General features: G+C 31.5%; 4 protein-coding genes across 5 annotated transcripts; 3 read left to right on the plus strand and 1 right to left on the minus strand.

The window, feature by feature from the left end:
* Positions 1-4,336: 4,336 nt before the first annotated feature.
* LOC129882812 (uncharacterized) lies at positions 4,337-6,960 on the minus strand. The gene is made up of 3 exons (XM_055957275.1): positions 6,782-6,960; positions 4,690-6,637; positions 4,337-4,568 (listed from the first exon to the last, which is right to left on the minus strand). Exon 2 carries the CDS (start codon positions 6,397-6,399, stop codon positions 5,752-5,754), a length of 648 nt encoding a protein of 215 aa, XP_055813250.1. The 5' UTR covers positions 6,400-6,637; positions 6,782-6,960; the 3' UTR covers positions 4,337-4,568; positions 4,690-5,751.
* Positions 6,961-39,542: 32,582 nt separating this feature from the next.
* LOC129882813 (uncharacterized) lies at positions 39,543-40,360 on the plus strand. The gene has a single exon (XM_055957276.1). It carries the CDS (start codon positions 39,737-39,739, stop codon positions 40,226-40,228), a length of 492 nt encoding a protein of 163 aa, XP_055813251.1. The 5' UTR covers positions 39,543-39,736; the 3' UTR covers positions 40,229-40,360.
* A 127-nt stretch (positions 40,361-40,487) lies between these two features.
* LOC129882814 (uncharacterized) lies at positions 40,488-44,480 on the plus strand. 2 transcript variants are annotated; one of them, XM_055957277.1, is made up of 3 exons: positions 40,488-41,142; positions 43,235-43,351; positions 44,090-44,480. In XM_055957277.1, exons 1-3 carry the CDS (start codon positions 41,045-41,047, stop codon positions 44,187-44,189), a joined length of 315 nt encoding a protein of 104 aa, XP_055813252.1. In that variant the 5' UTR covers positions 40,488-41,044; the 3' UTR covers positions 44,190-44,480. The 2 variants fall into 2 exon arrangements, with proteins under 2 accessions (XP_055813252.1, XP_055813253.1); XM_055957278.1 differs by having other exon boundaries at positions 44,102-44,480.
* Positions 44,481-46,860: 2,380 nt separating this feature from the next.
* Positions 46,861-49,023, plus strand: LOC129881745 (late embryogenesis abundant protein 31-like). Its single transcript, XM_055955855.1, has 3 exons — positions 46,861-47,563; positions 48,321-48,623; positions 48,701-49,023. The coding sequence occupies exons 1-3, from the start codon at positions 47,270-47,272 to the stop codon at positions 48,854-48,856; spliced, it is 753 nt and encodes a 250-aa protein (XP_055811830.1). The 5' UTR covers positions 46,861-47,269; the 3' UTR covers positions 48,857-49,023.
* The last annotated feature ends 23,066 nt before the right edge of the window (positions 49,024-72,089 follow it).

Genomic DNA, 72,089 nt, shown 5'->3' on the forward strand with positions numbered 1-72,089 from the left:
TATGTATTGACTCATGTGTATTATTCCAGCCAGTCTAGTTGGTATAACTCATATTTTGGTATAATTCATATTTTGGTATAATTCATAATGACAATAGAAGAGTACTTAAAATGACTATTGTTTTGATTTTCAAATGATGGTTCGTTTTGATTATTTCATTAAGTCTTCGATGATGATCAAATTACATATGGTTGCTAATGATACCCTATTCGTGCATATTATTATTGTATTATCCACTGAGTCCTATGATAGGCTAGGTACGTTATCATGTATGGTTTCACTACATTATCCACTGAGTCCCTCGCTAGGGCTGGGTACGCAGATTTTACTACATTATTCACCGAGTCCCTCACTAGGGCCGGGTACGGTATATGATGATGTAATGATATAATTATGACACTGAGTCCCACGATGGGCCGGGTACGGTATATGTGTATACAACTTTATTCACAGAGTCCCTTACTAGAGGGCTGGGTACGGTATATGTATATGCTGATATGATGATGTGATGATATAATAATATGATGACGCGACTTTATTCACCAAGTCCCATGATAGACTAGGTACGGCCTATGACAATGATGGGTATAACTTCGTTATAAAATGCAAGTATATTGATTTCTTGATTTACATGCTTGTCTCCTATATCTCTACTTTAGATGTGATCTCATTTATGGTATGTTATGCTTTATATACTTGGTACATATTTCATACTGACCCCTCTCTCTTTGGGGGGCTGCATTTCATGCCCGCAAGTACAGATATTCATTTCGAAGATCCGCCAGCTTAGAATCTCCACTCAGCTATTTTGGAAGTGCTCCATTATTCTGGAGCCTAGAATTTCGGTATAGATACTTTGATGTATATATTTATTTATCCATGGGTACGGCGGAGCCCTGTCCCATCATACGTTACTGTTGGTATTCTTAGAGGTCTGTAGACATATATGTGGATGGTATATAGATGTTATCTAGTTGTACTAGTGTGACTTATATTTTGGAATATTCCTATTCATCGTGATAGCTTTGTCGGCTTGCATATATACATGTATATTTTGGAATGCGATGTGTAGTGACAGCCTTGTCGGCTTACGTACCACATTACCTTTGATGTTATAACTCCTTAGGAGACAGGTCGCATTAATATATAAATATGGGACAGTTTTGATATGACATCTTATTTCCTTAAGTCCCATATCATGTTTAGTTGTGAATTGGTTATAGACAATAGATATGTGTACGGGTGTCTAGTCCGGGCACCAATCACGACCTACGGAGTTAGATCATGACATTGAGGTGGATGTGTGGACATACAAAGAGCGATAAAATTAGGAATAAGGATATCCAAGTAAGGTGGGAGTGACCTCCTTGAAGGACAAGATGAGGAAAATGAAATTAAAATGATTTGGACATGTGAAGATATGATGCCCATACACCCCATTGAGGAGGCGCGAGAGGTTGGTTATAGTAGGTACGAGAAGAGGTAGGGGCATGCCAAAAAAATATTGAGAAGAAGTAATTAGACAGGTTATGGCGCAACTTCAGATTACCATGGACATAACCTTCTATAGATGTGTGTGTAGGACTTGTACTAACGTAAAAGGTTAGTAGATAGTGGAGTATTGTTTTGCTTTTTGTGCGTTTAGGCTTGTTGGTGTTTATCGTTGTATTAGTTGTATTATTGTAGTTCTTACTTTTGATATATATCATCTTCTATTGTTTATTGTGTTTTTATCGCACTATTTTGTTGTTCTTGTTTCTTTCTAATAGGCTTTGCACTACTTTCTTTGTTAGTTGCTATATTTTCTTTTTCTTTGAACTTGAATTGGATATACTTGAGTCGAGAATCTTTCAAAAATAGTCTCTCTATCTCTACGAGATACTGATAAGGTTTGTGTACACTTTATGCTCTTCAAATTCCTCTCGTAAAAAATTTCAATGGATATGTTGTTTTTGTAAAAATCAACATTCTACTACACACAAAAAAGTAATAATCGTGTACCTTGACTGTCATTTTTCTTTGATCAAGTTAGTCATATTCTTTCGGAGAATAATCTTTTGGAGGGTTTGATTTTAGATGAGAAAAACTTAAAAGTGACACTCCGTTCTCATTTATGTAACAAAATTTAATTAAGCATAAAGTTCAAAAAAAATCTACTTATAATATTTGTTGCTATAAGGAAAATAAAGAATAAAAAAGATTTAAAAGCTATCATGCCCATATTTTATAATACACGAAAAATGCCTTTTTAAAAGCTTATAGAACACTCACAAGTCAATCTTTTTCCATTAAGTAAACTATAAGGCGTCGTTTGATTTGAAAATAAGGTAAGTTAAAATTAATTATATTGAGATTAATTGTGTTGGAAGTTGAGCTTCTTCCGGTAATCCAGCCTTGTAGAAGCCAATTATCAAAGCTTTGGAGGTTTAAGGATGCCTTAATTTTATAAATCATCCAGCATTCTCCATGGACTTTTTCACTGTTTTTTCCTCCTCGAGATTATATTTTTTTCGACCAGAAGAGAAAATGATGAAAAGAAAAAAATGAATAAGGTCGGGTTAAGCGGGTGGATTTCTAAAGAAATTAGGCATTTAATTTTAAAGTTGACGCGTTTCTCTTCGTTAAAATTAAGGGTTAATTTGTGTTAAAGTATAATGAAATGATATATTTGGAACCAAAGTATAACACAAAAGGTATATTTTGATCGAAAATATAATGAGAGATATTTTTAACCTATTTCTGATAGTACAAAAGTATATTTAACCCTTTTTTAAAAATAATATGCATTGCATAATTTTTTAAAAATAAGTTGTGTTTAAAGAAATTCTATTCATAAGTGTAAAGATGTGAAAAGATGTGAAAAGAATTTGAGAGAGTATTTTTGTTATTTTAATTATTTAATCATAGAATAAATTATCTCAAAATTATTACTAACGCAAATGCAGAAATAACTTATCTTAATACTATAATTCTAAAATAATTTATCTCAAACTTTATAACCAAACAAAAAAATTAGAGATATTTAAGTTCTCCTTCCGTAGGTTTGTAATTTTTAATTAGTTAGTAAAAAGTAATATCTTTCATAATCAAATAAATATTTATAATTTATTTTAAAATAACGATTTTTCCGGCAATTAACCCGGTCAACAATCATCAATGAGATTAAAGATTTTGGATAAGGAAGGGGAAAAAAAGCATGATTTCTACTGTTAAAAAAATGGTTGGGTGATTGATGAGGTATGACAATATCTTTTTGGAATTTTTCATTTTTTTTTGACGTGTCGATTGATCATTAGAAATCATTTCTCTCACATCAAATCATGCTGCTTCTTTTAATCCAAAAACAAAAATTTAATCAATTAATTAACTAATTAACGTCGCTTCTTCAGATGTCAATCCACCGAAAAAGATTCCGACCAGGTTAGAAAACCTTTGTAATCAGCAAATTTATTTATGGTTGGACATTAACAAATTGACATCTCAATTCTTAGGATACTTTTCTAATAAAAGTGAATGGATAAACACACAACGGATGACGAAGTATTTTAATTAACTATTTGATCATAAAATTTTAAAAATCATGACTTCAAAAACTCAATTTTTCAAAGATAAAGGAGAGCTAAGAATTAGCATAGAGAAAAGTCGAAAGTAGATCGTTCAAAAATGTTTATACAAGTTAGATGGTTTTTTTCTACTAGTTGCTATGTGGCTTTTCCGACGAGAGAAATTGCTTATTCAACAAAAATGTGTTTTTGTGAGAAATCTATGGAAGGAATTATTATTGTGGTTCACTTCTCTCTCCTACCAAACAAGCCCTAAATTTGGACAGGTAGCAGAGTTTTCTTATCTAATTACCAAAAAATAATAAAGATTCATAGGGGCATACCGTGCTAAGCAAGTTCAACTAAATTTACCATAATTTTACCCATATCCACCTCCTATTCTTTGCAACATCATATGCCAAAGTACATATGTTGTACTGCCACCATACAGACAAAACACACCCCTATTCTTTGCCTATAAGAGGAAACATACAAGGTTTGGTGGGGTTGGCATATGTTGTACTACTACCATCATACAAACATACATAGTTGAATCGTTCAATATTGTCTATTATGTAGTAGTTTGTCCCACAGTAACAGCTCCACCACAGCCAGTTAATGAGCTTCCAGGCACTCACGCACCACAGCTAGTTAACACATGAAATGGTAAATTGCAATCTAACAGGCTGTTATGAACTGTCCTTTTCCAAAATCAAAGATAACATTTTCCATTCAACTGAAAAAAATCTTAAGGGTATATAACTGCATCCAGAAAAGCTACAATCTGGGAATGCAACAGAAGTAACTTCCACTGTCTATATCACCAAGGTTAACCTTGTAACCATAACATTGATACTTCAAACAAAGGCAAATATAACATAACTAGAAAATCATGGCATAGTATCAGTTCTGCAAGTACTTGGAGAAAATCCCTACTAAAGTCGCAACGAAATAAGACAAACGCTACCAACTAGCAAACTGGAGAACAGCCTCTTCAACAATCTTCTTCGGACTCCAAACAAGGTTCTGTACACAAAACAGCAAACAAAATATATAAGTAAGACACACAGCAATAGTTTAGCTACAGAACTAAAGATCATTCTTAAAAAGATCAAGAAAGTCCCTTTATAAAAGAGAAATGGCTTACCTTGCAAACAGTCAGGTATGATCAACAATCTCCAGAGGCAAAATGAAACTTTTAGCAGATAAACAAGAGGAACAACCACTTAGGAGAACTAATTGGACTCATAGGAGGAATGCTCAATAGGCAACTTACCTAAGAGCAGGAGCAGAAAAGGATATAACTAATTTTACTTCCCGCTTTACCAATTTTCATTCCAAAAAACAGAAAATGGCAAAGGGGAAAACAACTTTGAGAGGAGGAAAGTATTGAGTTAAATCCTATTCAGGGTTAAAGAAAACAAAAAAACGAGAACACTGATGAAATGAATGCTGACCAGCCAATTCAGGCATCAAGGATTTGTAAGGAGTAAGAGGTACCTGATACTCTATACAGTAGGAGGATTTGATATTGAATTGCAAAGAAATAGAGAGAAGGATCCTAAATTCAAGATCAGAGGGCCAAGAATTTGGTCAGAGTATAAAACAAAAGTCTGAAAGATAGCTGTCCACCTAATCTTATCAGAGCTCTAGTATATGTACAATATGTTTGATAAACTCAAAAGCTAACTGACTTTGAAGAGAAAAAGGGGAAAACAACCTATTAAGAAGAGTATAATCAAGAACGAGAATTCTACATCACAGGTAATGTGATGATATGCAAAAGCATCAAAAGATCATTGGGCAACCAATCCTGCGAACTCAGCAAAGAACTGCCAATACACCGAATACTGTAATAGCTTCTTCTGTCCATTGACCTCCACTAGAACATAACTCCATGTTGTTGCACCACTACTAAATTTAACCACGTCTGCACATAAGACTAATCAAATTTGAATCTACCAGGAAATGTTGATCTACCTGCCATTGTTCATCTCTTATAACCGTAACCAACCCACTATAAAAACTATTGTAGCCCTTCCAACATTGAACCAAAGCTGTTCTCCATGCACCACAATAAAAGCTAAGTAACTATTACCACGTCAAGCTAAAGACTGATTTATTCACCTATATACAATCTACTAAAAAGATACTTGCAAACTAGATAACTGCCTTATTTATCCTTTTACTAACCCTCACCAAACATTCATCAATCCATAATTTCAAGATTGAGAATGCGACGGAGAGTCTGTGTTGCAGAGTCAATAGCGTCAGATAAACCTCCTGGAGATGGGCTGCACTCCCGTGTCGGGGATGCAGGTGCAGATTTAGCAAAGGGAGGCAAACCAATATCAGAGGGTGAAGTAGGCAGGTCAAGGGAAACAGTCCTTTTAGGCTTAACAGAAAATTTTGGGATTGGCAAAGAACTAGGTGGAGGTGAGTTTGAGTAAGCTGGACCAGCCCAGAGTTCAGAATAAGCAAATTCATCATTCAAAGGCCTCTTCTTTCTCGAATCAGCACCCAATTTGATGTCAATAGGTATTGAAATAGAATTACTGGGGGCTGAGTTTTTCGACTTCTTTTGACCTACGGAATGAGAATTACCAGGGATTGACGATGGGGGTGACGGTGTTTTCGAACAAAATGAGGAGGAATAAGCCTTTTTAGTGACTGGTGTGGAGCAGGCCTTTAATGGGGTAGGAAGTATACCGACACCTGATTCAAAAGACCGGCAATTTATCTCTTTGAAACCTACAGAAGGAGGTGACCCAAAGGATCCAAATCGAACAGGAGCTTGACCCTTAGTTCTATCATAGTAGTGATTCTTATGCTGAGCAACAACAACAAGTGTCTCCATTTCTAAATTAAACAATAACTGATTCAACTGACTACTTTATCTCAAAAAACTGAAGATCTAACAAACAAATCCAGTACAGAGGTCAGAATCTCAAATCCAGAAAAAAAAGGTCACGTTTTGGGGTTTAGAAAACGCTAGAAATCATAGATCTTCTCCACAACCAACATACAGTTCACTGAATCCAAAAAATTCTCCCACTTATCAACGATTAACACTTCACTCTTCAGTTTCTTCAGATCTATCAGCAGAAAACAACAAAAATCGAAAAAACAAATAAGTAATCACGAAAAATATGATTAACCCATAAACTAAACACAAAACCCCATGATGAATAAGTTCATACAAATTCAATAAAGAACAAAAACAAGAAACGAGATTTCACCTGATAATTCCCAGAAGATGTACAGAAATTGAAGAACCAGGTTCTTTCCAGTGCAATTTTATTAGAGATTTATCTTATCTTAAACCCCTAACCCTTATATATTTACTCTTTATAATTGGTCAGTACTAAATTTGCTATGGGAGCTTGTGCTGCTCTTCGTAATGTTCAACCACTGATCTTTTTGAAACGTTAATAGAATCTCCGGATTCGAAATGCCCATTAGTCATATTTAAATTTCCATCACACGTCCGATGACGCTATTACAGAATTAGCCTCAGGGACTAAAATAAATAACAAAATGCCACTACCCTAATTTTTACATTTATATATATTCCAATTTAAGCATCTCTATAAAAGAGCTGGAATGGCAAGATTCCTTTAATTAAATTAAAGCCTATTCATTGGTAGTTCAACTATTCATTTTCATGATTGAATTAGTTCACCAACCTACAATTTTATTATTATTATTATGGTTTCCGAACAATTGGTGCGCACCATAATTAATTTATTAAATATTAGCTATTTTTAATCGATACAATTCTACATTAAATTACAATTTTATGAGTTGTTAACAATATCTAATTTGATATTTTACTGATTTAATTATTCTTGCAATGAAATATATTCATTCAATCAAATGATCTTGATCTTATATCTCGTGACAATATTGTTATAATCTTTAATTGAAATTACAAAATATTTGAATTGAAATAGTTATTTATAACTTTTCTTTAATCTTATATATGGTGCATTCAAGACTTAAAGAGGGTGAAAATAATTAAACAATTTACTATTTGAGCCACAAAGATACTGAGTGCAATTACATTCACTGTTAAATATATTTCATACAGTGTACCTTTGATATGTCAATGAAATTCACTGTTCAATGTGTTCATACAATGCATGCACCTTTGATTTGTTGATGAATTTCACTATTCAATGTGTTCATACAATGCACCTGTGATCTCTCTATAAAATTGTATTCTTCCCACACACTATATATACGTAGTTTGATTAACGATAGATTCAGAATTTTAATTTTTTGGATCTAATTTTTAAGATTCTTAGATTGAAACTGTTAAATTTTATAAGTTATTAGTTCATAAGTATTATTTATAATTATTTTAGTAATTTTTTTCATGTAAATTACCGTATCAAAATTAGTATTAAGTTCAGGTAAACCTAATATCTCAAAGCTCCATCCGCCCTTGAGATTTGATGATACAATTCTAATAGATTTTGTTCCATTTCTCTGTTTTTTTGGAAATAGATTTGTGATTCATTATAAAAGATCTTCAATAGGTGATCGGAGAAGAAATAAATTAATATTAAATCTATAATAATTATAAATAATATTATAGTAAAAGATGTAAAAGAATTTTTCATCACAGTGGTCTATATCTGGGATCAACATTGAACCTCAACTTGTTTATCTTAATTGCATATGGATGAATTATCAATACAACACAATATGAAGCATCCTAGTATATGTTATTATTGATAATAGTATGTTAATTGATGAAATCAACGGAGATGTTAATTGTCAAGTTTTAAATTATGAAAAAGTATTTTAAAGAATAAAAGTTTTAAGACAATTATTTAGGATTACCTCGAATGAGAGATGAATCTATAATTTGAAGTTTATGAATTTCTAACGAGTTCAAATTTTTAAAAAATTATTCTATATGTCCAAGAGAATTTCTGCTCAAAAGTTACTAGGATTTCGAAAATTTCGCTCCCGCCGCTCTCGATCCGCCCTTGCCCCACTCATGCGTAAATATTTCATAGTAGCCTCATTAGAATGTACAACTTTCTTGATATATCTAGATAATAGATAGGGACATAAACTGAAACATTTTGAGGCTATAAAAATAGTTACTAAATTGTTAGCACCACACCAATACATTCCTGCCAGACTAGTTATTAATACAATTAAGAGAAGCTCTGTTATAGTCATTTTTGTACATTCAATATATTTTACGCATAGAGTAATACAGAGAGTTGAACATGGTAAAATAAGAAATTGAAAATTTGCATTCAAATTTTTTTCGAAAAGTTAATCATAGATTCTTCCAAATTTGAGATGGTATGGATAAAAGAACTTTCTATGTTATATTATTCAATTCTCGACGAATGAATTGATTTGATAGTTTAAATATTGTTATTCGTGATATTGATCGGATTCAAGATCATTGAGATTTTATTGAATTTGCAAATTAAAGATGTATCATCTTTATGAAATTAAATCTCGAGTAATTGCGAAGTAAAAAATCAATGAAATTATAAAATTAAATATTCTTACATTTATCGTCACTGCACTATTTATTCTAGTTCTTATCGCTTTTCTACTTATCATTTATATAAAAATAATTAATTATTAACTAATTTAAATAAAATTGACTTTTGAATTCTTAGTCAAAATTGACAAAATAAATGAAAAAAATGCCAAAACAAAAGAATAAGGAGAGTGCTTCCGAAATGAGAGAAAGACAAACCCCTTCTGTCACCGATAGTAAGATAGCTAGCATACCCAAATTATAATTTTAAGTTCGTGTCCAAACAACTATAATAATTTATATAGCTAATTTTGACTTATTCAAAAAATTGATACATAATTTCTAATTATATGAAAAAATTAATCGTAAATAAAAAATAAAACACAAAAAAGCTTTTATAAGATCGTTATATTATAATATAGTCATGGGATACAAGTTGAAAATGAGAAGCCACGAGGAAGAATGGGGTTGGTGCATAGGACTTTGTGGGGCTAACAAGTGGCCAACGACAAGGTGATGAGTTGTGGACAGATAAAAGATGGAAAGAAAAAGAATAGGGAATAGCGCTATGTGGGGCTTCTGACATGCACATTTGTCGGTTGATTAGGGAAAAGTAGGTGGAGTCTTGCTTTGTGAATTGGCCTTCTTTTCTTTGATGCCTTAAAAAGGTCATGCTACCAATTTGACATATTTTTATGTCAAAAACCTTCATTTTAACTTTAACCAAATACCTAAATACTCCTTCAATCGATTGCACACTTTTGCATAAAGTTTGGTTCCATTTGATTTTAAGATTTATCAATTTTATTTATTGATTAATTATTTATTTATAAATATGTTAAATTATTATATAATATTATTAAGATATTGGCTTATTCATTTATTAATTATTAGTTATTATCGATTTAATCGTTAAGATTCAACACACAATTTTTTTGAATATTGAAAATCACTTAGAAACAAGGTGACAAATAACAAACTAAATGAATCATGCACGTGAGTTGACAGATTGCATCTTACTCAAAAGCAAACACTGACACATTGTAGAATAACCAGGAGTTTTAAAACAGCGAGAAATAAAACTATGAAACTAAACTCTAAGTTTAAGGACTTTTTATATACCAAATAATATATATACATAATGTATTAATTTACTATGGATTATCTCCTTCTTTGAAATATATAAACAATAATATGATAAAAAAAAAGGCAGCTCGGTGCACTAAAACTCTCGCTCTGCGCAGGATTCGAGGAAGGGCCCGACCACAAGGGTCTATTGGCAGCAACTTAACTAGTTACTCTAAGGCTCCCCTTCAAAACAATAATAGGATGATAATTTTATTTTAAAGATTATTGTGACTACTACTATTTTTTTTTATGTCTCTTAAATAATAATTATAATATTTTTTTCTATATTATTGATGATTTATTTGCAGAATTATTATAATTTTACTTTACTTATTTTCTTTGTAACATAATTACAAAATTGAAGATATAATATACATTCCCTAAATTCATGGAACTTACTGTGTTTTGAAGCTTATACCTTACCCCGTATGATATATAACGCCTTACTTTTAATCCCCACTTTTTAAAACACTGCGACAATTTCTTCTCAAAATATAAATTTGAAGAGATTTGATTTAGTAAGTGAAGGTTTTGGGTAAATATTATAGATGAATTTTTTATAGCTAACATTTTTTTGGTTTTTGAAGTGTATATTATGTAAAACTTTTATATACGTTATTGTGTGTTGTGTTCAGATTTTAAAAGATTTTCCAAAAAGTAATTACACAACGAAAGTATATTCAAAAGAGCATCAAAATAAGAAATATAACTAATATTTCTTCATTTTATTTTATTTTCTTGTTTATTTCATTCTCTTCCTTCCTTTTATTTTAATTACTCTTATATAAAAGGCATAGTTGAGCAGCTTCAGTTGCCTGTGTCATCATCTCTATGTTGTCTCTTTATTTTTACATTTACCTAGTAGCTTAGTGGGGACGAGGGTAAGGAGGGGTAAGTGGGTTAAAGGAGCGTCTAGACTGAGAATAGGTTCTTGGAACATTGGGACGTTAACGGGTAAATCCATAGAACTGGTTAAGATTCTAAAGAAGAGGAAGATTAATATAGCCTGTGTCCAGGAGACAAAATGGGTAGGCTCTAAAACTAAGGAGGTAGACGGGTATAAGCTTTGGTTTTCTGGTAATCGAAGTATAGAAATGGGGTAGGCATTTTAATAGACAGTGATTTAAGGGATCAGGTGGTGAAGGTTAGGAGAGTCAATGATAGGATGATGTCGATTAAAATAGTCGTTGAAGGGATCACATTGAACGTTATTAGTGCTTATGCGCCGCAAGCGGTCTTACGCGAGGAGGATAAGTGTAACACCCCCTAAAACGTTGTATGTAGGTATTTCAATTCTCGACGAAAATGATACAACCTATGTATTTTGGGCATAACTTTTCATAGGATTGTTCAAATTAGGTGATTCAAATTTCTACGTAACCAGAATGTCATTACCTACAACTTCCATGAAGACTATATCTTAAGATTCGGAGTGTAAGTAGATCAAATAAATTAATCTTTGCAAGACATAGTGTTGTAACGGAATGGAGTGTTTGTAGAAGAAAATTTATATCTCACTGTAGGTTGATCCAAATTGGATGATTCTTAAACGACATGAAACTAGACTTCTATATCTACAATTCTTATGAAGACACTAAATCCTAATAAGGAATGTATCTTGTTCAAACGCAGCTTCGAACACGAATATTCCGTTAAACGAGAGTTCATCTCACCTACCATAGAAAGATCTAGATACATTTGACATCACTAATGACATCAATTGCCCTCCATTTGACATCATCTATGACATCAATATATTCCATTAAATTTTCAGATTTTTGTTTATAATTATTTTATTTATTGTTTGGTCCCTCTTTCCCACCTATAAAATATCCACCTTATTTCCTCATTTTATTCATCAAGCTTTCTTAAGCAACTCTTCTCTCTATATACTTCTTTACGCATTCTCAAATATAGTTTTAGTTTTAGTAGTATAAAAATACTACTCCGGTGATTCTTATACTCCGGGTAGTACACAAAACGCTCCGGCGAGAAGAAAAGGCTAGGGGTCCAAGAGTGTTCCAATTCGGAGTAAAGCTTCGGATTTAAGGTATGTAAGGCTTTCATAGCATCGGATTGAGTTCGTCCATGCGCCCAATATTTAAATTCATTATAATTGAGTTATAGTTGAGTTTTATCCAAATCTTGAATTCTAAATGAATTAATTCTTCTTCTATTGAGTTAGATATACTTATGCATTAATATTATTATTATTGTTATCTCTCATATTATTGGAATTATTGTTCATGGCTACTTTCCCATGAATTCTAATTGATTTGATGTTCATGAATATTTTTACACATGTTTTGAGTAAAGATGTTGGATTTTTAATATTTTCATTGATAAAAAGAGTGATATGAATTAATACTATATATGTATTTTATTGAGTTTTGAAAGAGCAAAAGAGTTGAATTTAAATGAATTTGAGTAAATGATGTTTTGAGCAAAATGTTTTGATGAGATGTAAATGATGTTTTTTTAGTTTAATGATTGATGAAGAGGTAATGAGATGAGTTTGATGATTTAAATTAAAGTCCAATGAGACTAGATGATGAGTTTAATATGAGCACATATTTTGGAAGTAGTATTGAGCACCGAGTTGGGTAAGAGTTTAAATTGACTCAAACTCCAGAACTACGTAGCCAGCGTAGGATGGAGGTTATGCCTCTTAAGTCCCAAAAAGAGGACTTTGATGAGTGGATCCAAGATGGTGATGTCCTTTACCCTGGCAAGGTATTGGATGGATGTGGCAACGACATCGCTTCGTTGTATCATCGCTAGCTCATAAGTGATGGTTGTCGGTTAGAGAAACTCCCAACTGAGTAAGCATTTCTTATTGTTATTTTAAATTTGCATTACATATAAATGTTGAGATGATGTTGAGTTCTGAGCTGAGTTTTCCTAAGAGGAATTTCTTGATATATGTCCTTACCTTCCTGCCATTTTACATACTCGTACATTCCACGTACTGACGTCATTCGACCTGCATTGTTTTATAATGCAGATACAAGTGTTAGAGATCCTCAACAGGCGCATCATTGAAGATCATTATTTTTCAGCTATTTGTTGAGTCCTTCTTGTATTCGGAGGAACTCTCTATCCTTTTATTACTTTTGAGTATTATGTTTCTTTTAAGGTAGCCATGGACATGTCATTGACACCATCTAAGAGTATTAGAGGCTTCATAGACAGAGTTTAATGATGTAATTGGAGTAGTTCTCCTTTGAAACTACTTCTTCTAAAATAATTTTCTTCTTTCATTTGACGTTGTTAACGGAGAGCCCACATAAATATTCTTATTAAGTCTTCCGCTGATGAATGAATAAGTAACGAGATCAAGTGGTTCTCTCGGAGGCCAGAGATGGTTTCTGAGTGCCGGCCACGCCTAGGGTACCCTCTCGGGGCGTGACAATAAGAGGCGCTTTTGGGAGGATTTGGACGAGTTAGTGGTAGGCATACCACCTACTGAGAAGCTTTTCGTGGGAGGGGATTTCAATGGGCACATTGGGTCTATTTAAGGAGGGTATGATAATGTGCATGGGGGCTTTGGCTGCGAGGACAGAAATGGAGGAGGAATCTCACTTTTGGATTTCGCAAGAGCTTTCGTGTTAGTGATAGCCAATTCGAGTTTCCCAAAGAATGAGGACCACTTGGTAACCTTCCTAGCTCAGTGGCTAAAACTCAGATAGATTTTTTACTCTTTAGGAAGGATGATAAAGGTTTGTGCAAAGACTGTAAGGTCATCCCAATCAACAACCTTACAACCCGACATAAGCTCTTAGTGATGGATTTAGGGATTAAGATGACGAGGATGAGGAGGGTTGGGGAAGAACGACCTAGGATCAGATGGGGGAGTTTGACAACGGTTAGTGCCCTAGAGATGGGAGAGAAATTGAAGGGTATGGGGGCCTGGGATAGTAGTGGGGATGCGAACGGTATATAGGATAGGACAGCTAGTTGTATTAGGGCTGTAGCAAGGGAAGTGTTATGAGTCTCGACAGGTAGTCATAGACGGCATCGAGAGGACTGGTGGTGGAATGGAGAAGTGCAAGGGAAAGTGGAAGCAAAGAAGGTGGCGTATGCTAAGTTTATGGAGAGCAAGGATGAGGTGGAGAAGTGGACGAATGGGGAACTGTATAAGATAGCCAGGAAGGAGGCGAAGTCGGCGTTTGCAACGACAAAAATGACAGCTTTTGAACGTCTTTATGCTGAACTAGAAGAGAAAGATGGGAACAGGAAATTATTCAGGCTAGCCAGGGCCCGGGAGAGAAGGGCACGCGATGTGGATCATGTGAAGTGCATTAAAGACGAGCACGAAAAAGTATTGGTAGATGAGACCCTTATCAAACAAAGATGACAATCATACTTCCATAAACTTTTGAATGACAGAGAGGATAGAGAAATTGTGTTGGGAGATTTGGAACATACAGGAAGGAGTCACGATATTGGGGGTTGTAGGAGTATTACGGTCGATGAGGTTAAAGGTGTTGTTCGTAGGATGCGCTGGGGAAGAGCGACCGGACCTAACGAGATCCCTAGAGAATTTTGGAAGAGTGCGGGCTCGGTAGGTTTGGAATGGCTGACTAGGTTATTTAATGTCATCTTTACGACTGCAACGATGCCCGTAGAATGGAGGTCGAGCATCATGATCCCTCCATACAAAAACAAGGGGGATAGCCAGAGTTGCGACAACTATAGAGGTATCAAGCTTCTAAGCCATACTATGAAAGTGTGGGAAAGAGTGGTGGAGATGAGGGTGAGGAGAGGCGTGTCTATTTCAGAGAACCAGTTCGGATTTATGCCGGGACGCTCAACTACGGAAGCCATCCATCTTATGAGGAGACTAATGGAGCAATATAGGGAGAGGAAGAGAGACTTGCATATGGTATTCATCGACTTAGAAAAGTCTTACGATAAAGTCCCACGAGAGATACTATAGAGATGTTTGGAGGCTAAAGGTGTACCGGTAGCGTACATAAGGGTGATCAAGGACATGTACGAGGGTGCCAAAACCAGGGTAAGGACAATAGGAGGGGACTTAGAACACTTCTCAGTTGTGATGGGGTTGCATCAAGGATCAGCTCTTAGTCCATTTCTATTTGCCTTGGTGATGGATGTATTGACGCGACAAATTCAAGGTGAGGTGCCATGGTGTATGCTTTTTGCGGACGATATAGTCCTCATCGATGAGACTCGTAGCGGAGTTAACGCTAAGCTGGAAGATTGGAGACGCACCTTGGAGTCTAAAGGGTTTAAGCTGAGTAGGACCAAGACAGAGTACCTAGAGTGCCAGTTCAGTGAGACACCTCAGGAGGTTGGCGCGGAAGTTAGGCTCGGGGACCAAGCCATCCAAAAGAAAAATAGTTTTAAGTACCTTGGTTCTATAATGCAAGGCAGTGGGGAGATCGACGAGGATGTCACACATCGTATTGGGGCAGGATGGAGGAAATGGAGGCTCGCCTCTCGTGTGTTGTGTGACAAGAAGGTGCCACCACAACTTAAGGGCAAGTTCTACAAAGTGGTGGTTAGACCAGCTATGTTATACGGGGCGGAGTGTTGGCCAGTTAAGGTCTCCCACGTGCAAAAGATAAAAGTTGCCGAGATGAAAATGTTGAGATGGATGTGTGGGCATACCAGGAGCGACAGGATTAGAAATGAGACTATTCGAGACAAGGTAGGAGTAGCCTCGATGGAAGACAAGATGCGGGAGACGCGAGAGGTTGACCATGGATGGTTTCAGAAGAGGTAGGGGTAGGCCGAAGAAATATTGAGGAGAGGTGATCAGACAGAACATGGCGCATTTACGACTTACCGAGGACATGACCTTAGATAGGAGGGTGTGGAGGACACACATTAGGGTAGAAGGCTAGTACATAGTGGCATTATTCCCCCTTATTCGTAGGCGTATTAATGCACTATGATTTCTTGTACTCTGATTTATGGCATTTATGTTATTATCTAATAATACCTACTGTTTTTTGTGCTTTGATTATTTCGTTATCTTCTTAGCTACTTTTAATATTCTTGTCTGACCTTTTTCTATGCTTCTATTGAGCCGAGGGTCTTTCGGAAACAGCCGTCCTACATTGGTAGAAGTCAGGTCTGCGTACACTTTACCCTCCCCAGACCCCACGATGTGGGATTTCACTAGATTGTTGTTGTTGTTGTTGTTGTTAGTGGTTGAGGCATTAAGTCATGTGTGAGAGGTCATGTGTTCAATTCTCAACACAGTTTTAAATATTTTTTAGAAGAGGGAATATGAAGGAGCTTGGCGTGAAGACAGTAGTTTGGTAATTTACTTAATTTTTTGATCAATTGAATTTCAGGCTAGTAATCTACATATGGGTATTTTGAAAATTGATTTATCTAAAAAAAATTTTAACAATAATATTATAAATTACAATAATTAATAACTTGAAATATTAAAAATTTAATTAACTCTCGAAATTTCGCATGTATCATATAAACTAGGACTGACATGTGTTATTTAAAAATTACGTTAAGAGTACTGTAAATCAAAATAATTAACAATTTAAAATAATTGAAATACATATTAAAAATTTAATTAACTCTCAAAATTTCAAATGTGCCAACTAAATTGGGATAGAGAGAGTAACATATATTATTTGAAAATTACATTACAAGTACTATAAAAATCACAACTTAAAATATTTAAAAATATATTAAAATATTGTTAACTCTCGAAATTTCACATGTGCCACATTTATTAGGGCAGAGGGGAATAACGTATATTATTTAAAAATTACGTTAATTAATAGTAATATAAATCACAATAATAAACAACATAAAATATTTTTACAAATATATTAAAAATTTAGTTGACTTTCAAAATTTCATATGTGCCACGTAAATTGGGACAAAGTGAATGAAACATATATTATTTAAAAATTATATTAAAAGTACTATAACATAATAATTAAGAATTTCAAATATTTAAAAATTACATAAAAATTTGATTGACTCTCCTGATTTTATTTGTGCCGCATAAATTAAAATAAATAGAGTAATATATGTTGGGCTCGTGCTTGCACGGATTATTGTATCTAGTTAAGGAAGATACGTGAGTTTCAATTGTCTTTGTTATTGTTAGGGTAACACCTTATTTGGATGATTGTTACATGCCGTTGATAATTACTCACTCACCAACATGGGTTGTGGTACAGTGGTGAGACTGCTTCATCCTTAACCAGAGTTCTCGGGTTCGAGCCCTGGTATGAAAAAAATTCTGTTGGGAGTTCTACCCCCGAATGGGCCCTACAGTGCACGATCCGGATATATTCGGGGCTCCGAATATCGGGTGGAAAATAAATAAAAAAGATAATTACTCCATCCGTTTAAAAAAGAATGGCCTAGTTTGACTTGACACGGAGTTTAAGAAAACAAATAAGACTTTTTTTATCTTGTGGTCGTAAATTAAAGTTATGTCAAATGTACCAAAATACTATTTAATTTTGTGGCTTTAAACATGGCACCTGAAAAATTGAAATTAAAATTTTACCAAAAAAGGAAATGGATCATTCTTTTTGAAACAGATTAAAAAAGAAAGGATGTTATTCTTTTTGAAACTGAGAGAGTATAATATTTGAATAGATTATATTATTTTTTATTGTTATATAAATTATAATATCATATATCAACAATTTAGAGAATAAATCTATAATATTATAAAAAAAAGTAAGGTACGAGATATAATTAATATATAAAAAGGTAGGTAAATAATAAAATAATATAAATAAATAATAAGAAAAGGCGAAATGAAAAAAAAACGATAATGATTTAATCACTCCAAATCAATTGTAATATAAAAACAGAACTTTTCGTCATCATATAACGATGAGTTTAATAAAACAATATAATAATATTTAAATAATAATTAATAAAATAAACATTATAATTAAGGTAGCAATACAATAGGTAACAACCATCTAAAATAACAAAATTTGTATGATCTTATGATAAATTCTTGACCGGAATAGTTTATTTGGTAACAATGTTGTTCACTAAGCCAAAAGGTGGATTATTGGTTGTCAATAAATTACATTGGACATCATTTTTCTTATTGAGAAACTCTCTCCCCAATAATTTTCTAGTAGTTGGGGAGAGCCACTTCGATCAAATCAGTGCTTCAATCACTTCCTATACATCTGTTATCTGCCATAACCCCTACCAGAACCACTTTGAAATAAATAAAATGCCTTATTGCTGACTTCTTCTGGGGTTGGGATAAGGAGAAAAGGAAGTACTACTGGGCCTCTTGGGAAACCCTTAGCTTACCATATGAGGAGGGAGGTATTGGTGTAAAAAACTTGGAAGATATATGTCTGGCAATGCAATACAAACATTGGTGGTTGTTCAGAACTAAGAGATCTTTATGGGGGGATTTCTTGAGAGCTAAATACTGCCAAAGAGCTCATCCTGTCACAAAAAAGTGGCACACAGGCCAATCTCTCATATGGAAGAACATGATGAAGAACAAAGGTGACATAGAACCTCAAATTAAGTGGACCTTATGTTCAGGGAACTGCAGTTTCTGGGGAGATGATTGGCTGGGTATTGGCCCTCTAGCCAATCACTATGAATATATTCCAAGATTCAACAACTCCACTGTCTCCATGTTCTGGACAAATGGAAAATGGAATGAAGAGAAAATCAGGCAACAGGCCCCTCAACACATGATACACATAATTCTCAATCCTAAAATCATGTACCAACAAAACACATTAGATCAAGCTCAATGGAAGCTGCAATCACATGGAAATTTCACTTGTAAATCAGCTTGGGAAAATGTGAGAAAGAAAAAAAAATAAGACATTGACAGATAGGATGACATGGCATACTAACATCCCTTTCAAGGCTTCATTCTTGCTTTGGAGAGCATTGAGACACAAACTGCCAACCAATGATAAACTGATTTCTTTTGGGAGAGAAACTGCAGAGTGCTCATGCTGCTACAGGCCTGGTTTGGACAACATAGATCACATTTTTATCTTTGGAAGCTTTGCTAAACATATCTGGACATATTTCTCCAATTGGGGGGGAATCATGCAAGACCACAACTCCATTAGAGGCATCTTGATGAGATGGTGGACCTACAAACCAAACAATGCTGTACATAAACTCATGTTGCAAGCCCTCTTTATATTTATTTGCTGGAATGTCTGGAAGAACAGGTGTGCAAGTAAATATGGAGGAAAGAAATCTAGTACTACTAGAGTGAAGTTCAATATAATCAAGGAAATATACATGCTTATTATTACAGCTTTTCCATATATCCCATGGCCACCAGCTTGGAAGGATCTAATTATTTAGATAGAAAACTGTAAGCATGACATAAAAGTAATCCAGGTTAAATGGCTCAAACCCCCCCTAACATAGTTAAACTTAACACTGATGGGAGTGTCATAGGCAACCCAGGAAAAATAGGAGCAGGAGGCATAGTAAGGGATTATAAGGGTAATCTGATATATGCTTTTGCCTCTCCTTTGGGAGTTGGAACCAATAATCAAGCGGAAGTGCAGGCAACCAGTTTTGGCATTAATTGGTGCATTCAACATGGTTATAATAGAGTAATATTGGAAGTAGATTCTGAACTAGTGATCAAGTGGCTGAATCTGGACATCAAACCACCCTGGAACATTCAAAACTACGTTAATGAACTTCAACAACTGGTCCAACTGCTAGAATTCTTCCAATGCAAACATGTTTTTCGGGAAGCAAATTTTCCAGCTGATACATTATCTAAGTACAGCCATACACTTGATAATACACAACACTTCTACAACCTTCAACAACTTCCACAAGAAACCAAGGGCTACATAAAGCTAGACAAGATAGGAATGACAAGCTTCAGGAGAAGAAGATTAAAAAGGATCAAACAACCTCCTTGAATATTTTTTATCTCTAATGTTTCTAACTTGGACAAAATCGGTATGACAAAATTGGGAAGAGAAAGATGTAGCTTCGTATACTTGATCTTCTTCATTTAGCTATGTATAAAATGTAGCTTATTTGAATAGGACTAGTGTAGGTATCTTTCTTGTATTCACATGGAAGGGGAGAGTCTCCCTCATTTATGTTTTTTCCTAGTCGCATTGTATCGAGAGGAGTCCTCTCATAGGTTTACTGTTTTTCTAGTATTTAGGAAGCACTTTCTAGTATCGGGGATGAGTTAGCCGACCTTAGTAGGTTTGCAGACTTATGAACCACCTTAATTCGGAGGTAAGGTTGTGTCCCCCTCCTTGTATCTTTATATTTTATGTATGATAAGGCTTGGGGGTGCTGCTCAACCCCTGACTGTGCACGAGAGATGGGAGCCTCGTGTAGGGTCCCTTCCCGTAAAAAAAATAAATAATAATTTTCTAGTAGTCAGATGACCTTGATATAAAAGTAGCAAAAGGAGTAAATTACACGTGGCAGATGCATGCATACACTCTCAGCAAGTACTAGAGTTAATGAATGAGTGGATTAATTGACCCATTTAAAAGTTACTTGTATTGGCTAAAATATGAATTCAACTGAAATGAGCTAAAATATGGGTCATTATTCAACTCGTTCAATTCATATTAAATTTAATTGCTTTATTTGTTCTTTTATAAATTTTTAGTACCTATAATATGATTATTTTCTTCTTTATTATGACTATATATAACATATTAAATAAAAAAATAAAACAAAATATTTTGACAAGATTTCTTATTATTCAATTTGAGCTCTATATCAATCCAATATTGAATGAATTGGAATGGGTTAGATTGAAATAAATTGAGCTAATAAATGGCCGAATCAATTGTTAGAGTGTAAAAAACATACACACAACGGAAGTAAATCATTGGATCTTAAACTTATATGTTAACATGATACTATAAATCAAAATGCGAAATTCAGAAAATTAACATCTTGAAGCTTTACAGAACTTGTTCAAAGTACGATTATCCAAGGCTGTAATCTTCTACTGTTTTCTGATTATTTTCTCAACTTATTTCCTTGAGTGGGCAAGAATTTTCTACTGTAAAAGTGTGTTTTTCCTCTAAGATATTTCCTCTAATGATACCCATTGTTCCATAGATGATTAGTAGAGAGGGGGAAAATGTCTTGGACAATAACGGCCAATTAAGGGTAATTAAAATCAGGGCAATCAAATCCCATTAAAATCCATTTTATTGTCAAACGTTTTTATTCATTTTCTAAGAGAAAATATCTCGTTTTTAAATTAGTATCTTAATTTAAAAAAATGAAACCATTCCTTATGAAGACCAGTAATTATACCTCTTCCGGAACACTCTTTTAATTTTTCAAAATCGACTAATTAATCAGGCACAAGGGACAATAGACTTGTTAATAGAGGCTTTCAATTATGGTATTAATTGTCATATCATAATAAATTATAAATTATTCCACTGAAAATGTGTAATTGCACTCCTCAATTTAATTTCAAAATCCACCACTACTTCTTATTTAACCCCGTGTTAGAATTACCGACACAAATCAATTAAATTAAATTTTCTAAAAATTTCAATTTATTCACTAAATTAATCATTTATTATCATACTTAACTTATTTCACATGATGTATATAAAATCCACCTGCAAGATTTTCACGTGAAAACTTATAAGTAACCATAAAGGGGTGCCTTCTATCTCGAGACCGAGACACGGTTCTATCAACTAATTATTATTTCATTAATGTCATTAGGAATATATTGACTCTATTAAAAAGTATCACCTTTTAATAGATTAAAATAATAAAATAAATTACATAGACCATAAAAATTATATCAAGATTAAGAGTATAAGTACATGTAATGGACTAGAAAATTTATTTATAAATATTCAGAACATAAATAAATATCTCTAATTGGTCCGTTCAATATATACAAAATGTACCAATACAAGAAGTTGAAATTTAACCATTCCCATAATTATCAAATTATATTTAATCTTGTGCTACAATCATTAAGACGTTTTTCCAACTTTATCTTTGATCATGAACAGTTAGTTTATATTTTATAAGAACCAATAATTTTAATTTTTTGTGTATGAGTTAAAATACTCCATACACAAAATCGTCTATTATGTAAGTGATGGACACACATATATACACAATGATCTATTTAAATATTTAAATCAAGACTTTATTATAATAACATAAATAGTCTTTACAAGGGATTAAATAAAAATACTATAACATAATTACATGATTAATAGTATATTCAAACATCAATAACGCACCCAAACTTAAATAAAATGAGCGATTTGAATTTCATTTTGCCACCTCTAATCTATACTAATTTATTTATTTATACTCAAGATTTATAATTAAAGAAAAAGCAATTTTATTCATTACATTATATTATATAATTATATTTTATAATAGTCAATCTGTTACACCACACTCTTTAATGGCCACGGACATATTCTCATCTAGGTGTACACATATAACTCTCAGGGTGATAGAAGGACCTGCATGAAAATAATATCAGGCAAAATAATTCAAATATATAGTTGAAACATTGGTACAAGTTGAGAGTATTTATGTATTATTAGCCTGTTTGGATTAATTTATTTTTAAGCAGATTATAAGTTGAAAACTGCTTATAATTTTTTTTAAAAAAAGTAGGTGCAGGCCAACTTTTTTTTTTTGACTTATAAGCTGTTTTCAACTTATAAACTGTTTAAAATAAGTTCATCCAAATAAACCCAACTATTTATTGGGACTTATTTTAAGCACAAAATAACTTTAAGTTGACCAGTTAAACACTAAAAAAAACTGAAAATAGCTTATAAGCCAATCCAAACAGTCTCTATGTATTATTTCTAAAACTGTCATACCAACTTATTTTATTTAAAAGAAAAAGAAAGAAGGAAATTGTCAAGAAATGGGATGAAATTTTCAACACAATAAAAAAGAATTTAGAATCAGTCTAAATGGGTAATTAAATTCTGCAAAAATTACCCATTTACACATATTCTAATACCATATTTACTTGTATTTCCTATTATACCAAAAAATTTCCAAAATCCCTCTTTTTCCTTTAACTTTCTCTCCCTCACTGATACATCACTCTTCCTCCCTAAATCCTCGCCTTAATTCGCTCCTCTTCATCAGTTTTTGAGATTTTCAATTTATGAGTACATCTGTTACTCAATTTCAAGGTTCTAACTAAGGTATATTTTAATTTTTCCTTATATGGAATCTCCCTTCATCCTCATTCAATCTGATTTCTCCTAAAATTTGTATCGTTTGATTTCTTCTGTAAATCTTTGAAAAATCTTCTAAAATTGATATCATTTGCTTTCTTCTGTAAATCTTTCTGTTTTTGTAACTCATATCTTCAATGATACATATGGAATCCGTTCATGGTCTCAAACAGTCGAATAAAAATCAAGAAATTCTTGTTTCACCTGGTTCTGATTCATCTTGGGAAGGTTACGACGAGGTTAGATCCAAACATCGTAACGATCCAGCAGTGATGGATAAGATACATGAAAAATTGAAGTCGAAAGCTCCAGTTAAACATGCACCCAAAGAACTAGACAACAAGATTGAAGGGGTTACAACACACCCTAATCTCCTAAGTTATGGGTTCAATTAAGGTTTTTTTTAATGAAGTTTTTATGAAGGTTTTTTGATTTTGATAAATATCGTTTATGTATCAGCTTATCATGTATCAAGCGCTAACTCTTTTGATACATAGTATTTTTTTTAAATACCATTTTTTTGGAGATTTACTATTCTAATACATCGTGTTTAAGTGTCAGTTTCTATTGTATCAAGTTTTAATGATTCTGATACATATACATATATGTATCATATTATAATTTATAAAGCCTTACTGCTTCTGATACATCTTCTGTATGTCAGAATCTCATGTATCAAATATTTTAATGCATATGATACATCGTATTTATGTATAAAGTTTAAGTTGTATTTAACCATTTTTCATGTCAATGCAGGGAATGAAATACGTCATCAAGAAGATCCCGTCCCACCCATTGAGATTCGGCACAGCATATAGGGCTAATTTTCTTGATGATTTTGAATCATCAATAGGTGAAGAAGGTATAAAGTTATTTATGATGGAATTTCTATTCCAAATACTGGACTACATGCCGAATTCTTCCGTTCAAGATATGCCACACTATTATAGAATTATGGTTGTCGGATGGCCAAGAATGGTTATGTTAGCGATAACGATGATCCTAAAAAACCTAAGAGAGATTTCATATCTCCTAGTCAAGGAGAACCGATGGACGTCGAGTAGTTTTTTTTTTGAATTTTGTATTAGAAGAATGTACAATTACCAGACTTTTAAGTTTTTCTCATGTATGAAACTCTAATATAAGATGAAAGTTTATATATCATATTATCATGTATCAAACTTATCTGCTTCTTGATTCTGATACATACTATTAATGTATCATATTCTAATGTATAAAACTTGACTGCTTCTGATACATACTGTTAACGTATCATATTCTAATTTATCAAATTTGACTGTTTCTGATACATACTATTAATGTATCAGATTCTAATTTATCAAACTTGAATTCTTCTGATATTGTATATGTATCAGCATCTCATGTATCAAGATTTAGTGATTCTGATACATCTTGTTTATATATCAGAATTTCATTTATCAGCTTTAATGAATCTGATTCATCTTGATTATATATCAGATTATCATGTATCAATATTTAATGTTTCTGATATATTTTATCTATGTATCAACACCTCACGTATCAACTTTTAGTGTTTCTGATACATTTTGTTTATGTATTAAATTCTCATGTATCAAAATGTAATGATTCTGATACATAACGTTTATGTATCAGCATATCATAAATCAAGCTTTAATTATTCTGATACATATTGTTTATGTATCAGAATCTCATGTATTAAGATTTAGTTCTTCTGATACATCTTGATTATATATCAGATTATCATTTATCAATATTTAATTATTCTGATACATGTTGTCTATGTATCAGCATCCCATGTATCTATATTTAATGATTCTGATGCATATACAACCTATATCAATACATGTTATATATCAGCCATAATTCAGTTGAAAAAAATAAAACAATCTTCAATGTATCAACGCTTTATATGTCGAATATGTCAAATGATTATGTATCAGCTATTCTCATTTGTCAAACTTGAATTTACATCACTACCAAGTAACTTACAATGAAAATAATTACCAACCATCCATGTATCAATTATTGATATTCAAATACTATTCTGATTAATTAAAATATGTATCAAATACAACCTCTAAAACTGTAAAAAGCTGTCCCAGTTTCTCTAGGAACTGCTCATCAGGCTGGAGCATTGAATATTTTAACATTCATGATTTTGCTCAATCACACTGTGCGACGACCTTTCCCGTCACTTCTGAAGACATTACCTACAGTCACAAAAATGGTCTGATGATATTGATACCATAACTTCTCATAGAGCATTGACATTGTTAGGCATTTTAAATTATACCATCTGTGATCCTTGCACGACTCGCAGATTATTTTTAGAAAAAAATGTATTTTTTCTGCCCCTCTTGTTTTCAGATGTTTTGAGAAATTTTGAATGATTAATCTTGTAAAGAACATGTAATCAGTAGTATCGCGATATTTATCTTGAATCGCTTGATGAAAATTGAAATTTGGATTGAATTTTTTTTCGCACTGATGCTCTGTTTTTAGAATTTTCCTTGATCTTCATAACTGTTTTGTTCTTAAAAGGATTCTTTACCTTATTTAGCACTCTAATTGATTGAAACAATCAATCATAACTTAAATTACGTTACTATCCATAAATAACTCACAAGCATTAATTATTTTACATCCCAAAATTGATGTATCAGGAAAGTGAGTAATGTATCAGAAATTTGAAAAAAAGGGAACTGAGGTAATTTAAGAAAAATGAGGGATACATTGTAATTGAGCTTTTTCACTATGGGATTTAGGTAAAGTTTACTTAAATTCTTCATTTCTAATTTCCATTATTCAAATATTGATGCTTGCAGCCTTGATAACAACTCGAGACTTATTTCCTTTGTTTTTTCTTTGCATTCAAAGACTTTATTGGGCTGCATCTATTTAATTTTTTTTAACTTATAAGTTACTTAAAATAAGTCCATTCAAATAAGCTCTTTGTCAATCTACTTTTTTTGATTTTTTTTGTTAAACAAAATTAATCCAATATTTGATATTCATTTCGAAGCTCGATTAATTTTGAATTCGCACATTGCAGGACTTATTTTAAGGGACGGCGCTTTTAATTTTTTTTTTATATACCCAAAGCTTTTTTGATTAAAAGTTGAGAGATTTAACCATCTTATCATAACCCATATTTGTCGACGGTTGTTGATTTTTTTTTCCGCCTGATGTCTTTTCATTCCTCTTTCAAATAGCTTTTCTGGCCGAAAGGGAGAATTTCCAATTTAACACTCAACACTATGCTCATGCCAAATGCCTATTCTCGAACTTTTTCCTAAAAGTCCAGTAGGGATATGATATAGTATTTAAAACTTCGGTACTATAATTTTGATATTTGACTTTGAATATTATTATATCATTATCATATCAATTTAATTTAGTATGATTCGATATTTTAAAATTTGATTTTGATATTTTGCGGTATGGTAAATCCGTAATCATAATTTATTAACTTTAATTAATATATACTCATATAATAGAGTATTATGATTTCGACGATTTAAAAAATGGTCTTAATTGTATTATACTAAAACATTCTATATGTAAAAATATATATTCAAAAGAAATTACAAACAACTCATTTTTTTAATCAATTACATTTAACGAAAAATGGTCTAAAATACCCCCGAACTATTGAAAATGATACAAAAATGCCCTTCATCCATCTATTGGGCCTAAAATGCCCTTGACATCCACCTTTAGGTCCAAAAATGACCTTTTCTTTAACGAAAAAAAGACATTTTAGGCCCCATAGATGGATTTGGGGCATTTTTGTATCATTTCCAATAGTTCGAAGGCATTTTAGGCCCTTTAAACAAAATTTTAATTAAATAATTTGAATAATTTTTTTAAACACGTGATGGTCATCTATTGATTATAATTTAATTATTTAAAATTAATTATAAATTAAAATTTATTTAACAGAATTTTAATTAAATAAATTTTTTAAACACGTGACGATCATTTATTGGTTATAATTTAATTATTTAAAATTAATTATAAATTAAAATTTATTTAACAGAATGTTATTTAAATAAATTTTTAAACACGTGACGGTCATCTATTGGTTACAATTTAATTATTTAAAATTAATTATAAATCAAAATTTATTTAATAGAATTTTAATTAAATAATTTGAATAATTTTTTTAAACACATGGCAGTCATCTATTAGTTACAATTTCATTATTTAAAATTAATTATAAATCAAAATTTATTTAACAAAATTTTAATTATGGAAAAGGACCTAAAAGGCCTTCGACTTATTAGAAATGGTACAAAAATGCCCTCATCCATCTATTGGGCCTAAAATATCTTTTTTTCGTTAAAGAAAATGTTATATTTAGATCTAAAGGTGGATGATAAGAGCATTTTAGGCCCAATAGATGGATGAGGGACATTTTTGTATCATTTTCAATAGTTTGAGGACATTTTAGGCTCTTTTTTCATACATTTAAAATACATTTCCATCAAGTCAAATTTTGAATTGTTGACAAGCCCACCAACCATCTACTTATCTCAAAATCATGTTTATTGGAGAATTTTAAATATGGAATCACGATTTCAAATCGCATATTTATATATTGATTTAAAATCATGATATGAAATTTCAAAGACATGCTTTTTTTTATTTTGTGTGTGTTGCGGGGGTCAGGAATTTAGGATATTCAGATATGTCAAACTTAAATAGCTGATTTTCTTCGAGAACAAAAAAAACTGGATGAATCCTTTGAAAGTTTTTTAGATTAACCATGTATATCCTGATCTTGATGTTTTAAAATGTTAGACATTATAATCATAGACAACTACACTTCTTTCTAATATTTATAAATCATTCAGTCTTGTAAGTTACTAGTACTTGCCAATTAGTAGTTGCTCGTTGTCAAGAACGATTCTCTGAATTATTCATGGTGACATACATAAATTTATTGTATATAATGCTTAATAAAATAATATGATTGTAATGCTCTTTGTTAGCAACATAGTAGACATGATAATTAGTGATAACATGTCTCTTTTATTCTTCTTCTTCTTCCCTTTTTTCCCGTTAAAGGAACTGAAAAAAGCAGCTGAGTTATACTATATTTGGGAAAAAGATTTAGCAGAGACTTGACTTTAAGAGGAAAATGTGTGTCTTATTGTATTTTATGAAAAGCACAATGGTAGGGATTTTTGGCACTTGATGAATTGTACTACGTGGTGCTTATTTCTTTTCTTTTTTTCTAATAGAATAAATGTTAGGTGGAGGAAGATATATAGTAATTATGTATTCAAGACTAATTAGCCAATTAATTGACTCGAGGACTTTTAACTCACTACACTTGTAAGCTGAAAATGTGTTAAAAGATTATTACGCCCTAAGACTTGATGCGAAAAAGCCCTATTATTTTTGGAAAATTACGCGGTATGACAAATTTTACTACTTTAGTATGCATTTAGGTATAGTTTAAAATAATTATGGCTCGCAGCAAATATATTTATGCGGTATGACAAATTTCGCTACCAGATATACAATATATATGTATATCAGTTACCATTATATAATTTTTCTGACAAATATACATATACAATTCATCTCTCTCCTCCCTCTCTCAATCTCACTCGCCTCTCTCTTCCCTCTATCGATCTCGCTCACCTCTCTCATCCTCTCTCTAAATCTCGCTTGCCAGATATACAAATACATATGTATATCAGTAATATATATATAATTTTTTGACAAATATACATATACAATTCGATAGATATACATATACAATTCGCCTCTCGGTCGCCTCTCTCCTCCCTCCTCCCTCTATAGATCTCGCTCGCCGCTCTCATCCTCTCTCTCAATCTCGCTTGCCAGATATACAAATACATATGTATATCAGTTACATATATACAATTTTTTGACAAATATACATATACAATTAGACAGATATACATATATAATTCGCCTCTCGCTTGCCTCTCTCCTCCCTCTCTCGATCTCGCTCGTCTCTCTCCTCCTCTCTCTCAATATCGCTTGCTAGATATACAAATACATATGTATATCAATATTTGTATATTTCGATATACAAATAATTCGTGGGTATAGCGTTTGCATAATTCGCTACTGCTTTTGTATAATTCACTACAACATTTGTATAATGACAAAATTTATATTTGCCATAATAAGTAATTAGGGAAACTATACTCATATGGAGTAATTATGCTTAAAAGGTTTGTCAGATCTGAAAATTTCTCTATTATTTTATAACAAATCCTATTTTGTCTTATAGTATAAATTTACCAATTCATATGTTTCAATCTTTTGCTGGTCATTCGCACAAATGCCTGGTTTATAGGATGGTCTTTAATTTTTGTCTTCAAATTTGATGGTGTTTAATTTTTGTCTTTCGACACTTTAAGTAAAAAATAAGTGGCTAAAATATCCTGTCTTCGAAATAACAACTAAATTTTGTACGAAATAAGTTTATATTTTCGTATCATAATACAACACAGGTTATGCTACTTAATTCTTACATAACTTATGTTAATCAAGGCAAAGGTTAAATTTAGAACCCACAAATTATACAGTAAAAAACATAAGTTAGTTTCTAAGGAACTTATGACTAGGGAGAGAAAAGTTCAGTTTTAGAACCTAAAAGTTATGCCGTTAGAGACAACTTAATTCCTATATAACTTATACCGAGAGAATCAAAAGTTCTGTAAACTTATGCTGAGTGAATTAAATACTATATAATTTATGTCGAATAACTTAATTCCTACAAAACTTATGTCGGGCAAGGCAAAAATCTCTTAACTTATGCCGAGTGAAATTAGGTCATAGATAAAGGTACTCCGTCCCATAAATTGTCATTAAATGAACAACCAAAAAAAAGCTAAGGAAAAACTACACAAATTGGATCCATTAGGCAAAGTATTTACCCAAATTGGACTTAACCCAAGTTATTTAGTCGAGTTAGACCCACGACCCAAACTGTTTACCCGCTTGCCCCTTGTTCTATTCACTGAACCACTGTTTCTTAATCGTTGATACCATCGGAATATATATATATATAATCTAATGGTATCTATATATTTTGATGGTATCAAACAGTAATTAAGTAGTCTTTTCATTGAAACACTAACTATTATGTATATATACTCTAATGATATTAATGAGAAACTGAGTAATATTTTCTACTTTTCTTTGATATCATCAGAATATATATATATATATATATATATATATATATATATATACCGCGATGCTATCAAGCTGTAAACGCAAATTGACAGTTAAAAACATGAGAGTTTGAAAGTAAGAAAATAACTGCTTGTAAATAGTTTTCTTTTTTAGGGTACAAGTAGGGGTGTACATGGACCGGGTTGGTTCGAATTTTTTACAAACCAAATCAAACCATTTCTGTCGGGTTATTAAATCTATAAACCAAACCAAACCAATAAAAGTCAGGTTTTTCGATATCAATTTTTCTCAATTTTTTGGGTTTTTTCGGGTTTCTCGAGTTTTTCATAGTATCTAATAAAAAACACAGAGCAGTACTTCTTAAAAAGAGTTCTAGTACAAAATATCAACATATAAGATGGAGACAGAACACTGTTTGAAGTTTTAACTTTATAATATAACTTTATAAGATGAGTTTTTTTTGTATATTATTTAGATGGGCTTCTCAAGTTCAAATCTAAATGTAAGAAAGAAAACAAAAATTATGAAAAATTTTAAAAATATATTTAAAAATTACATTTTAATAAATATTTTTATGTATAACATAATTTAAAAGTAGTATATCTATAATCGGGTCGGTTTGGGTTCGGTTTGACTTTTTTTAGTTAAAACCAAACCAACCCTATAATGGTCGGGGTTTTTTTCCAAACATCAAACCAAGTCAAACCAAACCACTAGTCGGTTTTTTTTTCCGGTTTAATTCGGTTTATCGGTTTGGTGCGGTTTATCGATTTGCCCTGTACAGTCCTAGGTACAAGTGTTCTTTTTCCAAAAATTAAAGACCATATATCATTGAGGATAAAAATTTAAGAGCAGCCCAAAATAAGGATAGTCCGTGAAAAAACTTGATCCTTTGCTTCCCTTGCCTCCTGTGGGTTAAAGCCCATTGAAAAACAAAGAAAAAGAAAAGAGAGCAGTGAGATGAGAAGTCACTTATTTATAGGCCCATCATATTTGGGCTTTACTTGGATTCCGAATGAGAAATTCTTGATTTAGCACCAAACTTGAATGTAGGGGTGTGTGTCTTTTTTCGATTTAATTTTTATGTTACTCGGTTTTGATTTTTTTCATCTAATTTAAATCAAAATAAATTTGGTTCAATTCGAATTTTTCAATTATTCAATTGTACCATATAAGAAAATACGAATCTACTATATTCAAATGACAAAAAAAGAATAACCATTAGTAAATGTAGTTGTTGCAATTCATATATTGCAACATGTTTTGTGGACTCCTTAAGCCTTGAACACATAATTTACCTACTCTGGCAATTTATCTCCTATTGACTATGTTAGGCAATTTATAGGATTCATCTTTGTGGTCAGACCCTTTTCCTGATCCCACGCATAGCGGGAGCTTTAGTGCACCGGACTGTCCTTTTCTCAAGAAAGAAGAATAGTATATTGTGGGGGTGGGGGGTGGGGTGGGGGGATTGGTTGTGTTTCTTTAATATTTTAATTTCGGGTAACTTACACAAATCACAATACTTTAAGAATTAATTACTCAGATTCATGCTAATTTACAATATTATGTTTCTTACCATATTTTGGGTCTTGAATACATGTATTCGAGATACACAGATTAATTAGTGTGTCTAATTAAATGATATAATTTGAAAGTTATTAATTAAGGAGTGTGTCTTAATTAAGGGATATAACTGAAAGTCACTAAGAAGAAAATCACGCTTGCAACAACTTTAAAAGATATGGCATCATGACTCCTAAAAAAAATCAAAACAATCAAAATCCTTTTTTTTTTGAGATTCAGCAAAGTTTAGACTTCTTAACTCAGTTTCATGAACTATTGTTCAGATACATGCATATATTTTGTCAGATACATATACACTCAATTAGTTACACTGATAACAAAATAGATACATATAATCTTAATTCAATAGTGTGTCAGATACATCAATAATGTACCAGATACATCAATAATATGTCTGATACATGCGTAAATATCCAATAATGTGTAAATCTCCAATACATGCGTATATTTATTTAGATACATATACACATAACCAAATACACTGATAAAATTGGATACATAGAATTTTAACTCAATAATATGTATGCCAGATACAACAATAATTCCATCCCAATCCAAAAAGCCCCTATCTCATCTTTTTCCTCGTTAAGGTTTATCACAATTACTGCATAAACCCTCCTTCCATTTGCAGAAAATTCGTATACTATCTTTTCTTTTGTTCGTCAAAATTGTTGCATTTTTGAATTCTCAAATTTGAGTGGCTAAAAATATCGAGAATTGCTGTAATAATTTTTCGAGCAACAATGGAGAAACATTCTTCTCGTTTGGAGAATCACTGGCCATGAAAGAAAATTAAGAAAACTCTAAATCAATGGACTTTTACCTTAGCTTTTAAAAATTAGAAGACAATACAAATTAAAATTTATCACAGATACATGACTTTAAATAATGATTAAATAGACAGAAACCTCAAATTGTTGTGTTGTTATTTTAGATTTCAATTTTAAAGGTTTTTATGGTGGAAATCATGTTGGAGAGAAGAAATGAAGAGAGAAAACGGTGGTGGAGATGGAGCTTGATGAGAGAAAGAATGTTTAACATGAAAGTTTGAATTCAGGATGGTTTAATTGTGCAAATAACTAATTTAGGCTAATTTTGAGGGATATATGTATCTAAATATATTTTTCTCAATGTATGAAATAAAACTCTTAACTAGTGGTACTATATATAATTGTTTAAAAGTATAGGTAAGATTAATATATATGATAGTGATGTATGTCTAATACAATAGTTTAGCTTTTAATTTCTGCATATAGGTTGTGGGCCGGATCGGATCGATTCTTTTTATAAGCGTTTGTTTTTATTAAAGTAAGAAATTATTCATTGAAAGTTGAATTTATTGTCGGATGTGTGATTTTTGTGTCAGTAAGCTCGATGTTTTGTGATAGAAAATATAGTTAAATGATTTTAATGAAAAAAAATGATAGATATACGATTATCTATGAAATTTAGCCTACATATTCATGGAGTTAATTCGAAGGTATTATAGAAAAACAAGAGAAAAGATATATTAATACTAATAACAAATAGGAAAAGGAGAGAAGGAAGAAAAACAAAGAAGAAGTGTTACGTAATATAATACTTATATTATATTATTAAGCGACAATATAGTACCAACTAACTAATTATAATTTGAAACACAAATTCATGCTGACAAGGATGTCAACTTATGATATATATTAAAAAAAAACACGTAATTGTCGTTTAGCAAAGTGTTTAGGTCTTCAATATGGACAGGTTTTACGATTTTGTGTGCTTTCAAACAAACGTCAAATTAATATATAATTGGGTTAGTGGGGTATGAAGTTTTACTAAAAATAGAACCATTATGATAATCAGGAGGAGAAAAGCCTAAGCAAATACTAATGAAGTTCTGTGATGGATCGAGCTTCATTATCACATAACTTCATCGTGTTATCTTAAAAATATAAGGAAAAATGACGGTAATTCGTAGGAAAATTTCTTGCCCACTGACAAAGCTGAAGTAAAAATTTGAAGTTTATGAATTCTGAATTTTCCATCAAATACAATAAAGATGAAGTCAGAATTTGAAGTTTGTGCGTTTTGAACTTGCCATCAAATACAACAACAACAATAACATATTCGGTGTACATAGTCCTACACAGTAGGTTTTGGGGAGGATAGTGTGTACACCTTAGAGATGATGTAGAGAGATTATTTCCGATATACCGCCTGCTCAAAACAAAAACAGTCTAGGAAAAGACATAATGAAAGTATAATAGACAATAGATAGTAACAAAAAATAACAGATAGTAACATAACAGTACTACAACAAAATAATACTCCACTACAAACAAACTACACGAAATGATCTTATAAATAGTCACAGAAATCGAAAAACAAGAATTAAGAAGAGTAATCCTATGACTACTAATAAAGACAATAGGTCAAAATAACTTGCCATCAAATCTATAGTAATTTTAGTTATTGTATTCGTTTTTGTATATTTTTTTGATACATACATAATCTAAACATAAGTTATTAAATTAGTTCGAACCGGTTACTGATCATGCCCTAATTTGAAACTTGGACATATTTATTTTGATGGCGCAATCACAATTTCTTGGAGTTTTTGGCTTAATGTGATTGAGGCACATATATTGTCTTTCGAAATATCCAAGCAGCTTCCTTTTCTTGTCTTTTTCACAAAGATACACTACTATGCCTTCATTTGGCTAAAAAAATGGATGGGGACATTTTTCTGGTTTAATTAGTAATTAAGTAAAAGTGAAGATCCAATTGATACTTTTTCAATCCTTTTAAACGATCAAAAGGAAATAATTTAAAAATAAGCTCATACAACTACTTAACTAATTATGTTGTATTAGGTAAACTAGTGCATTTCTCACCGTATGGAAAGAGTAATTGGTTAAATAGTTAATACTATTGTTAAAACTAAGTTAAAGTAGAGTTGTAATATATAAAAGAGAAGTTGCAAGTTTTCAGTCCTATTCTTTGAAATTTTTTAATGTTATTAAGTTACATGACCAAATAATAAAGGGAAAAAAAGGTCAAAAATGATATTCTTAAGTATGCGAAATTTATAATATTTATCTTTCTTTTATTATTTGGTTTAATCATGTTCTCATTGTTACTTTTTTAAATTGAATTGGACCTTTTATTAGCAGATAAAATGGATATAAATAAAACGGGGGTCTTATGTTATATAATTTAGTAGTGTAATTTTTTATGGAAAATTTTCAAAAATATACAATTACCTAATTTACATTGCAAAAATATAGCCTAAACCTTACCTTGCAAATCTTTAACTCAAACACAATAGCTCATTTCTGATAAAAAAAAACAATATATTTTTGCCGTTATTTAATTAAGTAGCCAACTTTTTTAGTTTTCATTCGCATACCCAGTCGCAAGGCTCATTTTTCGTTGTGGGTCATAAGGGTAGTGTGAAACATTCGGTATATATCCGATATACAATTTTTTAAATTTATTTTACAATAATAATGTTTAAAAACTTGATGTAACATTGTTAAAACACTCAATCTACAATATCATACAGAATTATAAAAGTAATTTATACACCCCCATATATAATGACTTCGTCTTATTCTCACGCTTCTTTTGAAATTTAACTCAAATCTAATTTAAAACTATTCCATGTCATTTCAAAAAATAATACATAAATGTGTGTGCGAGAAATACTTAAAATAAGTTCGTGATCAAATATTTAAATAAAACTATTAAATAATACACATATTTAGTTGTCTAATTATGGTCAAATAAGTTCTCTGTGAAATAACGATAATTAGGTTCATGCAGAAATACTTAAAATTATTAGTAGTTACTAGTCTCTTTATATAAGTTTGCTCCTGTTATTATAAATAGTTATTTCAAGTTAGTTATCAATCTATAAAATTAAAATAGAATTAATGTAATTTTTTTTATTTTAATTATTCTTATGATTAATTTTTTTAATGAAAATGTAAACAAGTACAATATAAAGTTTCTAAAAGAATATATTAAAGAATAAATTAATAAAATATTCCTATTATAATTTCTTAAAAAATATGTAAAGAAGAAAGTGAACAACTTATATAAAATCAAATCAATTGATAAAATTCGATTTTTTCAATATTGATTTTTTTGACTTTCTTGGATTTTCTCCGATAAAATCTTCACACAAACATATAATTAACTTGTACTTCAAATTTTTTTTAGTCCTACTAAGATATAACGATCTAATGTGTTTCTTAAAAAAATACCACAAAATACGTGTTGAGTGATAACACTAAAATATTCAACAAAAAATTATAATGAAATTGTAAAAACAAATATTGCAAAGTAATAAGCCATAATGAAAATACTCTTAATTTAAAAGTACTAGATCATGCTAAAATGAGTCCAATAAGTAATAATTACATGACTAAACATTAAAAAAAATTTGATTATGTATTTTAATTGTCTAAACCATTACAAAACTAAAAGTCATTCTTACTGATATTTTTTTTTTTTGTTAATAGTAGTATTGATTTAGACTTTATTTGAGTTACTAATATCTATGAGCTATAATACTTATTGGACTATTTGAATTTCTAAGCTTTCAACTTGAATTAATATGTTAAAATATAAAACTATGAAAAAAAATTTAAAATATTTATAAATTACATCACAGTAAATATTTTTATATATACAATATTTTTATAAACTGTATACTTTTATATATATTATTCGAAATACTTTGATTATAAAAAAGCTTAAGAAGAAAAAGAGGTACAATCAGCGTAATTAGTGTTTGGACTATCAACGACTAACCATGAAAAATTGGACACGGTTTCTTTTGTTTTGGCAGATAAGCTTTGGACAAAAAAAATAGATAAAGATCAGTATCTAAATTATTTAACTAAGCAATGATGTTGATTTGCAAAAGGATATTACAATGTGTAAATTACATTTTATGTCCAATAGAAGTCTGCCAGCACCAAAACATATTAAGCTGGATCATAAAGTCTTCACTTAATTTCAACTAGTCAAGCTGCAAGAAACCAAGAAAATAAGAAGGAAAGATGCTTCAATTGATATGTTATTATTATCTCTGCTAGATACTACATTAAAGTTTTCACTTATGAGCCCGTTTGGATGGGTTTTAAGTTGGTCAAAATCAACTTAAAGTCTCTTTTTAGCTTTTGAACATGTTTGTCTAATGCTAACTTTAAAGTTAGTGAAAAATAAAAAGTTAGGATTCCTAATTTTTTTTTCTAAGTGCTTAAAGTCATTTTCTTTGACCATGGAAATTACTTTTATATCCCTTATATTTTAACTAAATTCCCAAACTACCCTTTTTATTCTTTTAACCCTAAAATTCACATCATTTTTCTCATTTAAGCACTTTTATCCAAGCACTCAACTGCTTATTTATAAAAATAACTTTCAGCACTTCAAAGTTCTAAAAACACTTCATACATAAAAGTTACTTTTTAAGCTCATCCAAACGGGCTCTATATGTTTGAGTGTAATGTAAAATATTAATGTATAAAAAGGAATTAAATTTTATTTTATTTACTTAAAATAATTTATTATATATATATATAACTCCGGCACCATGACTACTAATTATACAATGACATACCCATTGAAGTTTTACAAGTGGGGTTTGGGGAGGTTAGAATTTACACAGATATTACCATTACCTCATGGAGGTAGAGAAGTTGTTTATGAAAGACCCTCAGCTCAAGAGCAACAAATTCAACTACCAAGAAAAAGGAAACACTGTAAAAACATAGCAACTAACAGAAAAAACAGTGTAAAGCCTACAAGAAAGGAACATGAACAACAAAATAGTGCCAGAGTCAAAACACATTAAGCAACAAATGATGATAAATATCCTAAGCAAGAATAATACGGCTAGTATAACGACAAACATTAACAAACCTAAATCCTCGAAAAGCATAAATAACCCCCCACTCCCTATTAACCTTCTACTATTGTACACGACCTACATACCCTCATATCCAAGGTCATGTCCTCGGTAAGCTAAAGATGTGCCATGTCCTGCTTAATCATCTCTCTCCAATACTTCTTTGGCCTACCTCTGTCTCTCATCTGCCCCACTATATCCTGAATGGGGCTTCTACACATCTCCTCTTTACAATCTCAAACCATCTCAATCTCCCTTTCCTCATCTTGTTCACCATGAAAGTCATTCCACTTTGTCTTGCATATCTTCATTTCTAATCCTATCACTTCTAGTATGTCCGAACATTCATCACAACATTCTCATTTTAGCCACTTGCATCTTCTGAACCCCATACAACAAAGTCGATCTAATCATCACTTTATAAAACATACCTTTAAATTTTTACGGTATCTTCTTATTACACAAAACGTCGGATGCAAGCCTCCACTTCATCCATGTCACATCAATACTATGACTACTATTATATGCTAAAAAAAATATCCTAAATATAATTAGGCAAAACAATCAAGTAGGGGTACTTTTTTTTTAATACTTCATCAGTTGGGTTTGTTGTCTATGAGGCAGTTTGGATTGACTTATAAGTTGCTTTCAGCTTTTTTGAGTGTTTGGCTGGTCAACTTAAAATTATTTTGTGCTTAAAATAAGTCTCAATAAATAATTGAGTTTATTTGGATGAACTTATTTTAAGCAGTTTAAGTTGAAAACAGCTTATAAGTCAAAAAAAAAAGTTGGTCTGCACCTATTTTTTTTTTTTTAACTTATAAACAATTTTCAACTTATAAGCTATTTAAAAATAAGTCAATCCAAACAGGCTATATATTGTTTTGTACATATTCATTTCTTTCTTATTTGAGTTGATGTAATGCTTATCCAGATGATGACGATCTTTATATTTTTTTGAATTTGGGATCAATTGATCTACTCGAAAACACACGTAATAAATGTTATTTAATAAAAAGTACTCCTATAACATGTATGTAATACTGTAAATATGTCTTTACCAATCACCCCCGCCCCCCACCCCCCTCCCAAAAAAGAAAAAAATCACAGTAAAATTCAATTCAGTCATTATAATGAAAAATACTTCATTATACATGAAAATTTAGTTACACTCTTAAATATACTACCTATCAAACTAATAAAATATGTTTTTTCTTGGGATATATCCCAGTTTAGTTTATATACATTTATTTGAATTTGGGTTCAATTATAGTCTAAAAACTCACATAAATAAAGTTAAGAGAAAATTATCATACGTATAGAATATCCTTTCTATCATTTCAACGGAAAATAAAGAAAAAATGATGTACAGAGAATGTTTACAAATTTATTTCTATTTTTACTTATAATTTTTAAAATACGAACAATAAATATTCTCCATCCCTATCAATATCTCGATTCCCAATTCTCTTTTCAATCTTACCCCTTTTGTTACTCTTTCTTTCTCTTCCATCCAAAGCCAAGAATTTCCCACTACAGTAATCAGCAAATTTTCCATTGCTTTACCTTCTAAATTCTCCTTCTTTCTTAATAAAAAAAACTTCTATTTACCCAATATTTGTAAAAGGACTTTTATTCTATTTCTTTTAAGCTTAAAAAAATCATGAAGGTTCATCCAGTACCAAGAAAACGCAACATCACGTTGCGATACGACATCGTTTCGGCTCTTTCTCAGGCTAACGCCTTAGCCGGACGGCAGAAGAAACTCCGGCGACTCCCTCATATATTCGCGAAAGTTCTAGAACTTCCATTTAATTCCGATGCCGATGTTTCTATCGAAGAGACTTCCGATTCGTTGCGTTTTGTTATCCCGACGAATGACGTTGGGAATAATATAAGGGCTGATACAGTTGAGATCTATCCGGGTGTTACTAAGATTGTAATTCGAGGGGATAACGTTTTGGATTCGTCTTTGGGTGAATTTGAACTTGATTTGTGGCGATTCCGGCTTCCGCCGTCAACTCTGCCGGAGTTGGCTACCGCTGATTTTGCTGACGGCGAACTGGTGGTTACGGTTCCCAAAGACCCAGATGAGGATGAGGACGATGATGGTGGTGATATTGGTGAGGCTGGACGCCTTATTCTTGTACAATAAACTCTCCTCCACCCCCTTTAGTTCGTTTTTTTTTTACCTTTTTCAGTTTATGTCCCAATTGTGGCTCGTCTTGCTAAAGGGATATATCTTAACTATCTATGTTTAAATAAAATAGTACCCTTTGGATTTGAATTTTGATCATTGTGCTCTAATCATTTCCTTACTTTTTCGCTCTTACTTAACAAAAGTTTAGCAATGAAGGGGATTCATAGTGATAAACTTCAGCTAGTTTGGGATCTAGTGGGTAATCTATGGATGTATTCGACGAAATTTAGTAGAATCATTGCTTTCACTAACCATTTACTAATAGGCCGATTGGAATAGAAGAAAAGAGCAAGCTTTTCCTTCAAAAATTAATGGCTATGAGTAGTTTAAGTCGTCTTATACTTCTGTTATTGCAATTTGTGGCAATTACATCTGCGTAGCTTGAGTTACTATGTTGCTCACTTGGTTGTATTTTATAAGCATATAGGTTTGCGATGGCCAAAGGCCTATTCTTTTTTTCTTCTTCTTTACATGAGGTTCATGTCTGTGATCTTACCGACATAAAGATGCATTCTTTTCTTTTTATCTAGAAATTCGGGTTATCTGATTTTGCTTTGTTGCCACTAAAAATCACTTTTCCATTTAAACAGTACGCAATGGTGGTGCCATTGAGTTGATTTTCTGTATTCTTTTATTTCCTTTCTCAAAGATATGTGGTGATGACCAATGAAGAAACATATATGGTGAAACTCCGTGGCTCCTCTTGTCTAAGATAGAATTGATAATAAGTCATACAGCCTTCTGCTGTTCGAAGTAGCCTAAAAACTGCTGATGTTGGTGATTCTACCTTCAGCTATTGCAAACAATACATGGAACTGCAGAACGATTATCATCATTATTCTGCTGCTAATGGGAGAACAATTTCTCAAGTATGTGCAGTCCAATGCTATGTATAGTGGTCCTAATTCTTTTCATAATGTCATTATATGTTTCTCTTACTCCAATTGCCAACAGATTAAACCATGTTGATTTGTAGGTTTAATCGGATCTAGTTGCACTTCTATGCTTGCCCAATAATGTCCCATCGAAGCTTTCTTGATTCTCTCCTTTTAATAATTGAACTTGCTCTGATTGTCTCATCTGTCATTGCACTGTGCAAAAGTCATTCGCAGCATAGTTCTTCATTTGTATTCTTATCTCTTGGTGGGTGCTGCTCTTCTGAACATCAGTACCTAAGTGTAGAATTCTGTTGCAGTTGATTACTCTTACTAAGAGATTGTAGGTTCAATCTGCTTTGCATATAGAATAGAATTAATCAGATTATTGATAGGCTTAAGAGCTAAACGAATCTGAAAAGGACCTGAAGAAGTAAATCATAGAGAAATATCCATAGTTGGATGTTGTAACGTTTGAGTTTACTATTATTTAGTCCCTGTTGCATTTTGTTGAAATGCAGAACCAAGTTTTTAGTATCGTCATGTTATGGTGATAGGGGCATTAGAAGCAGATTCTACCATTTTAATCTGTTTCCAGCTGACCTGAATAACCCAGAGCATACAGATGGTGTAATTAATCTGTATGTGGCTTCTACATTCCCATGGCTATGTGATCTGCAAACTTTTAACTTACTGGCCTAAGGGCTGTAGAGGTGTCCACTGTTTAATCATCTTGTGGTCTAGAGAGGGCTTTCTTTGTAGTTTGCTTTGCAGTGAGGAATCTTTCCTTTTGCTCAGAGTTTAAAGAGTTTCTGGAGCTGCTGGTTGTCATGGTAATGAGTTTTTGACCAAATTCATCCTTATTGTTATACCTCAGCTTTCAATTCATCCTTATAATACTCCACTTAACTAAGAACATCCTTTAAATTTCTGAAAAATGATCAGAAACATCCTTTTGTAAGTTTTTCATCCTTTTCTAACAGAATGATCTTTTTCTCTTACTTTCATCTCATTTTATCAACCAAAAAAAGAGAGGATAAAACAAAAGAATCTCCCAGAAACAAAGACTTGACCTAATGAACAGTGTGTTATACCTTCTTCTCTAACAAACAGTCTCCATATATGTAAAACAATATATTCCCATGTGAAAATTTGAATATTAAACAATTTGGTGCAATGGATGTCTGAATAGTTCACCCGACTGAGAGAACAACTGACTTACAAGGTCCTTTCTCTCTTCTGGTGTTGCTTTGGGTTGTACCCTGTACTTCCATCTTTTATGACTTCAGTCTACAAGTTTATACATATGATCAGGGAACATTAAGTTTTAAAATCACTCTTTTCTTTCATTCAGTGAGAATATATCTATCATTTAGCCAAAACTATGCGTCGCCACATTTTTGTGAAAGAGTATCAAGGTTGTGTCGAGTCTTTATGCTAGGTGTTGAATTACGCAAGAACTTATGAGACTACCCAATAGCTCGATGACCAACGAGCTAAGTGCAACAAAGCTGGAGAACTTTTTGGAGAAGAAGGGATGTCAGCAATGTTGTCTGGCCAAGATCTTTTTGTTCTTTGAAGAACTTGTGGAATTTTTTTGAAAAAGAGAGGAAAAACAGAGAGGTGAAGTTAAGCTGAATAAAACAGATTCCGTTAGAGAAGGCTGAAAAAGTAAACAGAAGGGAGTTTTTGGTCATATTTTGGGTACTTAAAGGATGTTCTTAGTTAAGTGGAATATTATAAGGATTTAATGAAAGTTGAGGTAAGACAATATGGATGAATTTGGTCAAAAACTCTCGTGGTAATCCTCTTATGTGAGATTTATACAATCGAATCTCTAAAATAGACCTTACAAAAGCCTTACATTTAGTGGTCATTCTCTCTTCCAAACATAAGGCGTAGTTGTTATCATTCCCAACCATGTAGCATATGCTCATTAGTCATAGTTCTTTGACCCAAGCCTTTGCGAAAGCTTTGATATGAATCCTTTAGTAGCTTTTGCATATCTTTAACTTTTGTATGTTCAACAAACGTCTATTATTGCAGTGTGGGACTGACTATGTTGAGTTTCTGCAATATCATCCAGGGTAGTCCCGGAAGATGCATTACGTTTCTTTTCTTCTGGGTTGCTGGTCGATCTTTGGCAATTTATTTCCATTGCTAATATCAGATGTTTGTTGCTTCAAGTGTTGTCACGATCCTGGTAAGTTTCTTCTCGAATGATTTTGATGAATCAGAAGCTGGTCCAGTGTTTTTTTTTTGTGGGGTCTTGCAAATGTTAGCTTCACTCTCCCTTGTGTCAGCAACACAAATATGTGCCATTTCACTTGCTGGCAATGACACATCCAAGTCTAGTCTGATGTGAAAGTTTGAGGCTCCACACTCCACATACCACCATGATATCAAGAAAAGGATGGATCTGAAAGGCTTTTAACTTTTATCTTGAGAATGGGGAATTTTTCATCACTGTATATTTGCAGCCAAAAAATCTCTCTTGAAATTTCACTAAAGTTGAACTACTTGCATAACTCTTTCTTTGCAAGTGGGACAGGAATAGATTCCGTTTGGGGTGGCTTTGCAATACTCTTCTAAGGTACTGTCACTCCCGATGGCCTCATTTTAATGGCAAAGGTGCCTCCATTTTCCCACACACAAAACGTTAAGAGAATAGTCTGTTGTAGTAGAGGAACTCTAGGAATTGCATCTTTGGTTTTCAATTCTTGATTGGTCATTTTCAATTTCAATGGAATAAGACTATGAAGCTGCCACAGCTGAAGAAATACCCTGAGAACACACATGGCTCTACAGTGAAACAAAGTAGTGATCAAGAGAATGATTAGTTTTAACAAGCTCATAAATTAATGACAATTACATGGTAATAAATTCGTCGTTGAGAAAGTTGCCAATATTTATTTTGTAACTTGACTTTCGATCCTGGAAGGGCCTATTTCAGGGATGACATGCCCTACCAAAGACTTTTCATATCGAGGAATTCAAATCGAGACTTCTGGTTAAAGAAGGAACAACCCGATCTTACTTAAAGAAGTTAAGTGTGATGTATTAATTGAGATTTCTTGCTTCTAAATGAAAACTTGGCATTATCTTTGTTTTCATTCATAAAAAGTTAGAAATCATTTTAGTCATTAGAAAGTGTGGTGAACGAGTTTTTGAAATACTTATTGGACATGAAAATATTGTCAATAATACACAGAGGTGACAGTTCTGAAGTAAGATTGTAGAGCTAATTAGTCTACTTTTATTAGTATGTGCAAAACAACACGTCCATACATTACTAATTACGGCTTTCTTCACCCCAATTTATATAAATTTAATTTGACACAAAATTTAAGAAAAAAAAACTTTTAAAATTTATAGTTTAAAATAAGTCATAGATGTTTGTGTGACTATAAATTATATCATTAAGGGTAAAATGAATTTCAAAGTTAAATTATTATTAAATATAACAATATGTGGGATTGACTAAAAAGAAAAGTGAATCATATTAATTAAAACAAAAAGAGTAATATATAGAAGCGGCTAGAAGTAGACACTTCTTAGTTGACATGTCTCTTTTTAGTTGAGTGTATTTATGAAATTGTACTTTCTTTGTTTTAATTTATTCATCTTACTTTGTTTTAGTCTGTTATGTATTCAAAAATTACATAAAAAGTAAAAAATAATAAATAATTTAAAATATTTAAATGACATATAAAAAATTCGGTTGACTCTTGAAATTTTGTTGGTGCCATATAAATTGGAACAAGTAACATGAAATATGTGAAAATGACGTAAAAAATACTATAAATCACAAAATTGGTTGATTCTCAAAATTCTTTTAGTACCACATAAATTAGAATAAAAGAAGTATCATGTATTTTTTGAAAATTAAGTAAAAAATAATACAAATCACAATAATTAGCAATTTAAAATATTTAAAAAACATAAAAAGATTTAGTTGATTCTTAAAATTGTATTTGCACCACATAAATTCAAAGGAAGTAATATATATTATTTAAAAATTACGTAAAATGTATCATAAATCGCAATAATTTACAATTTAATATTTAAAAATCACATACAAATTTAGATGACTCTTTAAATTTTATTTGTGTCACATAAATTAAGATAGAAAGAGTAACATATATTGGGTCCCTGCTAGTATTTAATATGTATATATTTGTCATTTAATTGTGGTTATATGTTATGTATTCTCATTTTAATTTTCGATTGCTTATGTATTGGCCTTTTTGAAAATTTTTGTGCCACAAATCATACTTTATATTTTACGGTTTCACTTTTTTTCATTTCGTTTTCGTACAAAAACTTAATTGTACCTCACTAGCTTGACAATGTCAAGTGTTTGATCTATTGGTCCGAAAATTTTACGTTTTTCAAGTGAAGCCAATTTTTCTTAAACTGTGTTCCTTCATTTAGTGCACCGGGCTGCCCTTTGTGTTCCTTCATTTGGCCAATCATTTCTCTATTTATATTCATCGACATAATTTGCTCCAAAATCCTTATGTTGTATTATTTCAACAACATTATAAGTAAAATATTGTGAACCACAATATTATTTTGATTTTATTTTTTTCTGATTAAGACATAACTAATTAAAATTTCTTCATTCTCATTATTTTTGGTTATTGAGACCTCCTTTGTGGTCTTATCATTTATTGTGTCTCGAGATTCTTGTTGAGTAATTGCCTTCGTACTATCATTATTTTGATCATTTTTTTTTTGTTGAGGATTTTTATATTTGAATTCAATTAACCTATCAAATTTTAAACGTGGCTTAGACTCCTTCGCTTGCTTCGAAGATTCGAAGAAAAAAAACCTTCTTCGCTATGGAGAAGAAAAGAATAGACTGGATTACAAATCAGCAAACTGAATTACCTGATTCATGAGTTTACATTAACAGTTTGTTCTACCGCAACATTAATTCGAGCTAAAACATTTGCAGTTGAAATATAAGATTTAGTAATATTTGAAAGGTTAGTAATTAAATGCATCTAACAGTTGATTTGCAATATTTTGTAAATAAATCATCTTTTTAATCTCTTGCTCACATTGATTTATTTGAGGGTCTTAATGAGATAAGGATGATGAATTTTGATATATCTCTTCTCCAACTCCTTATGTTCTTTCCCTAATTTTGGATACACTGATTTATCAATATGACAATCAACAAATCGTGTCGTGAATAAATTTTCAATCATAAATTTCAAATATTTTATAATAGAGAAAGATTTATATCGAGCATACACTTTCAACTTTCTTCGGAAATCTAATTTTGTATGTTGTGGTGGATCCATTGAAATATATACCGCACACCCCAAAAATTTAAGATGAAAAATATTTGGCTCTTCACCAAAAATCAATTGTAATAAAGAGAATACGTGATAATTGATTGACAATGTTACATGCAAAATAGTATGCCCCAATATTAAAACAGACACTTTGTTCACATTAATAGTGATTTAACTATTGATTGACGACATTTAATCAATAATTTTGCTCGATTAATTTGAGTGTAAACATAAGATCAATCGTTATCCCAATGAACATGCAATAATATTAAGGAAAAAGGCACAAATTTCATTTTGAACTTATCTCAAAAAGTCGAACTAATATAAGGATTATTACACCATCATTCTTACTAAAAGTGAAATGACTGAACTAGCCTAAAAAACGCGTGAACGGTCTACATACAATCTAGACTCCATCAGATTAATACCACCCAGGAACATACCAAAACTTTTGGATAAAATACATTTGAGCGGAGGAGTTGAGCTATTTCTAACACTCCGCTTTTTCCATGAAGGATAAACATCAATTTGATATGAGGTAATGTAAATTTCTCTTGAAAGAATCAATGGTTTGGGCGGCTCACACCGCAACCTATAAATCACCACCTGTAAAATCAATACTGAAGTGTTTCACTAAATCCCTCAACAAGTGTAATACATTTCCAGCCTTAATACTACTACTACTTTCGTAGTATCACTAAATAATTAATGCAGATTCTGTTTCTCCTTCCTCTTCTTAATTCAAAAATTTTAAATTCTAGATTTTGATTTTTATCAAAGAGAAATATAATCGTTTGTTAAAAAAATTAAAGAAGATGAGCATGAGTAGTGAAGAAAAACAGGTAACATATGGGGACGTTTTTCCTGTGTCAAGCGAACTTGGTTCAAAATCTATAGCGCCACGAGATGCAGCAATAATGCAATCAGCAGAGAGTATAGCGCTTGGTCATGTTCCCAGAGGCGGCCCTGCATCACTTATGCAGTCAGCCGCCGCACAAAATGAGCGTATTGGCGTTGTAGCGCCTCATGACATAACAGATGAGGGCGTTACAGTCTCTCAAGCGGAAGTTGGAGGTACTCGCATTGTTTCTGAATCCGTAGGTGGAGAGGTAAACTTCATCTTATTTGATAGTTTTAGAGATTGTTTGACTTAGTTTATTTTTATCTAAATCAGCTTATAAGCCCAAAAAAATAAGCGGAGCTACCCTAATTTATTTATTTATTTATTTTGGCTTATAAGCTGTTTTAGATAAGTTAAAGCCAAATAGACTCAATTATTTTTTGGGCTTATTTTAAACACAAAATACTTTTAAGTTGACCAGTCAAACACTCAAAAAGAGTTTGTAAGTTTTTTTTCAGCAACTTATAAGCCAATCCAAATGGGCTCTTGATTACTAGTTTGATACTTCTGTTAGTTGTTACCCTCCTGAACTATAATATTTGCCGTACTAAATGATATGAGGAGTGAGGAAATTTGTTCTAATTCTTTCCTAAATTTGCTTTAGATGCATTTTGGTTATAGTTTTTCATGCGATTTTTTTCTAGACTAGAAATCGAAATGGGAGCTGCCATAAGATTCATATTGATCAAACTTTATGAAGGTCTCATTCTGTTCTGAAAGCTCAAAGCGTTGGTCCCGATCGATAAACCCCAATTTAATGCCTTCGTCTCCTCCAATAATGCATACGCCTTAATTCCATTCGTTCTATTAAAAAAAAGGATTTAGGGTAATAAATTCTTGATACTCAACAACCTCTATTGCAAATAATCAGAAAAATCAAAAGAATTAATTGGGTATGTAGGTAGTTGGACAATAATTTTTTTGATATGTATGAAAGTAAGAGTTAGTATTAATTGGATATGTAGATAGTTGCACAATATATTTATCCATCAGAAGCAGGAGGTGATGAAGAGAGAGCATCACGATATCCTACAACAGGAGTTCAAGAGGAGGCAGTTACGGTAGGTGAAGCACTAGAGGCAGTTGCACTTAAGCCTGCAGGGGAAAAACCAATTGAGCAGAGCGACGCTGCGGCAATACAGGCTGCGGAAGCAAGAGCTACTGGACGTGGCGAAGTAGTGTCGGGAGGTGTAGGAGCAGAAGCTCAACGTGCTGATTCCATAAATGCTCGTACGGATGACAAGACCACACTCGGCGATGTGCTAAGAGTAAGTCCATTTTTTCATGCTCTGCGGACATCATTAAATATTTCGTATTCAATTTACGATTAATTCTTGTTTATTAGGATGCAACAAGCAAGCTTGTAGATGATAAGGCAGTGAAGAAGGAAGATGCAGAAGGGGTGGTGGGTGCTGAAATAAGGAATAAGCCGGACTTGACTACACATCCGGGAGGTGTAGCAGCCTCTATCACCACCGCATCTGATCTCAACGTATTCTAACTTATTCAAATTTGTTGAGTATTTTTGTTTACGTTTATTGTTTTTTTCCCATGTAGTTGAGTGCATTGAGGATTCAGGATTTTTTTAATAAGGGATTCTATATTTTCATATTCTTGTACTTGTGTTAATTGGCATATTTGTTGGAATACTATATAGAATTCACCCGAGATCACAAATTCACCCGAGATCACAAGTAAATCATTAAACAAAGATAAATAATTAAAAGGGAACATTAACCTTGTTCCGTTGTAATAACTTGTTTTGTCACGATCTAACCCATCGGGCCGTGCGGGTACCTACTCTAACACTTAGATAGGAGAACCCTTACAGAAATAACATACAGAAGTTTAACAATTGTCACATACCAACCTAAAAAGTCAGGAATACAGTATAATTGAAAATTTTAAAACTCGAAGTTTTATTACTAGAAATATACTAGCACCCCAATGCCTAACTCTCATCCCTTCTAGTTGGTCCGCTGCCAACTCTAATACAAATCAAGGCTTAACCCTTCTATCACATAAAGGAGTTTTCAAACTACGGGCCACTACTAACTCTGTTTAACAAGTCTATTACCTTTAGCTTTTACACCAACACCTGACCCTAGAATAATTAACATCTCACTTGGAAGAGGTAAACATTTAAGTGAACTAAGACTTACCTTATAACCTTACTGCCCCGCTATGGCGGTACTTATCCCGCTCTGACGACCTCGCCACAACGGGATTCCTCTCGCCAGAGCAGCCTGACCGGAGACAATAACTCTAACTTCTCTCCCAATCCCTTTTTTTTATATATACCAACAGGACACCATCAATATCTGACTCTAAGTCACTCATCTTATTAAATCACACATCAACTGCTCTCCGCTTGGTTACCACGACCTCATACCTATGATACGGATGCATATAACAATCATAAGATAATCTGAACATGCATATATATATAGAAGCACATTACCATTTTATCATTTTAAGAGCAATATACAATTTCACCGTGTAAATATCAATTACAATTGTTAACATGGTAACACTTAGACCTTCGATCCTTTCATATCAATTATTACACAGAATGGGCATGCTCAATTATCATCAAGTCAGTTTCTCTATCATAACACATATAGTCAAGATCAATATACAGATGATAGTTACACAATGGTTCTCTCATGGAACCCATATCTAAACTATTAGTGTGTCGGCATGACATTCGATTCAATATTTAGCATGTGTCGGAATGTGACACCCGATCTAATATATATGTCGGAATGCGATATCCGATCCAATATATGTGTCAAAACGTGACAACAAATCCAATATATGTGTCGAAATGCGATACCCGATTCAATATCATAATCACAATGCATAATCACAGTCCATAACGAAAAGTTCACATACTTGGACAATCAAGTAATTAGGTTCATTGCATGTAATTATTCAAAAATAGTCATTCGTTAGTTTTGTTTCATCTTATTGCATGAATGTGCATTACTCAACCATTTCACATGGAACTGTCACTATGAAACAAACACATACACACACACATATATGGATCAATAGCCCCATACTGGACTCCTCCTTAATTATCACAAGTCTCACGATCTCACTCTAACCCAACAATTTCCTTACACATTAACTTTACAAGGATCATCAACCATATCAACGAGAAGTATTAAGGTTAACAATCAAGAACTAGACTATCATATCTAGTCACAGCATAATCATAACCCATATAGTACATTTCTACCATAAACAACAATAACAACACATTCATCCATCCATACTCCTTGTCCTAAGGCCTAAACATGAACTCTCTCATCCATTTATGATACATTATGCAATGGGAACCGATTTATAACTACTCAATTGAGAAACCTAGCCTATTTGGGCGCCAAGCAACTGCTGCAGAAGTCTGATTGCGAACCTTGAATCCTTTAGTGAAACTTAGTTTGTTCTTGGTCTAAAATAATAGCATAATACAAAATCAATCACAAATGACTTATATACTTCCAAATTATATGCAAATCCCAAATCTCAGGCCCGTCCCATGATTTTTCCATCCAAACTAGGACTTTCTACCATTAGTTTTAAGCCAAAATCATCCCTCAATGATCACCCACCAACAATTGAGGGTTCTAGGAATTGAATTACAAGTTTAGGGAGTAAATTACTTATATTTAGCACAAATTAGAGTGAAAAATAGTAGAAAATAGCTCTAGGTCGCTTCTGGACTTTTAAGAATGAAGTGGGAATGAAATAAACCATTCTAGGATTTTTTTTGATTTTAAATTCCATCTTTCCCGTCACAGTGGGACCATCCCGCTCTGGCGGTCCCGTCATAGCGGTTTTAGCAGAGACAATTCTTAATAAAAAGGGAATAACTCTTTAATCTGAACTTCAAATGAGGCAAATTCGATGGCGTTGGAAAGAAAATTCATAGACCCTAAATTTGGTAGGTTATGGACCACATAATTCATTATAGGCTGAGAGATATGGTCGTTTGAAGTTGGCCCTAGTTTGAACTCAAGTCCAAAATTAAATCGAAAAGACACTTTCAACTCAACTTTGAGATAGGAGCATAGTACGACCTTAATTCACAACTAATGCACTCGCATATCAAGAAATTGATTCTAGTCTTATGGCGATAGAGATTCGTATACCTTTATCGCAAATATTTTTAGTAACGACGGGTTAGATCGTTACATGTTTGAACAACTTAATTTTCTAAACCTTGAAGAATTGCTCTTTTAGTAGTCTTTTCTGAGATGGAGGGAGAAGAGAAAAAGCATCATCTTCTGGTGTAGGGACCATTCTTTTTAAAGATTCTAAAGTGCTTTTTTATAAAAGTTACTTTTTTTGAGAATGTTTTTCATGAAAGGTATATTTTCTCAGAATATCTATTCATGAAAGCTACATTTTTCTTATAAGTTTCTATCATAATTATAAGAAAAGGCTCGTGAGTTTTAACTCATCTAAAATATATTCATATTAATAAATATTTGCAGTTTAGTCCCAAATATATAATACCTTATTAGATAAAAAAAAGGGGGGCTTCTTTAAATGACAACATATTTATATATACAAATATATTAATATGTGAGTCAATAAAATAGAAATTACTAACGATCTCCCACTTGAACCACATATATTTTTGAAGAATCGTATATAGATGAGAATTTTTTTGGTAACAAACCGTAAACTATTACCATAATCATAAAGCACGAGTACAAATAAGGAGCACCTATTTTCAGAATAGAACATAGTCTCCAACTAATCCAAACTAGTTACAAATTAGATGCTGAATGGAGCTACTACCTTTCAAAGCCTTCTTAGAATTACTAAGTAGTTGTAATCTTTCAACTATTTCCTTCATCTGTGCGACTACCTCTTCTTTATGCACACTCTTGCCTTTAAATCTTTTCCAGTTCCTATCACACCAAGTATGGTATAAAATTGCTCCACAAATGGCTGATATCGTCTCCTTCTTAAATTGCTTCCAATGTTTTGTTTTAATTCTTCCCAGAACTTGTTTGATCCCCTCATTTTGTATTACAATTCCTGTCCATTGAATAGTGTCCTATCATACATTTCTTGTCCAGCTACGCTTTTCGAACAGATGCACTGTTGTTTCCATTAGTCCTTCCTCACACAGACAACATTTATTATCATCTACCTGGATATGCATTTTCATCTTCCTTTCTTGAGTAAGCAAGCTCCCTTGTATAGCCAGCCATACCATGAACCTATGCTTTGGTAATGCCAGTGATGTCCATACTAGATCAACAATGTTCAATGGATTTCGTTGTCCCACATGTGCTAAATAACTTTTAGTTATGGTATAAGAATCAATTTGTGATAACAAGTACATGCCCTGCATTCGACCCTTGATTTCATTGAGTTTCCTCCAATACCAACTGCTATCTGCAGGTGCCCTATGCTCCCATATATTCCTATCTCTCTTCATGTATAGTTTATGTACCATTTGATCCATTATGACTCTTTGTTCATAGCTAGTTGCAATTTCCCAGCACAAGATGAGACTTTATTGTGCACAAATTTTTGCTATTTTAATTGAAATATCTCAAAATAATTTGGTCCATCAATAATATCACTATAGAATCTAAAGGGTTTTTGTAACATATATTCGTAACTAAATTCATCAATGGTCACAATTATCAGTAATACTAATGACATAAATTAAATACGAAAATTACATATAAAATGATCTAAGTCATGTCTATTTTCAACTAGTTCTACTTTATGACTTTAACATTTCAGAATCACTTTCTAATACCTTATGAAAAACCACAAAAGAAAGTTAATATCTTTATTTATTAGAGTTATCAATAAAACATGAAATTCCTAAATTTCATAAAACTTCAATATGTACAGAAAATAAATTTTAACATGTCAAAAACATATATAAAATGACAAACTCTCACTAAAGTGATTCATCATCAAATCTGACAACACCCATATGAGTCACATGCACATGAAACACTTTAGTAGACGGAAAACTATTCGTAAGCGAATCCCCAATCTTATGTCAATTGATCATATTTGTAGAAACTGGATGATGTGCATAAAACAACTCTGAACTCTTTTTTTCACAATCAGAAATTTAATGTCAATGTGCTTTGACTTTGATGAACTTTGATTGTTCTTCGAATATAACTCAACTGATTTATCATCACAATAAATTTTCAATGGTCTCTCTATGCCACTGGCTATTTGTATTTTGGTGATAAAATTTCTCTGTCATATTCCTTGATTTGATGCTTCATAGCAGGCTACAAATTCAGCTTCCATGGTAGAAAAAACTATTAATGTTTATTTCACACTCTTCCAAAAAATAACTCCTCCGGCCAACATGAAATATAACCTGATGTGGATCTCCTACTATTAAGACACCCAGCAAAATTCGAATTGAAGTATCCTACAATCTTTAAGTGATCTGACTTTCAATAAGTAAGCATGTAATCTTTAATTCTTTGAACATACCTCATAACCCATTTTGTTGTTTTTCAATAATACATTCCCAGGTTACTTAAATATCGCCCCAATATTTTTACTATGTACGCTATATTTAGACGCGTACAAACTTGTGCATACACGAAACTTTCCACTACTGAAGCATATGGGATTTTGTCCATATCTTTCTTCTCTATGTCCAAATTTGGAACATTGACACAAATTAAATTTATCACCTTTTGTCACAGGTTATCTCCTGGTGCACAGTTTTTTATATGCCAAATCTACTTAACATCTTTTCGATATAAGTCTTTTGCGACAATCCAAGTATGTTTCTGGTACGATTTCTATGGATCTCTATATCCAGAATAAAGGATGTCTCACCAAGATCTTTCATTTCAAATATATTGGATAAAAATTTCTTGATTTCATACAATAAACCTACATCGCTACTTGCTAGTAGAATTTCATCTACATATAGTACAAGGATAATAAATTTGCTCCCATTGAACTTGAGATATATACATTGATCAACAGTGTTTTTTCTTAAAACCAAAAGAAGTTATTACCTGATCAAACTTCTAGTACCATTGATGAGATGCTTGTTTAAATCATATATGGACTTCTTAAGTTCACATACAATGTGCTTTGAATTTTGAGACTCAGGTTTCTGATTGCACCATATATATTGTTTCCTCAATGTCTCCATCGAGAAATGCAGTCATTATGTCCATTTGATGAAGCTATAAGTCATAATGAGCTATAAGTGCCATAATGATTCTAAAAGAATCTTTCGATTAAACTGGTGAAAAAATCTCTTTGAAATTTATGTCTTCCTTTTGAGTGAATCCCTTGGCAACTAGACGTTGCTTTATCTATTAGATCATTTTCACTAGTAGAATGAATATTATCAAATTCCTCTTCAAATACAATTTATTTGTTTTGAATGTTTCCTCCATAATCAACATCCTCAATAAATTTGATATTTTCTATTTCGAAAAAAAATCTGTTTTAGGACTCATAAAACTTAAAACCTCTCGATCTTTTTGAGTAACCTTCAAAGTAGTAAATAATAGCTCTTGAATCCAGTTTCTTTTCATTAGGATTGTAAGACCTTGCTTCAGCTAGACATCCCAAGCCATGTAAGTGCCTAATACTGGGCTTTATATGAGTCCACAATTCGTACGGGGTTTTAGTTATTGCTTTGCTTGGAACTCTATTTTATATGTAAACTGCAGTTTTTAGTGCTTCTCCCCAAAGTAATTCAGGTAAAGAAGAATGACTAATCTTATTTCTTATCATATCATTTAGAGTTCGATTTAGTCTCTCAGATACATTATTTTGATGCGGAGTTCCTGACATGGTGTATTGAGGTACAATTTCACACTCTATTAATTATTTTGTAAAAGTTTCTGGACGTTGTTCACTTGATTCATCATATATACCGTAGTATTTTCCTCCACGATAAGATTTGATAGCCTTAGTTTTTTGCCTAATTGAGTGTCAACTTCAGCTTTGAAAATTTTCAAAACATCCAATGATTACGACTTCTAATGAATTAAATAACGATATCCATAACGATAGTAATCATCTATAAAGTTAATAAAATATTGTTGACCATTCTATGAAGCTGTAGGGAAAGGACCATAAATGTTCGTATGTATCAACTCTAAAGGTTCTTTACTCCTATAAGCACTTATTTTTCTTATATTTGTTTGTTTTTCCATAATGCATTCTATACAGATTTTAAAATTTGATAAATCAAGGGAATCAAGAATTCCTTCTAACACAAGCCTTTGTATTCTTTGTTTTGAAATATGACTCAATCGCTTATGCCATAACATTGATGGATTCTCATTTATTAATTGCGCTCAGTACCAAAATTACTTGAATACAGATTTTTATTGTTGCATAAGGTTTGACTGTCTAATTTATATAATGTATTAATGAGAGTACTACTTCCAATAATATCAAAATTTAGAGAAATACTGCAACTTCCATTTCCAATAGAATAAGTATATCTAGATTTGTCCAAACAAGAAATAGAAATTAAGTTTCATCTAAATGACCATACAACAAAAGCTTCCTCTAATTTCAAATAAAAATCAGTATCTAATAAAATTCTAAAGACACCAATAGCCTCCACAATTGCTTTATTTTTATTGCCCACATGTATCTTTCAGCATCAATTGATATTCGACTTCTTAAGCAATCTTGCATAGTGGCACTTACTTGAGTAGTTGCACTCGAATCTATGCACCAAGTGTCACTAGGTACCATAGCCAAATTAACTTCTGTACAAAAAAAAATTGAGAAGTTTATCTTTTTTTTAATGCCAAGCATTGTATTTGAAACATTCTTTCTTCATATGAAAAGGTTTCTTACAAAAGAAACAGGGCTTTTAATTCTTAGACTCCAATGTTCCTTTGTATCTAGTTTCTTTATTCTTACTCATTTTTTTCCCTTTTTTGCTTAGGTAAAACAACTTTAGTTTCAGAGGTAGATGTCAAATGAGCACTTTCAATCTGGATTCGTCGAATGTGAATTACTTCTACTTCTAACTAAAGGTGAACAACCAACATTGGAAGCAAATAGAAAGCCCCCGCCCACATTGAGCTACATTGAGCCATAAACTCATTCAATGACCATTTTTTTCTTTGAGTATTATATGAAGTTTTGAATTGACTAAATTGTGTAGGAAGAGAGATCAGAATCAGGTGCACAAGTATGTCATTAGACAATTCAAGCTTGAAGGACCTGAGTTCTGTCACAAGATTAGACATTTCCATAATGTACTCCCTTATGTTTCCTTGACCCTTATATCGCATTGAAACAATCTTATTAAGAATAGTACTTGTTTCAAACATTCCGTTAGCAGTGAATCGGTGTGCAATTTTTTTTAAGAAACCTTTGGCATCTTCATTCTCTATTATACCACCCTTTTAGAATTTCGGAATTGAGTGTTGCATTATCATCAAAATCATACAATTTGATTGCTCTCACTTCTCATCTACAAACTTTTGTTCATTTATGCTAGTTTCGTTCAAGTCCGCAGGACAATCAAATCTTAATGGGTAGTCAAGATCCATGCAATCAAACACAATCATGATGTGCTTTTTTTATTTCTTAAAGTTTGTGCCGTTGAGCACAAGAATGTTGTTCATATTAGCAGATATATAAGACACTATAAGATAAAATAAGTAACACACAATTAATCAATTAAATAAATCATGTACATGTGAAGATAAGTAAATTAAATAAAGTTGAAGCAACAATAATAAATAATTTAATATACATTTATCAAACACACACACATATATAAAAAGGTGAGCCCGTCTCAAGATACCTAACACAACATTATCATTCAGTCTTTGAACTGAAATAATAACTTGTAAGTGGTACTCTTATATATAGTTCATAAACATTGATTACTAAAACGGCCTAACAATATGCTTTTCTTTGGACAGACATATTATTGGCATGAATTACTAAATATGTTATATATTCATGACTATCCATAATCTGGCCAAAATAATTTCCTTTGGGATAATCACTTTGCATAGATAAAACATGTTTACATGTTTAAAGTAAATAGAACTTACACAATAGAAATTACTTTGGCAACATATTATTTTCAATTTTTTCACTTACGAACTAGAAACATAAATAATATAATGACACAAAATATTTTTACAAATCTTGTCAAGAAAAAAATAATAATATGCAAAGGCTTTATCCAAGGCATGTAAAATTTTGACAACACTTTGCCCATGATGTCGGGTCTTATAGCCGTTGCAAGATGTTGTGCTCGCTTTTGAATCTAACATATTTCAAATTACAAAATTTAAAAATAAATTTTATCTCTATGAAAATTAGCAACTTCAAAAAAGGTCATTTTTGTTATGAATTAACTTAACTTAGCAATTAGCAAAATAATTAAAAGGAGATATATTGGAAAGAGAAAGTAGAAACAAAGGAGAAAAGAGAAATGCCGTTTAGTATTATTTTGTATCTGTATCTGTGTATGTTCCTTGCCATGCTAAAAGATGGCAATATATATAGGCTAGGTATAGAGTGAAAACTAATGGGTTGCCCACTTTCAGTGGGCCCCACGTGAATAAAAAAATAATTGATAGTGGACAACTAAATACCACCACTAACTTTCTAACACTCCCCCTTGGATGTCCACGTGTAATTTGCCTCCATAGATATTGTGTTTCCTTAAAACCTTACTAGGAAAAACCCAGTGGGAAAAAGCCTAGTGAAAGAAAAAGAGTACACACATCTGGTAATACACCTTGAATACCGCCTCATTAAAAACCTTACTAGGAAACCCAGTGGGACAAAACCTTGGTTAAGGAAAAAAGAGTGCAACGCGTAATTTACTCCCCTGATGAAAACTTCATTTGATATTTTAGAGACGGCGCATTCCAACCTTTTATCTCAATTTCTCAAAAGTTGATGTTGGTAATGCCTTTGTGAATAAATCTGTAAGTTTATCACTTGAACGAACTTGTTGTATATTAATATCACCATTCTTCTGGAGATCATGTGTGAAGAATAATTTTGGTGAAATATGTTTCATTCTGTCTCCTTTTATGAAGCCACCTTTTAATTGAGCTATGCACGCGACATTGTCTTCGAATATAACTGTGGGTACTTTACTGTTATTTTTCTTTGATGAACTGTATCATTGATCTCAACCACACATATTCTCTACTTGCTTCATGAATTATTATTATTTCAGCATGATTTGAAGAAGTAGCAATAATAGACTGCTTTGTAGATCGCCATGATATAGCAGTTCCTTCGTGTGTAAATAGATAACCTGTCTGAGATCGAGCTTTATGTGGATCTGATAAATAACCTGCATCTGCATAACCAATAAGGTCTGCGCAACCTTTGTTAGTATAAAACAAACTCATATCAATAGTACCCTTCAGGTATCACAAAATATGTTTGATACCGTTCTAATGCCTTCGCGTTGGGGATGAACTATATCTTGCCAACAAATTAACAAAAAATATTATATCAGGTCTGGTTATGTTAGCAAGATACATAAGTGCACCAATAGCACTGAGATATGGTACTTCAGGACCAAAAATTTCTTCATCCTCTTCTACAGGTCGAAATGAATCCTTTTCCACTTCAAGTGATTGAACAAACATTGGAGTACTTAATGGATGTGCTTTGTCCATGTAAAATATTTTTAAGATTTTCTCAATGTAGGCAGATTGATGAACAAAAACCCCGTCTGCTAAATGTTCAATTTGCATACCTAGACAAAGTTTTGTCTTTCCAAGGTCTTTCATTTCAAATTCTTTCTTTAGATATTCAATTGCCTTTTGTACCTCTTCAGAGGTTCCAATGAGATTTATGTCATCAACATAAACGGCGAGTATAACAAACTCTGATTTCGTTTTCTTAATAAAAATATATGGACAAATAACATCATTGATATAGCCTTCATTTATTAAGTACTCACTTAGGAGATTATACCACAGGCACCCTGATTGTTTCATACCATATAATGATCTTTGTAGTTTTATTGAGTACATTTCTCAAGACTTTTTACATGCTGCAGACAATTTTAATCCTTTTAGAATTTTTATTTAAATTTCATTATCAAGTGAACCATAAGGGTAAGCTGTAACTACATCCATTAGATGTATTTCAAAATTTTTATGTACAGCTAAACTGATGAGATATCGAAAAGTTATTCTATCCATAATCGGTGAATATGTTTCTTCATAGTTGACTCCGAGTTTTTGAGAGAATCCTTGTGTAACAAGGCGTGCCTTATATATTATAATTTCATTTTTCTCATTTTATTTTCGTACAAAAATCCATTTATAGCCAACTTGTTTTATACCTTCTGGGGTTTGAACTATAGGTCCAAAAACCTTACGTTTAGCAAGTGAGTCTAATTCTGATTGAATTGCCTTTTGCCATTCTGGCCAATCACATCTACGCCGACATTCTTCGATTTATTTAGGCTCAAGACTTTCACTATCTTGCATGAGGTTAATTGCAACATTATATGAAAAAATATTATCCACCGTAATTTTTGATCGATCTAGATTTATCTCATCACCGGTAGAACTTATTAAAAGTTCTTCATTCACTTGAGTCTCGGATTCACTGATTTCTTCTGGAATATCAGGATTACTCAAATGTTGACCTTCTTCAGGAAGTTCTTGTGTAGTATCATCTTTATTATTTTTTACGATTCTCTTTCTAGGATTTTTATCCTTTGAACCTAGTGGTCTACCACGCTTCTGGTGTGTTTGGGATTCAAAAGCTTTGATACTTGTAGATGGTCCTTTTGGGATATCAATCCGGATAGGCACATTAACTGCAGGGATATGTGACTTAGTTATTCATTTTAAATCAGTAAATGCATCTGGCATTTGATTTGCTATTTTTTGTAAGTGGATGATCTTCTGGACTTCCTGCTCACATGTGCGGGTACGTGGATCAAAATGTGATAGTGATGAAACTTTTCCACGCAATTTCTTTTTCTTTTTCGGGTTCCGTTTTCTCTCCCCCTAATGGCGGAAGAAGTATTTCATCAAATCGACAATCTGCAAATCAAGCAGTAAATAAATCTCCAGTCAATGGTTCAAGATATCAAATTATGGAGGGTGACTCAAACCTAACATATATGTCCAACCTTCGTTGAGGGCCCATTTTTGTACGTTGTGGTGGTGCTACAGTCCCGTATACCGCACAACTAAAAATTCTTAAATGGGCTATATTTGGTTCATGACCAAATACTAATTGTGATGAAGAGTATTTATTATAATGTGTCGGTCTGAGACATACAAGTGCTGCTGCATGTAAGATAGCATGACCCCAAACAGTAATTGACAATTTTGTTTTCATTAGTAGAGGTGTTGCTATCAATTGTAGGTGCTTTATAAATGACTCTGCAAGGCCATTTTGAGTATGAACATGAACAACAAGATGTTCAATTTTTATCCCAATGGATAAGCAATAATCATTAAAAGCTTGGGATGTAAATTCTCCAGCATTATCAAGGCGAATGGTCTTAATTGGATAATCTGGGAATTGCGCCCTTAATCTTATTATTTGTGCCAACAACTTTGCAAACATCAGGTTGCGGGATGATAAGAGTCACACATGAGAACATCTAGATGATGCATCTATTAGGACCATAAAATATCTAAACAATCTATTAGGTGGATAAATAGGTCCACATATATCTTTATGTATACGCTCTAAAAAGCTAGGAGATTCAATACCAACCTTCAGGGTCGATGGTCTGGCAATTAATTTGCATTGATAACAAACAGCACATGAAAATTAATTATTTGTAAGAATCTTCTAGTTCTTTAATGGATGTCCAGTTGATTTTTCATGAATTCGTCTCATCATTATTGATCCAGGATGACCTATTTGATCATGCCATAACACAAATGTATTTGGATCAGTAAACTTCTGGTTTACGATCATATGTGTTTCAATTGCACTATTTTTTGCATAATATAGGCCAGATGACAGAGTTGGTAATTTTTTCAAAATATATTTCTGGCCTGAGACACTCTTGGTTATACCAAGATATTCAATATTAATTATATTTAGTATCTCAACATAATATCCATTTCTGCGGATATCTTTATAACTTAACAAGTTTCTTGGGGATTTAGAAGAAAATAGTGCATCTTCTATAATAATTTTTGTCCCCTTAGACAGAATTATATTAGCTCTTCCAGAGCCTTCTATCATTTTTGAATTACCAGAAATTGTAGTGACATTTGCTTTTCTTCTTAGCAAGTTAGAAAAATATTTCTGGTCTTTAAATATAGCATGGGTTGTGCCACTATCAATTACACAAATATCCTTGTGATTGATCACTGATCCAAATAAAATTTGAGGCATATTCATATTGTTCTTTAAAAAGAAAATAAAGTAAATATTATAATTAAGACATGATTTATTACACAAATTTACTAGGATTAAAAAAAATACAAACTTAAAATTTGGTAAAAATTACATATTATTAGTCTTATCGATATTCATATTGTCATGTGGAAAATTAAAGAAGTCAGCTACATCAAGGCACTTTGATGACCGGCAAGTTCGCGATCAGTACCCCACACCTCCACATCTATGACATATGCTTTCTGAATTTTTCTTGGGTAAAGCTTTTGGCTTTTTACCCTGCCTTTTATATTGTAGATCATTTCTCAATGCCAACCGAGCATCATGATTATAATTTCTTTTTCGCCCATGACCACGACCACGACTGGGGCCATGACATCTTTCTCGTTGGTTATAATTTGCCTAATTCACTTCTAGGAGTGGCAAAGAAACAACAGGCCGACTATCATGATTTTTTATTAATAGTTCATTGTGGCGTTCAACAATCAGAAGGTGAGAAAGTAATTCATAATATTTTTTAAATTCTTTTTCACGATATTGCTGCTGCAGGAGCATATTCGCGGGTGGAAATGTGGAGTATGCCTTTTCAAGTTTATCTTGCTCAGTGATCTCTTCTCCGCATAAACTTAACTGAGTTATAATTCTAAACAGAGCAGAATTATATTCAGTTATATTTTTGAAATCCATTAATCTCAGATTTAGCCAATCATGACGAGCTTGTGGAAGTATGACCAACTTCAGGTGGTCATATCTTTCTTTTAAATTTTTCCACAATTTAAGGGGGTCTTTTAATGTGAGATATTGTAATTTTAGCCCTCGTCAAGATGGTGGCAGAGAAAAATCATAGCTTTTGTACGGTCTTGACTATATGCCGTGTTATCATCTTTGATGGTGTCTGTCAGACCCATTAATTCTAGATGAATTTCGGCATCAAGTGCCCATGATGAGTAGCCTTTTCCAGAGATATCAAGAACAGTAAATTCAAGTTTTGAAATATTTGCCATTTTATAAAAATAAAATTAAATAAAAATCTTACCATTTTTGTTACCTTGAATAAATAGCAGAGCTTCGTGCTGATAACGTGTTATGAATTAACTTAACTTAGCAATTAGCAAAATAATTAAAAGGAGATATATTGGAAAGAGAAAGTAGAAACAATAGAGAAAAGAGAAATGCCGTGTAGTATGTTTTTGTATCTGTATCTGTGTATGTTCTTTGCCATGCTAAAAGATGGAAATATATATAGGCTAGGTATAAAGTGAAAACTAGTGGGTTGCCCACTTTCAGTGGCCCCCACGTGAATAGAAATATAATTGATAGTGTACAACCAAATACCACCACTAACTATCTAACATAGCAATAAAGATTTGGGGACGACTGCCCTGCCCTCGCCCCTTGTCTTCCGTATCTTCAAAGTAAGGCTTTAGTTGACTGGCATGGAAGAGAGGGTGTATCTTCAGATGATGGGGCATATCGACCCGGTAAGAAATCTTGTCTGTCTTAGCAATGATCTCAAAAGGCCCTTCATATCATCGAATCAGGTTTTGATTCACCTTCCTTAATGATTTGAATTGCTGGGAATTAAGTTTGACTATCACCTTATCCCCAATACGGTAATTAGTGGGACACCGCTTTCGATCAGCAAATTTCTTCATCTTTCGGACTGTTTTATCAAGATAGGACCTTGCAAGGTCGATTTGTTTTTCCCAGGCCTTTGCCATGTGATAAGCCCCCGGGCTCTTCAAGCCGGCGTCAACAAGTAGCGATTGAGGCATGTTGGGCTGCTGCCCAGTAGCCAATTCAAAAGGGCTCCACCCTGTGGACTCACTCTGCTGCAAATTATAGGAGAATTGGGCAGTTTCCAACAGCTTAACCCAATCCTTCTGGTTGGCACTAACGTAGTGCCGCAAATAACATTTCAAGAGCCCGTTGATCCTTTCTGTTTGCCCATCCATCTGAGGATGAAAGCTGGTGGAAAAATGTAATTCGCAAACAAGTAGGCTGAACAACTCCCTACAGAAGGTTCCAGTGAACCTTGGATCACGATCGCTAATGATGTGCTTTCTTGTTGTTAGGACTGAGCTTAGGCAAGCCGTGCACGCTGCTTAGGTTGTCCCACGCGCTGAAGAACATAGACTCGTGACAAGTGGTGTTAAAGCAATCATTGACCATCAACTGGTGCGCGGCAAGGGGTGGAATAATTCAAGTTCGCAGTTCCTTGTGCATTGGAAAGGGACTTCGCCAGATGAGGCAACTTGGGAGAAGTATGAAGATTTGTAGCAGTTTCACCGCAAGGTCTAAGAATACTTGTTGTTTTATGGCGTCGGGGTTTTCGCCAACTCAGGTTGGGGAACGTGTACCGCCCCGCACGCCGCTACACTAGAATCCAACAGCTTGGTGATCCAGGCAGCTTTTGAAACTGTGCCAACATGCAGCCTGCAGCATTGGGGACAGTGAGCAGGCCTGACAACTTTTTAATATTTTATTGTTGCTTGTATAGATAGCCATAGTTAAGTGAATTATTGGGGCTTCCAGCCTTTGTTTATTTTCTGTATCTATATAAGCCCTTTGGCCAGCTCCCATTGTAACTAATCTTGAAAAATATACAATCAGAAAATTGGCAATTGCCTCCCAAAGCTTCTCCCTTATTTTCCTCTTAGCTTGCGGTTGTTTGTTTGGACTTTGTGAACATTTTTCGTCTTGCACTTGTTGTGCTTTCTTGTTGTTAGGACTGAGCTTAGGCAAGCCGCTCACGCTGCTTAGGTTGTCCCACGCAATAGGCCCGTGACACCTTTCTAGTATCTTCAATTACCTTTAAGTGGAGATTCCCATCAGTCACCACGTTGGTTATCACAACACATGGTGGCATAAAAAATAAACAATCTTTATTGTTGCCGACATCAGCTGCAAGATTGTTAGCATCTTTTTTTTTTTTTTTTTTTTTTTATTATTATTATTATTATTTTTATTTTTATTATTATTATTATTATTATTATTGTTATTATTATTATTATTATTATTATTATTATTATTATTATTATTATTATTATTATTATTATTATTATTATTATTATTATTATTATTATTATTATTATTATTATTATTATTATTATTATTATTATTATTATTATTATTATTATTATTATTATTATTATTATTATTATTATTATTATTATTATTATTATTATTATTATTATTATTATTATTATTATTATTATTATTATTATTATTATTATTATTATTATTATTATTATTATTATTATTATTATTATTATTATTATTATTATTATTATTATTATTATTATTATTATTATTATTATTATTATTATTATTATTATTATTATTATTATTATTATTATTATTATTATTATTATTATTATTATTATTATTATTATTATTATTATTATTATTATTATTATTATTATTATTATTATTATTATTATTATTATTATTATTATTATTATTATTATTATTATTATTATTATTATTATTATTATTATTATTATTATTATTATTATTATTATTATTATTATTATTATTATTATTATTATTATTATTATTATTATTATTATTATTATTATTATTATTATTATTATTATTATTATTATTATTATTATTATTATTATTATTATTATTATTATTATTATTATTATTATTATTATTATTATTATTATTATTATTATTATTATTATTATTATTATTATTATTATTATTATTATTATTATTATTATTATTATTATTATTATTATTATTATTATTATTATTATTATTATTATTATTATTATTATTATTATTATTATTATTATTATTATTATTATTATTATTATTATTATTATTATTATTATTATTATTATTATTATTATTATTATTATTATTATTATTATTATTATTATTATTATTATTATTATTATTATTATTATTATTATTATTATTATTATTATTATTATTATTATTATTATTATTATTATTATTATTATTATTATTATTATTATTATTATTATTATTATTATTATTATTATTATTATTATTATTATTATTATTATTATTATTATTATTATTATTATTATTATTATTATTATTATTATTATTATTATTATTATTATTATTATTATTATTATTATTATTATTATTATTATTATTATTATTATTATTATTATTATTATTATTATTATTATTATTATTATTATTATTATTATTATTATTATTATTATTATTATTATTATTATTATTATTATTATTATTATTATTATTATTATTATTATTATTATTATTATTATTATTATTATTATTATTATTATTATTATTATTATTATTATTATTATTATTATTATTATTATTATTATTATTATTATTATTATTATTATTATTATTATTATTATTATTATTATTATTATTATTATTATTATTATTATTATTATTATTATTATTATTATTATTATTATTATTATTATTATTATTATTATTATTATTATTATTATTATTATTATTATTATTATTATTATTATTATTATTATTATTATTATTATTATTATTATTATTATTATTATTATTATTATTATTATTATTATTATTATTATTATTATTATTATTATTATTATTATTATTATTATTATTATTAAAAAACCAGTAAACATGGTGTGTAGGGGAAAAGAAAAATAGTTTCCAAAATTTTTTTATTCTTTGAAGGTTCTAAACCAGTAAAACAATATATAGAGGATTCAATTAAAAATCAAGTCTAATGATCTATTCAAGACCTTGTGTTGATGGCACTTATTGGAATTCACTCAAGATCACAATTAAATTATTAGATAAAGATAATGAATGAAAAAGGAACACTAACCTTGTTTCATACTTGTTTGAAAAAACTTGATCTTCTAAAACTTAAATAAATGCTTTTTTAATATTTTTTTATGAGATGGAGGGAGAAGAGAAAAGGCATCATCTTCTGATTTAGGGACCATTCTTTTTAAAAGTACCTTTTTCGAGAATGTCTTTTTATGAAAGGTGTGTTTTCTTAAAATGTCTTTTCATGAAAAAATATCTTTTTCTTATAAGTTTTCATCATAATTATAAATAAAATTCATGAGTTTTAAATTATTTAAAATAAACTCAGATTAATAGATATTTACAGTTTAGTCCCAAATATATAATACCTTATTAAATTTTAAAAAAAAAAGGACTTCTTTAAATGACAACATATCTATATACAAATATATTAATATATGAGTTCATAAAATAAAAAATTACTAACCGCATAAACAATAGAAAGACAATTTCTTGTTATTCTTTTTTTGGGGGAAGGGGTGGGGGTAGAATTATATCATTCAAGTTTTGTTGTTCCTGCTTCTAGGTAAGCTGGTTAAATTTTGGGGAATACACATTTATCGGTGAGGATAAATCTCATACACGCTTCAAACTTTCGAGAATATTCTTTATGCATTAGTAAATGGTTTGGGAGACGAAAGGCAAGCACATTCTTCTACTAGTTAAGACTCAAAATTTGAAGATTTGAGGTCAATAGAATTGAATCCCTACCTACAAGAGATTTCACATATGAGATTAGGAATAATACAAAGGCTGATATTGCAAATATCAAAGCGAAAGGTAAAGTAATTGTAAACAAGCCTGTTATATATCTAAAAAATCTCAAAGAATTTAATTAAAAGGAAAGAATGTAACAAAGATGATTGCATGCAGTGCAACATGGATTTAGAACTTTTAAAGTCCCCTGCTATGAGGTCCTAATACAATTTTGAGAGTTGTCTTAGGAAGGTTCATTTGCTTTTGTTAAATTTTATTTATAACGAAGTTTGAGCCATTTTGAAAGATTTTTTCGAAATTCAATGGACAAGAAAATTGTCACGTTAGTGCATTTTCTATCAAGGATTTTTTCATACTCAAAGTTCGAACCCCAGATCTTTCGTTAAAAAATGGAGCAACCCCAATCTAATGCACCATATCTAAAGGTGTTATGTATTGTTATTATGAAATTTTGATGATTTAACAAACTATGGGAACTGATAAGGGGCCTGATCCCATGTGAGAGTTGTGATAACTTGAAAGAAACCACCGATAAAAAGTACACTGCAAATTCTGTCAAAATTGCAGGTCGTTAATGCGTTGGTGCGCGTTATTTTGCAGGATGGCAGGCTTCCAACCAATAGCATGACTCCAACAATTGTGTCAAGCATATATATATATATATATATATATATATATAGCGTCTTCTTCAACAAGACGAGTGAGTTTTGGAATTTGATTGTAATACACACCAAAAAGCATTATTCTCTAGAAATATCTTCTCCAGGAGCAATAAAGACCTGATAGAGCTATCACTTTTCTTAGTTGTTTTTAAAGTCTTTATTTTCATGCTCACAACTATAAAGAAATCAGATCAACTTAAGCTTAATTTGAATTTGATCTGATATAGCTAGAGTTAGCTATGAAGGAATCTTGAAGTCTAAGTCGACTAGGGTTTGTTGATTTAGTGGAAAATAGAACTATTGCTTTGAATTTGTATATAACAGGTGTGTTACAGTGATAGGGAAGGGATTGAGAGTTCAATTCCTAGATTGTAAGAGTTTGTAATTTGAATCTTGGTTCTTTGATTAGTGGAGTTGTTTGGTGAAATCTTGTTAGATAGGTCGTGGTTTTTTTTCCTCCCTTGAGCAAGGAGGTTTTCACGTATAATCGTTTGTTGATTTTACTTCCTGTTATTTACATTTCCGCTATTGTTATTCTGATAAGGCACCTGGTCCTTGATGTGTATTAGACGCATACATTCTATCATGTTTACTTTTGAGTGTTAAGATTAAAGTATTCTCTGCTTATATGTGTGATCTCTATCCCCACACAATAATCCAACCCAAGTTACTTCTCTCGCATTCTATCACGATCCAAGCTAGACCCTAGGTGTGACACGATGATTAGAAGGGGGAGAATACTTTGCTAGGGTAGACTCCGTGATGGTACTTTCTCTAACTCTGTGCTATATGTGGATCCACTAGCTACACCATATTGGCATCATAAATCTAGTTTGGGACTAAAAGTAGCTACAATGACAACTGGACCAAACCCCACCTTAAAGTTCTCTCGGTGCTTAGTCATTATCCCAACGGAACTTTATGAAAACATAGTCATTAACATCATTAGGAAAGACAATAATAAATATCAATCCTCATCATAAGAATATCATAGAATAGTTCATTAACATGATTGATTCATAAGAATCCATGAGTTGGTGAGAATTGTCCTTATCACCTCTTTAACATGATTGTGCGAGAATTTGCCTTATTGCCCTATAACTTCTTGCTTAAAGCATCATTTATAATCTTTAATGAGCCATTCATAAACCTTGAATATTATTCATAAAACTTTCATTGAAATCTCCGAAAATTCATGATCATGATTCATTGAAAACATACTTGAAACTAGCATATAGCATGAATCATTGAAATTCATCTTGAAATCATGCAATGTGATGTGAATTATGCATAATTTAATTGAATTGTCTTTTTCCATCTTCAAATTAAAACAAGGAAAAACTACACTATTTAGCAAACATCAATATATATTTAATATAAATAGCTATAGTTTACCTTTTTTTTTTTTTTAATATTATATGAATATAATTAAATACTAAATAACAAAGTTAGTTATACACAAATAATCATTTCTTTTTTAATTATATACGTAATTAAGCAAAATTTAATAGCAAAGAATTAATGCACGCCCGGATATGAACTCGATTGCCAGAACAATCAAACCATTTTCCATTACAAGTGGCGAAAATTGTACGTGCAGGAAATTAACTACAGAAACTTCTGAATAAGGCTAGTCGATCCCAGCCTAAAAAATCAGAACGATAATTGCACTGTTTTTCCTGATCACAGGGCAAGTTATGATGCCATGACTAGCCTTATCTTCGGATGGCTTCGTGTTGACAATGATATCAACTATGTCAATTGTCGTGGTACATTCCTACAAGTATTTGTAGCACAAATACAACGGCTACCAATTATATTGCAAGTTTCGGATTTAGTAGGCGGTAACAGAGTTGAAACTGTGGCATGGTCTACAGCTCCGGACATTTCAACAAACAACTCGACTAATCAATTAAAATATCTATAAAATACGAATAAAAATTACAATGATTACACTTAAGAGTCAATTACATTTTATCTCTACGCTTTTTTTAAATTACAAAAATTTCTTAAATTTGGTGGAATTCAGATACATCTCAAAACGTCCTGATACATCACGTAAAATGATGTATCCGACTAATACATCAGGTAAAGTGGTGTATTCGATCGATGCATCGCGTAAAGTGATGTATCCGATTAATACATTGCGTAAAGTGATATATTCGATCGATACATTGTGTAAAGTGATGTATCCGACGTCCCGATATATTACGTAAAGTGATGTATCTGATCGATACATAGGGTAAAATGATGTATATGAGAATAGAAGAGAGTAGCGATTTTTGTAATTTTTTCAAATGGTAGAAAATTTTAGAGAATATGATAAAATACGTTGTATATTTAGATAATTTTTTCATAAAAATTTGGTTGACGGTAGAAATTTTGTTTGTGCTACATAAATTGAGACAGGAGGAGTAACATATATTATGTGAAAATTAGATAAAATGTAACATAAATCATAATAATTAACAATTTAAAATATTTTTAAAAAAATATAAAAAATATAATTGACTCCAAATTATATTTATGTCATATAAATTGAAATAGAGGGAGCAACATATATATACCAAATGAAATCATCTTCAATTATATATACAAATAATAATAAGAAGAATATACATAATGCAGCGCATATTAGTTTAGTACTTATATATAAGAGAATAACTCAGTAGCTTCCGATGGTGTTGCTTGCTTGAGCAGCTTTCGATTGTCCTGCCTACTTCAACTGATTGAAGCAGGCAGCTGGTCATTATCGTATCTACTTATATTTATTTTTGTATCTTTTTTATTTTAATTTTTTTTTACTCTTTTGGATATGTTATATATTAAAAAATTAAGCGCGAAGTATTATAAATTGCAGTGATTAGCAATTTCAAAATTTTATGTAAAAAATACTGTAAATGACAATAATTAGCAACTTAAATTGGGACGGAGGAAGTAACAAATATTATTTGTAATGATGTAAAAGATATAATAAATCACAATAATTATCAACTTAAAAATTTAAAAGACATAGACAAAATCTAAATGGTTCTTGAAATTTTATCAGTGTCACATAAATTGGGACAGAGAGAGTAACATACATTATTTGAAATTTATGTAAAAGATAGTATAAACTACAATAATTAATAATCTAAAATATTTAAAAGACAAATAAAATTTTGTTGCTACATAAAATGAAACAGAGTAAATAATGTGTACTAATTAAAATGACATAAAATATATAAATCATAAAAATTATTAATTTAAAATTTTAAAAACATACAAAAATAATTTTAAATAATTTTTAAAATTGAAAGTAAGAATTTGTTAATTAAAAAACATGAAATTAGCTACAAAATATTGGATAGAAAATATGTCAATTCCCAAAAATAATCTTCTATAATAAGCCCTAGTTTGGTAAGATGGAGAATGTTAAACCTGTTATAATTAAGTGATCATGTTTAAGCTATTAATACAAAGAGCTTAAATCCTTATCTTAATAAGACTGTTAGTAAGGAAAACGTATTTATTCAGTGGCATCTTAAAGTCTTTCACATGTTCACGTAGTAATAAGTATCACCGCGAGCGCTATCTACTAAGTATTATTTTTATTAGTCTTGTTTAGAAAATTAAAAAATAGTTTATCATTTTATGTATACATATTTTGTCCTTATTATTAAGATCTATTGAATTTCTAATATTTATATGACTTATAATAATTAGGGGTATTACAATAAAATCTATTTTGTTTATTGATTTTTAATGAGAATGTCAAGTCAAACATGAACAAATAATCTTAAACAGAGAGAATAGAAGTCGAGAAACAAATTCTAAAAATATCATTTCATATTAATTATTTAAAATAATTTATTTTGGAGAAAATCATTGTCCATCCTACCAAATCTTTTCTACAGCTAATTAATCTCTAAAAATTGCTGTCTTTCATCAGCTAATAATACGATGTACTTGTTCCGTGCAATGGCATACAACATCATGGAACTTGTAAGTATATTAATCCTCTTATCAGTACTAATTATTTTCCAGCGTATAGTCCATTGTTTAATATTTACGACAATTATTTTGCGGCATTATGTTATCCTTCTTACACTACTAAACTTATATTTAATAACTAATAATGCAGCTAGTCGAGTCAGCTAACAGTACTCAAACGGATCC

Source organism: Solanum dulcamara, chromosome 3, assembly GCF_947179165.1.
Source record: "Solanum dulcamara chromosome 3, daSolDulc1.2, whole genome shotgun sequence".
Classification (NCBI taxonomy): domain Eukaryota; kingdom Viridiplantae; phylum Streptophyta; class Magnoliopsida; order Solanales; family Solanaceae; genus Solanum; species Solanum dulcamara.

Coding starts and splice junctions, on each gene's coding strand:
- LOC129882812 (XM_055957275.1), bottom strand. CDS start 6,399: ATGGAGACACTTGTTGTTGTTGCTCAGCATAAGAATCACTACTATGAT.
- LOC129881745 (XM_055955855.1), top strand. CDS start 47,270: ATGAGCATGAGTAGTGAAGAAAAACAGGTAACATATGGGGACGTTTTT. Junction 47,564..48,320: donor CTGAATCCGTAGGTGGAGAG/GTAAACTTCATC, acceptor TTGGATATGTAG/ATAGTTGCACAATATATTTA. Junction 48,624..48,700: donor CACTCGGCGATGTGCTAAGA/GTAAGTCCATTT, acceptor CTTGTTTATTAG/GATGCAACAAGCAAGCTTGT.
- LOC129882814 (XM_055957277.1), top strand. CDS start 41,045: ATGTTGGTGATTCTACCTTCAGCTATTGCAAACAATACATGGAACTGC. Junction 41,143..43,234: donor ATGGGAGAACAATTTCTCAA/GTATGTGCAGTC, acceptor AATATCATCCAG/GGTAGTCCCGGAAGATGCAT. Junction 43,352..44,089: donor CAAGTGTTGTCACGATCCTG/GTAAGTTTCTTC, acceptor CGATCCTGGAAG/GGCCTATTTCAGGGATGACA.
- LOC129882813 (XM_055957276.1), top strand. CDS start 39,737: ATGAAGGTTCATCCAGTACCAAGAAAACGCAACATCACGTTGCGATAC.